At 38.3% G+C, this 71,192-nt stretch overlaps 5 protein-coding genes, 1 long non-coding RNA gene and 1 pseudogene across 7 annotated transcripts; 3 read left to right on the plus strand and 4 right to left on the minus strand.

Annotated features, from left to right (window-relative positions):
• Nucleotides 1-2,123: 2,123 nt before the first annotated feature.
• LOC145460359 (small nuclear ribonucleoprotein F) lies at nucleotides 2,124-6,141 on the plus strand. The gene is made up of 4 exons (XM_081445143.1): nucleotides 2,124-2,271; nucleotides 3,522-3,647; nucleotides 4,235-4,299; nucleotides 5,573-6,141. Exons 1-4 carry the CDS (start codon nucleotides 2,266-2,268, stop codon nucleotides 5,637-5,639), a joined length of 264 nt encoding a protein of 87 aa, XP_081301269.1. The 5' UTR covers nucleotides 2,124-2,265; the 3' UTR covers nucleotides 5,640-6,141.
• Nucleotides 6,142-8,520: 2,379 nt separating this feature from the next.
• Nucleotides 8,521-22,325, minus strand: LOC145460288 (cilia- and flagella-associated protein 100-like). The gene is made up of 21 exons (XM_081445040.1): nucleotides 22,136-22,325; nucleotides 21,785-21,868; nucleotides 21,263-21,363; nucleotides 20,642-20,837; nucleotides 20,120-20,187; nucleotides 19,837-19,890; nucleotides 19,241-19,350; nucleotides 18,326-18,406; nucleotides 18,070-18,145; nucleotides 17,361-17,402; nucleotides 16,777-16,819; nucleotides 16,584-16,648; nucleotides 13,894-13,922; nucleotides 12,629-12,695; nucleotides 12,101-12,252; nucleotides 11,065-11,163; nucleotides 10,826-10,862; nucleotides 10,122-10,201; nucleotides 9,868-9,964; nucleotides 9,157-9,276; nucleotides 8,521-8,684 (listed from the first exon to the last, which is right to left on the minus strand). Exons 1-21 carry the CDS (start codon nucleotides 22,179-22,181, stop codon nucleotides 8,571-8,573), a joined length of 1,761 nt encoding a protein of 586 aa, XP_081301166.1. The 5' UTR covers nucleotides 22,182-22,325; the 3' UTR covers nucleotides 8,521-8,570.
• A 111-nt stretch (nucleotides 22,326-22,436) lies between these two features.
• On the plus strand, nucleotides 22,437-37,005 carry LOC145460306 (putative imidazolonepropionase). Its single transcript, XM_081445065.1, has 8 exons — nucleotides 22,437-22,806; nucleotides 24,335-24,399; nucleotides 24,900-25,177; nucleotides 25,425-25,650; nucleotides 26,004-26,166; nucleotides 26,792-26,847; nucleotides 27,308-27,468; nucleotides 36,610-37,005. The coding sequence occupies exons 1-8, from the start codon at nucleotides 22,557-22,559 to the stop codon at nucleotides 36,701-36,703; spliced, it is 1,293 nt and encodes a 430-aa protein (XP_081301191.1). The 5' UTR covers nucleotides 22,437-22,556; the 3' UTR covers nucleotides 36,704-37,005.
• LOC145503001 (uncharacterized) lies at nucleotides 30,951-34,806 on the minus strand. Its single transcript, XR_014051410.1, has 2 exons — nucleotides 34,492-34,806; nucleotides 30,951-31,639 (listed from the first exon to the last, which is right to left on the minus strand). It is a non-coding gene; the product is annotated as an uncharacterized LOC145503001 (long non-coding RNA).
• Nucleotides 37,006-37,078: 73 nt separating the features above from the next.
• Nucleotides 37,079-41,531, minus strand: LOC145460335 (uncharacterized). Of its 2 annotated transcripts, XR_014039825.1 has the most exons (3): nucleotides 41,143-41,369; nucleotides 38,112-39,589; nucleotides 37,079-38,002 (listed from the first exon to the last, which is right to left on the minus strand). XR_014039825.1 is itself a non-coding variant. In XM_081445113.1 (2 exons), the coding sequence occupies exons 1-2, from the start codon at nucleotides 41,303-41,305 to the stop codon at nucleotides 38,916-38,918; spliced, it is 837 nt and encodes a 278-aa protein (XP_081301239.1). In that variant the 5' UTR covers nucleotides 41,306-41,531; the 3' UTR covers nucleotides 37,079-38,915. The 2 variants fall into 2 exon arrangements, 1 of the variants encoding a protein (XP_081301239.1); XM_081445113.1 differs by having other exon boundaries at nucleotides 37,079-39,589; nucleotides 41,143-41,531.
• Nucleotides 41,532-43,655: 2,124 nt separating this feature from the next.
• Nucleotides 43,656-49,653, plus strand: LOC145502111 (uncharacterized; annotated as a pseudogene).
• Nucleotides 49,654-57,929: 8,276 nt separating this feature from the next.
• On the minus strand, nucleotides 57,930-58,994 carry LOC145502810 (uncharacterized). Its single transcript, XM_081482196.1, has one exon. It carries the CDS (start codon nucleotides 58,923-58,925, stop codon nucleotides 57,972-57,974), a length of 954 nt encoding a protein of 317 aa, XP_081338322.1. The 5' UTR covers nucleotides 58,926-58,994; the 3' UTR covers nucleotides 57,930-57,971.
• Nucleotides 58,995-71,192: the final 12,198 nt, after the last annotated feature.

Consider the following 71,192-nt stretch of genomic DNA (forward strand, 5'->3'; position numbering starts at 1 on the left):
CTAAACCAAGAATTTTGTATCATTTCGTGTCCCTGTGTGTCTCCTCGATCGACGTTACATTATTTAAGAAAACAGAAAACATGAACCGTGTTTCTATCGAGTTTTAGTATAAATCTGCTAGCGCTCTATCACGATTGCCGTTCTCTGATTGGCTACGCTACTCACTATCTATTCTGTGATAGCTGGTAAGTAGCGTAGCAGTGTGCCCTTGTTAACAAACTGACGGCCGCTTCTTGGTGTTTTCGAAGTGTCTGTAAAGAGGTGATTTAGATAAAGTTTTGAACGACTAGTAGATTTATACTAAAACAATTAGATTATTCGATCTCGATTTCTATGCGTGATAGTTGACTATCACGCGTTATAGTTCACCACTAAATTTTCTCCGATTCTTATTGGTTTAAATTGATCACATGACGCGATAGTGTTCATCCTCGGAGAGACAATATCAGCCCATAGTGCCCTTCCGAGGAAAATATCCGGATGAATAGCAGTCGTCCGTGAAAAAATTTCTGTAAACAACCGAGCTTATATAAAAAAAAAATATATATATAAAATAATAATAATAATAATAATAATAATAATAATAATAAACAAATGAAACTGTATTAAGTGGGTTTTGTTTATTTTCCTTTTTAAATTTTACATTTGGTTTTCACGACTTCCTTCTAAAAAAGTTGAAAATTAAATAATTCCATATGATTTTTGAACTGGCGCGCGGAAGAAAATTTAGTGGTGAACAATAAAGACACTAGAGTGTTTATGTCTCGGAACTATCGGTCTGATAGTTGCCCTTTGTAAATTTGGTGTTCTTTAAACTAGCATATTTGCCGCTTCTTGGCGTTTTCGGAGTACAAGTGTCTATGAAGAGTGTTTAAATAAAGTATTGAACGACTAGTAGGCTAGACTTCTATTCAAACAATTAGATTACTCGCTTTCGATTTCTATGCGTGATAGTTGACTCGGGCTGCGCCCTCGTCAACCATCACGCGATAGAAACCTCGAGCTCATAATCTAATTGTTTAATAGAAACACGATTTTTAACCAATCAGAGCGCGTATTTTCTCAGGGCTGTTTTCTAATGGCTAATATTGTTGTTCGGAGGTGGTGGGAGGGGGGGGGGAGGGTGGGGATAGGGGTACTTAAAATTCGCTGATCCTTGTCATTCAAGACATTGACATACACCATATAGAGATCCGAATGAAAGACGATTAAGTTGATATATATATATTATTTTTTCTCATCACAGTGAGCGTAATATTCAGCATGCATCGACTAGCAATCTCGAGTGATTTTTAGACCATAAAACAGTAAAATTGCGTCCGCTTTGCGATAAGCGCGCTCTAAAATCAATTACCTATGTGCAGTTGGCGCGAAATTGAATCATTAAGCAAACATTAAATATTGCTAATATTTTTTTAACATTAGTAAATATTTCCCCCATTGTCACGAAATAAATAAATAACAGCAACAACAACAGCAACAATAATAATAATAATAATTATAATAATAATAATTATTATGAAAAAAGGAGTGTAATAATAATAATAATAATAATAATAATAATAATAAACAAAAACAAAAACAAAAACAAATCCTTCAAAACACTGCTTTCTGAGGTTTGTCACCTGGAAAACTTGCTTATGGAGAGGATGAACTTAATTTCATGCAGTTCTCGAACCATCCCAGGATAGGAGACCATCCGTTAGTAATTTTTGACACTTACTGGGGGGTATTTATTCATTAACTATTGCGGTATTTGATCTGAAAAAGCTCATTTTTAAGTCAGTCCTTTAATGTGGTACCAAAGCAGTCCCACAGAGTTCTTTTAAAATATTTGAAAGGTTTGAAACCACCTTAATCGGGCTTTTAGGAGGGTCTGAATGGGGGAGTTCACAGATCGGTTGTCGGTTCAACTTTCATTACGTTGTCGGTTAGAATTTTCCACCTTTGTCGGTTGTCGGTAAATCTCAGTTAAATTTTTTGTAGCTAGTCGCTAATTTTTTCCTCGTTTTGTCGGTAGTCAGTGATATTTTTCACCCTTTGTCGCTAGTCGGTTAACCTTATTCAGACCCTCTTTTACATCAACAACCAAGAAATGGCCTGGGAACTAGAATATTATTACCCATAACTCAATGCAAATTGCACGCTCGATTTCAAGACCGCTGACCAAGTTTAGTGAAACGTTTTCAAACGTGACAAATTCGAAGCGCGTGGCTTTAGGTTTTCAGTGATTTTGCAGGTTTAGTTCAGCTAAAAGCATTCACTATGGCGGTAAGTACACTGTTTTTACGTTAGAGGGATCAGTAACTCATAACTTTGTCGTGTAACGCCAAAAACGTATTCATCTCCGTAAATCAATCAGTGTTTTTGGTCCGATCCAAACCAACAACTTCGGCTTCGATTCAGAGCGACTGTACGTTGCCAGTCGAGTCAAATATTGCGTTTTGCACGAGTTGAACTTCATTGCTTATGGTGTACAACCAAATTAAGTTTATCTCAGTTTAACTCTCCACCAGAAGCACTGCTTTCTGATATATAGTTGATAAAATATATCTGAGTATTAAAATCATACATATATATGTATAGTTTTTGGCACTTGTGTAGATCGATGTTTGAATCAAGTGAGCTTAAGCCTAACTTAGGCCCGGTTCAAACACCGATCTTAACATGTGCCCAACCTCATACCCATTTGGGTCGACTCAAAGAATTAAGTTTGGCGGTTGATCGTTAACCTGATAGCTTCCAACTTAATGGCTGATTTGATACAAAACGTTTCAAATAAATTATAATAATTATTTATACTATGTATCCGTATGGTATGTATTAGATTTGGCACATGTTCAACTGCCATACATGCAGTTGAATAGAATGGCAAGTTCATCTCAAATGCAAATGTGTCTTGAAACTGATTCAGATGTCGAACTTTACATGAAACTAATAACAGCATTAGTTTTGTAAAGTTCAGTGTCTGAAGTGGGCCTTGTCTGTTGTTTGATTGAATGGAACATTTTATTTTATTGTGTAGTTTCAGAAAATGTCCATACCTCCCCCAGGGAAGTGATTTTTTGGAACACCTCCCTACCCCTCTGGAAATTCTAGTTAAGCTTCATACATTTCTTTCAATTTTTTGGTCTTCCAGAAACCCCCACCCCCCCAGGAAATTCCAATCCCTTCTGTGGGGGGAGCATGGATATTGTCTGGAACTGCACATTTTATTCTCAGATTCTAGTCATACCTATAACTGAAATTAAATATCTCTTGCTATTTATACTCTAAAAGAAGTTTTTTTGTAGTCCTTGTTTGCTTTGACTGCACAAGAGTGACAAAATCAAGATATACAAAAAATAAAGCACTTTCATCAGAAATTTCTGTCTGCAGTACACAAATGATACTTTTCCAGTTTCACTTGTCCTCCAGGATTTCCAAAATCTGAAACACGCATTAAAATATAGGCAGCAATGCAGCACTCTAAAATGTGAAATAAAATATTATTTTATATAATATTGCATATTTCTCTTTAGACTATGCCCTTAAACCCTAAGCCCTTTCTCAATGGGCTGACTGGTAAACCTGTCATTGTCAGACTCAAATGGGGAATGGAATACAAAGGATATCTTGTGTCTGTGGATGGCTACATGAATCTTCAGGTAAGTTTCTAAATCAGGAAGAGTAGAAACAAATATTGAGTTACAGGAATTCATATAAAGTCATGTTTGTGGTGATTGTTTCGTACAGTTTAGTTTGCTCTATCCACGCATCTCTGCATATGCTCACGAGTATCAAGAATTGACATACATGTAGTTTACGTACACAAATTTATGAATGTACTGTAGGAAATATCATAAGCTTGAACTACAGAATAAACTTAAAATTATGTCTCATGTGATGATCTTCCACCACTTTGTAATTCTTTATTACACTCTTCAAATATGCTATGTGACATTCCATATGTTACATGTATGTAAACGCACTTGCATTCTTCACCATCTAGGGGTATGTTGTGAGCTTACCACCTGACCAGCTGCATGAACCAAATGCCCTTGCTGTTTTTTTGTTGTTGTTGAGTTCTTTCAGAGTTGTAGCTAAGAAAATAGTCTCTGGGCTAAGATTTTCATCGAGCCGGTCACGTCACCATTTATCACTAGAGACTTGGAACAAAATTTTCCTCCCAATCTTTTGCAATGTTTAGTGTATAGCCTTGTACTGAGGTGGTTATTAATGTCTGTACTTGTAGCTTGCCAATACAGAAGAGTTCATTGATGGTGCCCTGACTGGCAACTTAGGTGAAACACTCATTAGGTGAGTTTTTTGTTTTACATTGTACATTGTAGTTGCCTGACCAATTTTCTGAAATAAACAAGTACAATGTAGATGTATGACATTTTCAAGTTTAATTTTTTACCTAATTCTTAATTGAGAATTCTAGTTGGAAATAAAAGGTAGATGTACTTTACATACACCCCACTTCTGCACACCGCTTCCCCTTGCCCACTTCTGTATTCTTTATGTTCACATTTATATGAAAAAAAATAAAAATGTTAACAACAGTAGCTACTCTGCTTTGCAAATCCAGATAACAGTCCATGGTAGCTTGCAATGGTATATATTTGCAAAGCTAGTATATAGGCAGTGGAGGTGCAGTGGCCTCATGGTTAATAGTGCTCTCGTCCCCTGACTGAGCGGTCTGGATTTGAACCCTGCTCGGGGACACTGTGTTGTGTTCTTGGGCAAGACACTTGACTCTCACAGTGCCTATCTCCACCCAGGAGTGTAAATGGGTACCAGCAAATTGTTGGGGAAACCTAACAAATTGCAGGGGAGTGACCTGTGATGGAATGGCATCCCGTCCAGGGGGAGTAGAAATACTCCTAGCCGCTTCATGCTATAGAAACCAAACCGTGATAAGCTCCGGCAGCTTTGAGCCAGTCGGCTCCAAGGCTTCACTTTTTTTTTAGTATATAGGTAGGCTTTGTAACCTAAACAGGAGATCTACATTACTAAGCTCAAAGAAAAGTAAACATAAATAAATAATTAATTTAATAACTGAATGAATCTTTCTGCTACCCAGACTGAAAACTGACAATGGTTTTGCATACATTCATGTACATGTTTGCACTTTTTTTATGTCCTGACATGTCCCTGACAGGTGACCAAAAAAATACGTTGAATGAAGTACTTATTCGTGTCAGGTGCTTGAGCCCAGGGTTACCCTTCACTGTACTTTCAGGTGGTTGACCCAAGTTAACATTTTCACACCCAAGCTGGTGTGGCAGAGAGAGTTGGGTTTCATGAATGTTTTCAACAGGAGAGCAACTAGTTTTCACAGTCAGGCAAAGCTTTTTGAGCTGAGTGAACTACTTTATAAGAAAAATTTTCCTCTTGATAGTCAGAGCAGGCAGGTAAAATCATACTCGTAGCTGGTCAATTTGCCCGGTGCCTGGCCCTTAATGAAACCCCTGAGGAGTAATCACTCCTCACAGACACATCTTCTCAACATAAACAAGCTGTAAGAACCTTGATCATAATGGATTAATTCTAGATTTTCATGCCTGTCATCAAAAATGTGTTTCAGGTGTAACAATGTTCTTTATGTACGTGGAATAGATGAAGAAGAAGAGGACGGAGAGATGAGAGAATAGTTTTAGGCTACAAACATTCTTTGTATCATAATTATTAACTGTAAAAAAAAAAGTTTTGACTTTACCACATGTATTAGTGTTTTATTTCCATATCTGCTCTAGAGTTTTCCTCTTGAATGGTAATACTGTACACTTGCTTGGAAGCTGCTAAGTTACATTGTACAATGTACAATGTGCAATGTAGTTTTTTTTTTTTGAGAAATTTGAAGTTCATGTAACTTCTTTTCGTGCCATTTTCTGTCACCCAAACAGGAGCTCTAGAAGGGAAAAAAATTACATGTAATTTGTAATTAGTGTTTTTTGTGTTTTCTGGTCAAATCTTTTATAATATGAAATTTGACCCGACCTTTGTATTTGCAATCACCGAAGTTGGCAAAACTGCCGTGTATGTGGATTTGCAAAGTTGTCGACAATTTTTAATTACATTTAAGAAAAAGGAAAAGTGAAAGCCGAGGGCATCTGGGCGGTAACGCACATGTAGGGATATTAAAAGTAGACAAGATCCATGTATAATTGTATTTGTTTGGATTTTTCTTCCCATCTGGAATGTAGGTGAAAGTACATGTAACATTATCTACAAGTGTTCTGTTCCATGCTGCCCTGCTTGGGATTACATGTAGGAGCTTGCTCCTGACCTTGTGGAGGCACTGTGTCCTCAGGGTTAGTGCTCTTGTCTCCGGATCGTGCGGTCCGGGTTCGAGCCCTGACCAGGGACATTGTGTTGTGTTCTTGGGCAAGACACGTAACTCTCTCAGTGCCTCTCTCCACCCAGGTGTATACATGTAAATCGGTACTAGCGATTTTAATGCTGGGGGGTAACCTGGGGATGGATTAGTATCCCATCCAGGGAGGAGTAGAAATACCTTTAGTCGCTTCATGCTACGGAAACCGGGATAAACTCCAGCCTGATGGGCTTCTTGGGTTGTATGCAGACTTCACCCTTTTTTCCCTCACCTTTCACACGAGTGGGACATTTTCTTTGTTTTTAAGATGAGACACTAAGCCTTTAAGCCCCATAGGAATACTACAAGTTTTCTAAAATGGTATCTGTGGACCCAAAGCCCACAGTCAAGCAATATACATGTACCAATAATTAAATATAACTTGTCAGCAATATTATAAATCACCACAACAGATGTACAAGGAGTCACAGATTGGATTGAAGAGAGTCCAAAATGAAAAGAAAGAACAACAAAAAAATTCCTTGTATAAATTGGGTATACCCCTAATCCAGGGGTTTCATTCAATGACGTTTTCAGCAGGAGGGTAACTGGTTTTCACAGGCAGGCAAAACTATTTGAACTGAACTTCTTTATAAGATTAACATTTCACTGATGGTCAAGCAGCGGGGCAAAATTGTCCTGACAGCCCATCAGTTTGCCTGGCACCCAGCCGTCAATGAAACACCTCACCAATAATGTTATATTATTGAAAGGTATTGCTTCACGACAACAGACATACAGGAAGTAACAGATTGCATTGAAGAGTGTTTAAATTGAAAAAAGAGAAAACATTCAAAAAAAAAAAGTTTATTCTTTGTATAAACTGGATATACCCCTAAACAGTAGCCTAATTTGCAGCTGTTGGTTATGATTTTTTTTTTAATGGATTTTTATCAGATGTTCACTTGACCATAAAAGTGTAACCGATAAAGTTGCAAAACTCGATAGTACATGGTTAAATTGGTCAAATCAAGTCTGATAGAGGATGGGGTATCTATTCTCTCGAAGATCTTTAAATTTTGTTTTCCCAATATCACACAAACTGACCGAATGTTATTAAGGCTTATAAGTATAGCAGTTTGTGTCATAAGACACTATTGAGGGTTAGAAGACTGATCGCATGAGGTCAGCACTGAATAAAAACTACACACCACTTCCACTGAAATTTGCCTACACAGTAAGTAAAGAGTAATGATTCATTTTAGAGTCAAGGGACACTAATTTACCGTTGGTAGCTCAAGGGAAGAGGGGTGCTCATTGGGGACCAAGTGCTGATCTCTTTTGGAACATACCCATCTGAAATCTGAGACAACCGTCTAATGAAAAACAAAATCCGCGAATCCGCTCGATTTACCGCAAAAATCCACAATCCGTGTGCATTTTAAGGCCAAATCCGTCGATCCGAAAACGTATTCACCCCCCCCCCCCCCCCTCCTCTTCGAAATCTATGTTCAATATTACGTTTCGATAAGAAAACAGACTACATACAGAAATTCATTTGTGTTAGCAGTCTGGTCAAATTAATATTATGTCGGCACTTACTAGAATCGGATTTTTCTTTAAGTAGGGACCCATATTAAGATGAGAGGCACTCGAGATGGAGTATTTACTAGAAAGGGGGCACGTGTTGGATGGAGGGTGCTAAATGGAATCATTACGGGATTGTCTGTTGCATGGGCTATAAAATGTATTTTGCGGCTCAGTGACGTATTAATTGCCAAATCACGGGGACGAGAATGATACGTGACGAAATCCGGAAGGCGGCACAAGATCTTTCACGCAAGATAGCGACTGAAGGCCTTGTGCGTCCCATGGCGTCACGAGGACAGATGATGACGATGTTTGTTTCTTATCGCATCCCCTATGCAGTAACTTCACCTGTCATATACTAAACATTCTTGGATGTTTAGTTTCAAGAATATTTACATCATTGGTCATATCATGCTACCAATGGATCTCAAATTGTATTTATACTACAATAAATATTACACAAACACATCTCTGCATTTTACAATCTTTACAATAGTCTTCATCCGAGAACCAAACCTTCACGAAAGTTATTTACAATGAATGTACCTTCGCCAGCGATTGATTGTTTTGAATGGTTTTGTCAGATGAGGAGCGTTGAAAACAAAGTGTACTAAAATAGGACATTTGGTAAAAAAAAAAAAAAAAAAAAAAGTCTGTTGCCAAAGAAATCTAGGATATTTTAGGTAAAAAAGTATTTGAGTTCCTCTTCTTCTTTGTCTTGTTTTTTGTCGGCATCTTGCTGCTTTCTTCGTGTCTGTGGCGGCTCCGAACGGAACATCAGCGGTTTGCCAGTCTGAAGCAAAAATAAGAACAAGGGCATGTTAAATGACAAGATGATAGATGCTAAGTTAGGGAAAAACATGAATGATGTACGTCAGTAGCACAAGTTACTCGGAAGATCCATGCACATACTATTAATAGCAAACCATGGTACCATATGACATACCATGTGCTATCAATTTCTTTCTACCCACCCTCTCCACCTATTCACACCCTTCTGTAATTACGACACGCACGAGTCTGACCGTAAGGTATTTGCTTATTCTTGCCGAATTCATAGAAATTCAATCCTAATGAAATTAAGAGATAGTTCGAGAAAGTCACGTCATCTTAGACTAATTTAATCTCAAAGTCCCACGCAAACTATAAATGCAACAACAACGTAGTTAAATGAACCAAGGCTTGACAATTTTTAAACTATTGCAGTAAAACTGCAGTAACAGTAGAACGCAATATGTTTCAGAACTTTGCGATGCTTAGCCCACCTTTTTCTTGGGTTCAGCCTGAGCTCGTTCCAGTGCCCTTCTCACCCGGTCCTCTTGGTGAATTCGTTGTTGTTCCATTTTCTCCTCGCGAAGACGCATGCGTCGTTCTTTCTCTTTTGCCTGTAAAAGAGAGAGCACTAATGAGGCAAAGAAGCACTGTATAAAGCATACAGTAGTACTACATATAAACTGTATTAACAAAGTTTGACTCTGATGTTGAAATTAGTCCGTCAAAGTTTGAAAGTTTTTGAACCATTTTAAATACCACGCCGCCACTTCCGACGTCCAACATCCACCGTCCTTGAACAGTAGTAACTGAAGTATTAAGTCTATGCTACCGTCAAACATTTTGAAATTTCCAGCAATCTGAAGATATATTTGGATTTAGCACTTGACTTGGGTGACTCTCTTAAATCCATTTAATAGGCCATGTCCGAGTTGTCTTTTGCCTCGGGTGTCAAAACGAGTCTTCGAGTGAAACGATTCATATGGAGATGTGTTCCACGTACATGTTCATTTTCAAACAAATCAAACTCATTTTCATAAGAAGGTTTTGCATGAGGACTCGTTTTAAAACAGAGGCACAAGGTAACTCAGAAATAGCCGATTCTATTTTAGTTAGTAAGCGGTCGCCGATGGTCACCTCTCCATTTTAGCAAGTTAAACTAGATATCACCAGTCAGTGAGCTGCAAATACTCGTTCTGCCTTACCTTCTCAGCCATCTCCACTCGGTCAGGAGGCATAACTTCTATTTGCTCAAACAATTCTTCCAGTCGATTTTCAATATTTGTTAACATCTGAAGCGTACTGGAAAGACAAGTCCAAGACAATTATTAAAACCAGAGAACTCAAATTTTCCCAAGTTTTCAAATGAGTGCCACGACACCAAACACGAACAACGATATTAACCAATCACAGCTCATCAAAAAACACGCAACTTCCGCCACACGCGCTGGCATTTTACCTGATATTAGCTTCGTTATCTCCTATGCAATTTCGATAGACTTCTTCTACTTTCTTGTTCAACATTTGTAGCATTTTCTCCTGCAATGAAACAAAATTAACGATAAAACGACTTATTATATAACTGAGAAAATTACTTCACTGTGATTGGCTAAGGGCAGGCCAATCTTTTAAGACTTTAATTAAGACATTTTTATTTAAGGAATCATTTCAGTTATCTTAGCATATCTGTATCTTTATTTGTAATTATCTTTTACCCATTTAATGAAAATATTTTTTATGATTTTGATAGAAAGATTTGTAAAATTTTAGTTATTAATTACTGTTGTGATGCGCTTTTGAATATTTTATAGAAAAGGCGCAATACAAATAATAAATGTTATTGTTATTGTTAATTTATCGTTAATTCTTTATTTGCATTGCAGTGCCAATTAACGCGCACGTGTTAGTAATTTTCTCAGTCATGTGAAAGTTCAACGGTACCCGTTAAATTTGAAATTTTTTTCAAATTGCATTCGCCTAAAGGCTCCTGCAAATATCACTCGTAGTGTTAATACTCAATTGCACCCGCATTCATAAGATTGCAGCCTACACTTACAGAATGCAACAAAGAACATTATCAAATGGAGAACAAGTCGTCTAGGCCGAAACTACTCTGCATGAGAAAAATGTTACAGCAAGTACTGTCAGAACAAATAATATTACCTGATCTTCAGCTTTAAATTCACCATACGAAAACATTCTGTTTGGGGGATTGACGGAAAAATAACACAGCATTATTACTTTAAAAACAATTATTAATGGCGTTACTTCATTACTACCTTAAAGAACGCTTGTATCTCAAGAAGCTATTTGTAAATTTATATCGGGATGTCAGGTTCGTAAAAGTGCAACTTTGAAAAGGGGTTGCACTTCATGTAAACTGCTTATAGTGTAACCCTTACTTTGATTTCATTTCTAGTTCCTTGGCTCTCTCTTCTTCTCTGTTGATAGCGTCATTTAAGAAGTCTATCTGACCTTTGAGAATCTCAGTTTCACGGTTCCTGCGAAGAAGAAACAATGGTTTTTAATTAACACTTAGCCTGCAAGCCTAGGCGGTTTTGCCTTTTGTCAGACACAAGTTTAATTTATTGAAATAATGTTTTTGGAAACAACGACCAAAACAACACCAAAAATAGACTTCAGTGAACGCAGCATCCAATAACGCTATATGATTGGCTTAAAAATTCGCGCCACTTTTTCATTCAAATATCATAAGTAAAACCAAAACCAATCGTAACTCACCCGGACACGTTTTCCCGCGCTTTCCGTCAGCTACAAGTAATTCCTTGGAGTTTTGATTGGTTCACTGTGTTGTCTCTGTCCTTTGTGATTGGCTAGAGTGATTACTTTGGTTTTGTTTTTACGACACTCACTTGAAAACCGCTATAGTATCGACAGGCAGTATTGTTTTTTCATTACTACTGAACACGGTAACTGAACACGGTTGGTTTACGTTTTCATCCAGTCAGCAGTAAAACGAAAACCAGTTGTGACACGCTCCCACACGTTTTCCCGCGCTTTTTCAGCGCCACGCATTGACTTCGAGCTTTGTTTCAGTGTTCACTGGATTGTCTGTATCCTTTGTGATTTGCCAGAGTGATTACTATGGTTTTGGTTATGAGGCACTCCGTTAGACTAAAGGCCACTCTAATTAATTAAAACTTTTTATGATAATCAACGCTCATGATTAGCTGGAATCAACCTATCTTTGAAATTATAACTATTCATCTATTGAAAACTTTGAATGAACTTTTAGAAAATGAAGTGCAAGGAACCTTGCCTAGTTCCTAGGCCACAATAATTCGCCGTGGTCAATCTTTTTCGGGTCATTTGGTCCGGAGCCGTTCGTCTCGGATACGTCACCGAAATCAATTGAAAGTGAAAGTCTGGGAGAAAGCGATAAAAGAACAAGGAAGGAGAAGGGAACAAGGAACTCACATCCGTTCTTGTGTTTGCTTGATCGTCTGCCGTAGTTCCTCAAGAGCTTCTTCGGTTTCTTGACTGTTTTGGATGAGGGATAAGTTTTGTTCTTCCAGTTCAGCAAAGATGTCGAGAAGTTGTTGAGGATCGCCAAAATACAAGTCGGGCTCCTGAGAAATTAAAAAAAAAAAAAAAAAAGGAAAGCGAGTGAAGATTTAAAGACAACACTAATTGCGAGAAGTGAAAGTACATGTAGGCAACAGAGAGCGAAAAATGAATGAAAGGAGCAACATCATGTTTTGCGTATCTTGAAAAGTTTAGCCTAAATTTCTGAAGTTCGTCGTTTGTAATCCGTGTTAATCTTCTCCATCCTTGACCATCCTTGTTTCTTTATGGTTTATTATTGTCTCTAAGTGTTTTCCTATCTTAGTAAAGTATTATTTTCAGCTTTCCATCACTGAACTTAAAGGTCATTTTGTACGTGGCCAAAATAACTCAAAATTCCGTGACTGAGCTCCTTTAAAATGACGCTGAAGATATACTCACTGTATCACTTTCTTCCTCGTCGGTCTCATAAACTGACACAGGACTTTCTTCGACATCGCTCCTTTGACTGAAATAGCGATAAAAACAGAACTGTTAGCATGCATTCTATCCAAACGACACAACGGAAAATGATTTACAAACAACATAACACGTTTTTCATCTCCTCAGCTTGTTTCACTTTTTTACCACTCTGAGTAGTTTTACCCATAATTAAGTTAATCGTTCTTATGCTTTTTTTTTTCTTTTCTTGTAATTCTGGCAAAAAAGATGGTTGGTTGTTGGTGGTGTTTCAATTTGTGTGCTCTAGTGTGCAAGACATGTGCGCAAGCTAGAGTTTAATTTCTTTCTGCGAAAGAAAACGTACGTTAATTTGCTTACATGCATAACTTCAACCCTAATTTCAAGATAAAGAACACGTAAAATTCTAATAGTTTAATGCAATCACATTTATCTTTTGAGAGGAAAAATTATGCTATTCCAACTTATTCACGTAAACGGCTGCATTCAGTTGAACAATGGTGAAGGAGCAGCGATTGAGTATTAGCCTGCTATGTAGCTCGAGGGAATTTTAATTGCGAGCGCGGATGTTGAGGGATGAAGCCACGAGGAAGAATTCTTAACATAGTATAACTAATCTCCATTCTTATCTCGGCTTCGTTGATCGCAAATCCCGCCAGCTAAGCATGATTTTTCGCCATAGATTGGGGGGAATGTATATTGGCATGTTCTCGAAGAGCTTAAATGTATACGAGCAAGCACAGAGCCAGAGACTCAGAAAATAAAAGAAGCTGTATGCAGGTACGCATCATATACTTTGTAAGCTAGAGTTATACGAGATTTTGATGTATGCTAGCTGAATGGGATCAAGTTTTTGATCTTCATATAGGTCTTAACCCGGTGCATAATGAAATTCCTCTATGTGATAATTCTGTGTTGAAATTCAGGGTATAATTGTACGTTGTGGCCTTCTAGCCTGCGTAGCAAGTGTTTCCGTTTTCCGCATTCTGGGAGCGCGTAAATTGGTGGGAGCGAGAGCAAAAGTTCTTTGTTCGGCAACGCTTGCTGCACAGGCTAGTGACCTTCTTGAGCTTGTTTTTGAAGATGAAATATCAAAATCATCTGCTTGAATAGACATAATGTAGAGCACACAGTGCCAGATTCTATCCACATGTATACAGTCATACGTTTTCGATTTATCTTTCTAAAGCTGAGTCATCAAGTAAACTATTCAATACACGTAGTTTTATTTATTGCTTTTTACTTACTTTTTTCCTTGAGGACTTCCTCCGATTTTCTGAGATAAAACAATGCACATACATTAGGGACCGTTCATTTTTTATAAGGTAGGGGGGGGGGCTGGTGGGATTTGGGGGGGGGGGCATGCCAAAAAAAATGGCTTTCGAGGGGGGGCCATCCCAAAAAAATAAGGGAAAAAGGGGGGGGGGGGTCACGTGACATATTTTAGTAAAACTTTAAAATGGCATAATGTCTGAATATCAAAAAGATTGCTATAGAATAAACATAGAAGGCAGGATACAAATTTATTACAAACTTTCTTTCTGCTTTAAAAAAACGTTTGGCGACAAAAAGCATTTGTAGATACTGAAACAAAGTATTTAACACTGTTATTTTGGAATGCAACTTTCACTGGCAGTCATCTTCATCTTCGCTGTCGTCGAGTTCTTCGTCGCCGCTTGTGCTGCTATGGGAGTCTCTTTCACCAATGCTGCAAGAAGCAGCAATGCTTTCCATCAGAGTGTACTCTTCAGGGTACATGAAGGTGTAAACACAATCTCTGACTTGCTGCTCAAGGTTGGTGCTCTGTGTTCTTTGATGGAGAAGTTCAGTTTTCTTTCATCACTGGGCTTCAACTGGTACCCTGGCATGGAAAACTCACTCGCCCTTTCTGAACGGCCATCCGCACTTAGAAAGATTGCTTCTTTTTCTTAAACCAGTTCCTGACCATTCCTGCCTACCGGAATACCACTACCTCTCCTACCAGAAGACCCCAAATGAAGGGCGTGATCCAGATGACTGGCAGCCAATGGTCCAAGCGAAGAAAGAGCATGGAAGTGGCAGGCTGGTTTTATCTCACCCAGAGAGCGTTGCTCTATTTGCAGATAAGTTTATTGTCAAATCAAAGTTTGTGCTGGATTATCTTCAGCATCTTGAAGTGCTGGAATTTAAAAGGAAAAAGAGAGCAGAAGAAAAGGCAAAGTTAAGTAGGGACGCAAAAGATAAATCATATGAGGATTATCCTTGGACTGAGTTGTGCGAAGATCTAACCAAGCTTAAAACGCTACGTGTTCCAGAACTAAACAAGTACTTGAACCACCTCGGGCTGAAGCAGCATTTGAAAAGCAGCAAGAGTGAGAAAGTAAAGGCAATTGTAAGACATTCATGCTTGCAGCAGAAGAGTCCTCTCAGAGCTGGCCAACCAACACTGAGAAATGCCAGGACATTGACACAAAATGACAACAGGGCAAGTGCTGACAGCAGTGAAACGGATAAAAGTGACAATGATGAGTATGACAGTGATGCCATTGATTCTGGGGGAGAAGATGACTCAAGTGACGTCATTCTTGCATTCATCAATTCAGATGAGGAAGATGCCAATGAGAGGCCAAATGCCACACGCTCAGGGCGAGCCATAACTAGGAGATCCGAAATTGACTTCTCTTTCTTTTGATTTGTTTTTTAAACAACAGCTCTCTGTAGTATAGGGATTGTAAATATTGTCTTCATAGTGAGCACAATAACGTGAAGTAGGGGGGTAATAGAGAAATATTAAAAAAAATTAAAATCTAAATATTGTTTGTTCAATTTTTTTTTTTTTGGGGGGGGGGGGTCATCCCAAAAAATTACCGCTATAAGGGGGGGCCATGTGAAAAAATTGGTAAGCTGAGGGGGGGTCATGTGATTTTTAAATGGTGCTTCCCAAATCCCACCAGCCCCCCCTCCCTCATAAAAAATGAACGGTCCCTTAACTTAATTATTTTTGTCATAAAACTTTACAAATGTAAAAAACGGTAATCGAAAATTGAACATCCTTTTTGAATTGGCTTCAGATATTGGCCGTTAAACAACACATATAAGGGAGGGTCCACACTACGCCGGAGAAGTTTGAAAAGTGATTAACTCAGCTTTATTTCTCTGGTCAGGCCTACCGTCCACACTAATCCGTCACGAAAACGGAGCTTTTCGCAAATGCTCTTAAAACTGGAGGAATTTGAAAAAGGCGGCTTTTCGTTTTCGTGTGAAACTGCTGTCCCTTCTGTACATAGTTGTAAATGGTTCGATGCCACTGCATTAATTACGTAATTGTGCATATCGTAATTTTATATACTTATTTTATTATTCCATATCCATCTTATTTAATTTATTCATTTATTCACCTTCTCGAAGATATTAGCAATTTTGCTATTTTAAATTCGAGGTGAAATAAAGGTTATTGTATTGTATTGTATTGCACTGCATTGCATTGCATTGCATTGTATTGTATTGTAAAACATTTTGAAAACGGAACTTTTCGAAAACGATGACGTCACGATAATCACGTGATTTCCCTGACCGCGTTTTCCTCAAACACAAATCCAAAATGACCGGTGATCGTTGTGTTGGCATAGTGTGGAAGGAAAACATTTGATTTGTTTTCTGAGTGAAAACTCGGTTTTCAAAATTCCTCCGGCGTACCGTGTATTACTGTTTATTAGGAAAAAGTCCTAAGAAAATACGCGCGCTGATTGGTTAAAAGTCGTGTTTCTATGACTCGATAGCAACACGGTACATGTTTTCTATTTCTTAAACAAAAGACCGGCCTTACAAGATACATGTACAGTCCCATACTCTACACGTCACACCAGGCAGGTTTATATGCATGATATTGACAGAAACTGCAATAATAAAGATTAGTACATGTAAAGATAGTGCATGCATGAGACCATTGATTACTCACAGAGCTTGTTCTGCTGTCCTTTCGACTGGCACGGCTGGATGTTCTGTCTGAAGTGTGTATAGATACTAAAAACAGAAATCAAATCATTAGAGAATATATCCTGTAGGCGTTTAAAATGTTCCTTTCCAAAACAAACAAACAAACAAACAAACAAACAAAAACCAATTAACTCCATATAGCTCTATGTACATACTTCTCTTTTTTGTCAATGAACTCTTTTCCCTTTGTTTTTCCCTCTGTGATAGAGAAAATAGGACTAAATAAACCAAAATATATAATAAAAGCAAAAGTGGTTACATTTATTTGAAGTGAACAAATGCTTGTACATTGTACATCACTGCATGTACGAATCACCAGTGAGAACAAAAACACTCAGCTTGTGAAGCAGTGTGTTGAAAAAAAATGTTTGCGATGATAATGACACACATCTGTTCACAGATCTCTTAAATTTCTCTTAGCTTGTTGAGGGTGTGAGCAAAATCAAAAACAATGGCAAGGGGGGGGGGGGGAGTTGATGAGCACAAATGCAACAGGCAATGGACAGATTTAATGATTAGCTGATATTGCAACAATCAAATATTCTTTTATTTAAACAGGTATACAAATGAGGTGAAAGGGTTATTGCAAAGCAGAATTGACAGGCTTTTGTTGATAACTTCAATAACAGCTCTATTGAATGTTGTAACAAGTACATGTACATGTAAGCACTGAACAATTTGGTGATGGCCAATATTTATAAAGCTACCTGTTGATTATCACAGTGTGTCTAAAGCAAACCTTTTTCTCTTCCTTTGCTTTTCGTTTGTTATCTCTCCATTCCTGTTAATTTGATAGTAATAAACTAATATTTAACAATTGAAACGATTAATGGGAAAATGCTGCTGAGAACAAATAGCATGCCAAATGCACCATTGACACTATTAAATATATGCCAAACATGCGGTTATGTATGTTTACAAACAGACATGTACAGTTATATGTACACTGTGTGATTGTCTGATGAAAAGGACATGACTTTATGGAATTATGGAAAGACTAAAGAGCATGTATAGGAGGCTTTGTGGCCTTGTGGTTAGTGCTCTTGTCTCCGGATCGAGCGGTCAGGGTTTGAGCCCTGGCTGGGGACATTGTGTTGTATTCTTGGGCAACACACTTAACTTGCACAGTGCCTCTCTCCACCCAGGAATATAAATGGGTACTGGCAAACTTAGCATCCTATCCAGGGGGGAGTAGAAATACTCCTCTGAGAGCCACATCATACTACAGAAACCAGGATGAGCTCCAGCACTGATGGCCCCCTTGGCTCATATGCACACTTAACTTTTTTACCTAAAGAAGCATTGCATATGATCATGGATATTGAACATTGTTTCCTTGTGGTATCTAATTAATGATCACAAGTTTGCTACTGATTTAAAAAAAAAAATGAATTTCAGTACAATCTATATTATATTAATTATTGATATAATGAATATGGAAACATTACCTGTGGAGTGAGGGAGTCCAGGAATTGTTTGTACAGCATATATTCTTTGAGTGTGTCCTCATTTTTAGATATTTCACTGTGAAATTTCAAAACAATTTAAACAAACAAATTAATAGTGTAAATACTACAATCATGTATGTCACTTTTATTAACTTTTTTTTACAATTATAATGAACAGATGCAGTGCACATTTTAAATAACATTGCACAACAGTGTTTTTGCATCTACAGGTAAATAAATAAATAGGGACATTTACCTCTTTATTGCCATCATTTGAGCATTAATTTTCTTGATCTCAGCTACCTTTTCAAGTTTAAGTTTTGTTTCAGCTTCAGCACTGCAGAAAGATACACCATGTAATAAGCTACTGTATGTAAAAACATTATTCTAATATGAAGAATGCATTGACCTCAGAGTCAGACATTCTATTTGGAACTATTTTGAACTGCTTTATCCCTTGTACTCACTAACGATTGTCCATTTTATTGTATATTTGCAAAAGAATGTATCAAACTCAGAGAAATTTTACTTAATTTTATTTCATTTTATCCTGAACTGCTTTATTTTTATTTTTACTGCTTTATCACTCACACTCATTAGCTATTGTCCACAGTATTGCATATACTCCATCACCATATTTACACTCATTGCCCCTAATATATTCTATCACTTGTCAACTGCACCACTTTTATATCACGCACTATGGAATATTTTCTTTCATCCTCTGATGATGCCGAAGAACTACAAAAGCTTGGAATTAAAATACAGTACAGTAGCTCAAGGCCTCAATTGAATCTATTCATTTATCTATTACCTGCATGGTTGAATGCGTCGTACATGTACAGTCATGTAATTAGATTATAAATGTATTTTAAACTGGGTCAAATATATAATTTGGACTCCCTGCCCCCTTCCCCTATAAAATGTTTAACAGGAACACATCCAGTCTTTGAGATGGGAAGTACAGTTTTAGCCTGTACATGTTAAATTAATCAATATTCCTTTATTGCAGCTGCTCAAGCTTAAGTCATTTATAAGAGCTTACGGTAATATTATTTGTAAAATTAAAGAAAGTAAAACCCTTTTAATATCTGTGCACAAGTTTAAGAACCTGCATAGAGCCCATGACAGCTCCATTACTTATTACTTTCAATTTGCATCCTCAGCTTACATTTTAATGGCTTCTACCGAGTTCTTGTCATTCTCTTTAAGAAATTCATCAAACATTGCAGCATCTTCCTCAAGGTACTGTTCTGCCAGTTCAAGTTTCTTTTCTTCTGCCTGATAACAAGATCATACAGTCATATACAGTAAATGCACTGGAGTTTAAATACCAGTTCTAAGTCCCAGCAAAATAAAGGACCCATGCCGTCATGCCTTGATCAAAGCAGAGATTGTGACCTGATCATAAGACTAGGAGAACTCTAGTAAATCCTTCATCCTCTTTTGTTCTCTATCATACTGTGGGATGCATGATGCTTCAAATGAAGGTTACAAGGTCAAAATTTTACAATGCACCCTACTTCTAATTACTAAATAAGACTAAGACTCTTGCCTACAATGTAGCTTTAATTTGTTCATGATCAAGCCTTCCTAAATAAATTCAGATCTGGTTCTAGGGTCTAATAATCAACCGATATAAAGGACCATTCATATACATGTATAATGATATATATCAACTTTAAGTTACATTTATTTTACATCATTTGAAAGTAAGTGCATATTTGTTTAATTGTGAGTTTTTAAATCATAAAGCCACACACATACCTGAGCTATTTCTTCCAGTTTCCTCATTTCATCACGCTTGACACCTAACGAATACTAGTACACAGACAAGAAAAAGATTGTTGGTGGAAAACTCATTATTATCAACTGAAAATTGTAAATGCCCTTAAATGTTGTAAATGAACAGTACCAATCAACTGAAGTCAGAGAAATGCTCATTAAAATTTATATAAAATTATACGTTCTTAATTGAAAACAGGAACATTAAATTCCAGTATACATATATGAAATATATGCAATGTTTGTGCATGTGGAGTATCCATACCTGAACCAGAAACATTTCCCTTTTCTTAGAAATAAAGTCTGCCAAATTTTCTTTCTCTACGTGCCGGTCTGCGAAGTAAAACCAATACTTAACTCTTCACTGTTAGAAGATGGTGCATGAGGGTGTGTGACATCTCAGTGCAGCTGACTACATGAATAATCGTATATGATTTTTTTTTTTCTTCTTTGTTATATAATCGCAGTGAAATTGAATAAATAAAGAATCATTGTAACAATTACTGTTACAATTATGCATCATACTGTGTGCCTCCACAAGGTAGCCAGTATATATGTAAGGGATCCTCTAAGCTAGAAAACATTGAGCCAGCTCATTTAACAATCCCAACTCGCCCAGCTTGCACTACTGGTAATTTGCACCTCCAAAAGTTACCTCAAGTCTTACATTGTTTTCATGGTAAATTTCAGCTGATGAAATTGAAGCCAGTAGCCGGCCCTTTACTAAATCCTTGGTAACTAATTTGACTGCGATAAATAAAGCGATTGCCCCAGTATGTACATGTACCTCTTGTGATTGCCAGTGTGAACTGAGGATCATCTTTCACAGCAATCACTCCATCCTTTTCTTTCTTTTTCTCTTCTTCAACAAATTCATCGTCACCTTCATCTGCTATTTTTCTCATTGCAGCTGTTTTTGCATTAACCCGTGATGTGTAGGTTGTCTTTTCGTGCACTTTCAAGCTGCGTTGCTGAACTCTCTCCTAAAATTGAAACCAAAGTGATGGTATTAGTTTCAAAAACATTACAGTCAATACTTTTAAATGAGCACTGGCTGCCAGGTCACTGTGTTGAATTCTTTGCTCTTGCACTGTCTTTCAAGACCAGTGCTTTTATTTGTAAGTTTTGAGTCACCAGCTACCTCGATTCTTCACACTTGTCGCTTTGCACGTATGAAAAAATAATATATATCAACAACAAGAAGGAAAGTTACTACACTGTAGAACCAACCATCACAGCTGACCTTGAACGAGTTTCAACAGACCAGACTTATATTACACCACTGGCTGACAGTTTTAACTTGACTTGGAAGAAGACTTGAATCTAACTAAGTACTAAGGTTGTCAAAAATCACTCACAGTTCAATCATGACGGTTCTTACATACAGCTCAGAATCATAAGAGATCACCTGTTTTTTTCTCTGTCGTTCCTTGTCTCGTAGCATAAACACATCATTATCATGGGGAACAGTAAATGGATTGTGATTGGGATTTACCACAGACTCAATTACTGAGGGATAAAAAAAAAAATAAAAAAAATAAAAAAATAAAAAAAATAAAAAAATAAAAACGTGACAGAACAACATTAATTTATAACACATATTCAAGTAACTAATACAAAATCAGATGTTAAAGTTTATTAAGGTTATAGATCTTTCCTGCCAGTGATGTTAGTTCAGAGCAGCTATATAGGCTTGCTGAACTTCAAGAGCCAAGTTTTCAAAATAGAAGATTTTAAAAACATTTCAAGACTCTAGTTATTTAAGAAGTTCAGATTTTTGGAATATGTGAAATTTTGCCAAGACTTCCAATGTATCAGTTCTAAATCCTTCTACGAGTAACTGACACTTAAACACTTAAATGACATTCTCCGGTCCGATCCATGAGAGTGCATGTACATGAAGCACGTAAGCTTAATTTATAATTTATACCTGATAGGGCAGAATGTTTTCCAGAACTTGTTTTTGCAGATTGAAAACCTGCTTTGTCTGACTGTCGAGAGGCAGATTGTGCTCCTATAAGTATGCAAAAACAACATTTACAACCTCAGCTTCTAGTAAAATGTGTTTAGTTGGAAAATCATGATACAGTGTAATTTATTACTCGGAACTTTATAAATGCAATATAGGCTTCTTAGATAGAGAACTTGGAGTGTACTTAGCGTATTAAATTGAATCGACTGAGACAAAGCTCGCACTTAATGCGTCAATACCTGCATGGAGAAGTTTTATGTATACAACTTTCCCTTTAGCCTTACTCGATTTAATTTAATTCTTCCATACCTGAGCGTGGTTGCTTGTTAGAACCCTGAGAACCTGACCGGGACATTTTGATCTCTGCAAATGGATGCGGTACGTCTACAAAACACTCTTTCCCTGAAGATAGTACCACGTTCTAGCCCAATTGCTTGAAGGAGATTCGACGCCTCTAAAACGATAGATATGATTTCTTTGAAAAAAAGAATCTATTCTCCTTGTGGATCACTGTTAGATATTAGTTTTTGGCTTGTATTTTTAGCAAAACCTCTTCAGAGCGGGAGCCATTTTTGTTTGGAATGATAACGAGGTTGACTGTCGTCATAGAAACTGCACGAGACAAAGAGCGCATGCTGTTTTCAAAGTATCAGCTGAGAAAACGGACAAATCATTGGCAAATTGATCGAGAAATTATGGTCGAAAGGCTTCAAATTATAGCAATTCAGTGATGTACAGCCTTCGAATTCGACATGCAAAACAAGTAGTGTTAGTTTGTAATAACAAAGAGCGTCTTCTGACGGGGGAATCGATGAAAAATCTGGCGATTCTCGAAGGAGGGCTTGATAGAGGTGTGTCTATTGTGGTGAACAACGCGGGAAAAATTGAATGCGTTGATTTTGATGACAAAGTTGACCAGGATTATCCAAACTGTACATTTGAAGAAGAAGTAGATGCTTCTGGAATGTGTGTAGTTCCTGGTAAGACGAATTCATTTTATAAGATAAACGATAAGGTACGAAATAAACAAGTAAGACGCGCGTGGGTCACCCGGGATGGGGAGAAGCGGGGGAGGGGGGGAGGGGGGGGGGGGGGGGGGGCGGGGTTGGGTGGGTACACCGTTATATGGACTGGTAAAGGTAAGGTAAAATCTTTATTTAGAAACGGTATTACCTTCAGGACTTAACAATATTGAATTAAATTAGTCTAACTCCCTATCTAATAAATCATTAGTAACTACTACAGTTAAAAAAAATGATAAAAAACCCTGCTTTACCAGCAAGCCGTATATAAAAGCAAAATAAAACTTACATAAGACTACCATCAAAATCATAATTCTTCAACTGAGATTTAAATTCATCAAGAGGGGGTGACTATATAGGTATGTGCAGCCCCAAAGGGTAGGTTTTCAGCCGTTGTAGTCATAAATAAGGCATTGATTTTTGGCCATTTTGTTTATTAATAAGGGTAATTGGCTTTTGCACTCTAGTCTTGAATTGGGTATGTTTTTTTTAGAAGAAACTTCTTTTTCATCTTTATCGATGAGACCATCAACAAAAGCCCTTCACAAACTATGTTTAGGGCTACTGTGCCAGTGGTAACAGTCATAAATAGGGAATCCAACTCTTTTTGTCAGGTCATAGACAGGGTAGGAAAAATCACAGATTTTGGTCATAAATAGGGTAAGGGTTTTGGGAGCCAGGCTGCACACCCCAACCTAATTTTTCTGGGAGCATCCCCCCCCCCCCCTCCCTAGGCATGGGCGATATGGAGAATTCTCTCTTTTTTTCATTTTCATTCAGGGGGAGGGTTGTAGTGTAATGGAGGCCACAAAGGCTAAAACACAAAAACATATCGTTTATTCGGACCACACTACGTCCACTCGCTGTTTTCCTGCTTGCATACACCCCCGCAATTCCCAGATCTACATGTGCAACCCCTGTCCTTATACACATGTTTTTCAGTCAAATGAGACAATAGAACACCCCCCTACCTTTTCCTCGGTTGCTCAAACTCTGGCTAGTGCTCTACACTGAGGAAATCAGTGTATAGTAATGTTCTATAGTCCACTTGGTTTTGTTAACACTTCTCCTTTTAATGGGTCATGCATTTACACCGTAGTAGGTACACTGTAATGTGTATTGTTTATCAATAATGTCTTTGAATAACCAGGCCCACCTGTCAGACTCAGTATTTGAAGATGACATAATTTCTTCAGGACTGAGAATTTTTTTCAGAACCAACCAATCACAAGGCCTGGAATCAAGCATTGTGATTGGTTCATTCTTCTGCTTCCACTTCCAAGTTACTCCCACAATGTGGCTTCACTAGATCATAAGTGACAGAGTCATGTAGAATAGCCCTTCTGCTTTCAACTCTGTTGGTTTGATTTTTTGATTTTCACTGTATGGTATTAAACCCTGTGGCTCTGATAAATTTGACTCCACCCTAATTAGTAGACACAGAAACATGCCATTATATGATGATATCTATTTGTCTCTAATTCAGGTCTTATAGATGGCCACACCCATCCTGTGTGGGTGGGTGACAGGGTCCATGAATTTGCCATGAAGGTAAAGAAAAAAGAATTCTGTTGGAAACATAGCAATTGTCTTCCTGTAGCAAATGGAGTTTAGTGTCGGCTGCATATTAACACTGAGTCACCTGGCCCTTTTAGTCCTTAGGATGTATTTAAGCATATGCCAGCATCACTTGATATTTGTCATCCACGAGTGACAATCATTGACACCTTTCTGTAATTAACAAATAGATTCCATGTTGCCGTGCATCTGTTTGGTAATAAAAATGTGGTAAGAACAAAAAAGTGGCATGTCAAGTGTGTCACTGATGTTCGTACCTCATTTTTGATACAGTTCTGAAGAGAACTGCATGGAAACATGCAATCAATATTTTATACATATGTAAATAATATATAATTAAGAAACAAAAAAACGTTATTGACATCACCTATGCATGTATCCTCCAATAGATCTAACATGTATTTAGTATGACCCAATCAAAATGCAAGAATAATTCATGTAGTCGACTTATTATATAATAATTTATATACCAGCTTGCAGGAGCCAGTTACATGGATATACACAAGACAGGTGGTGGAATAGGTTTTACTGTTGAACATGTTCGCAGAGCTACAGAAGAGGAGCTCTATGAATCGCTCAGAGAACGGCTGCTCAGAATGTTACAATCGGGGACAACATTAGTGGAAGTGAAGAGTGGTTATGGGTTAGATGTGGAATCAGAAATGAAGATGTTGAGGGTCATTGAGAAGGCCAAAAAAGAGTTACCTATTGAGATTTCTAGCACGTTCTGTGGAGCACACTCTGTACCTAAGTAGGTATATACACCATTGACAAAGTTCAAATGTGTAAGAGCGTGTATTAAAATATGTCATGGATATGCCACACTTCTTAACCGTACAAGTGTAGTCCTTCTCTAGCTTAGTCTGCCTTGAATGCGTGATGCAAAAGAAAACCCTGTAAATGCAAAAGAGGGACTATTCGTAGTCTACTACATGGCATATTTATTGACATTTTGCAGCAAAAAATGATCGATTCTTTTTTGTTGTTGTTCTTCTCAGAGGGAGTACTCCTGAAGAAGCAACTGATAATGTTGTCAATTACCAGATTCCTAAGCTTCAGGAACTGATGAAAAATGAGGAAATAAATGTTGACAACATTGATGTATTTTGTGAGAAGGGTGTGTTTGGTTTAGATGAAACCAGAAGAATTCTTGAAGCAGGAAAAGCTGCAGGGTTGGCTCTGAATTTCCATGGTGATGAACTGCACCCAATGAAAGCTGCAGAGGTACTGTATATAAATTTGCCTCTCACTTTAGTTTAAGATGTGGACTGAATCTTTGAACCCATGACTTCTTTGATGACCAGGATGTTGTAGAGGCCACGGGTTTAAATCTCATTCAGGCCTGAAAAAATTTCAGGCTTTGTCTTGTTTGCAACTGCCTAAGCTGCATGTAAAACTGCAACGTTAAATATTATTAAATATCATTAATAATGCTTGCTGGTTACAAATGTAAATAATTGTTAAGGGTGAGGGTTATGTGGAATTGCAAAAACGTTTGCTAGCCTGCTGTGCTTCAATGACCTTATTACTTGAAAGGCTCTTGACAAACAATCAATGATTTAATGTTTGCATGTCAGCTAGGGGCTGAACTTGGGGCGAGGGCAATAAGCCATCTTGAAGAAGTAAGTGATGAGGGAATTCAAGCCATGTCTGCAGCATCTGTTATTGCTGTACTTCTTCCCACCACGGCATACATCCTGCGACTTAAATGCCCACCAGCAAGAGCAATGATTAACTCAGGTACAAATTTAGCTGCAGACATATTTTGCCTCCATTGTTCTCTGCTTTCACAGGCCTAAAACCTAAACTAATTGAAATCTGGGAGATTGCCATTTATGCCTTTTCATTCCTAATAAAAACATTGTTACAGGTAGAGCTTTGTCAATTTGTGCCCCCCCCCCCAAAAAAAAAAAACAAAAACAAAAACAAAAACAAGAACAAAACAAACAAACAAACAAACAAACAAACAAAAAAACTTATATATCTAAAAAAGTGCTTTCCTCCAAAAATGCCAAAAATCAGAGCCTAAAGATGTGTGAAAATGAAGCACTTCTACTGTATCAATGAGATTTGATGACCCGTACGGGAGACCAGGAGATTTGACCCAGCGTATACCCCTAGTTAGGTCATGCTACAGAAACAGAGATAACTCTGGTCTGATGGGCCATTTGGGTTGTCCAACTCTGCAGACCTTATACCCAAGATAACACTCTGTTTGCTGTCCCAATGTAGAATAAGAAAATTATTTCACTATTGATAATTTTAGTTAACTGTTTACATCATTGTTTCAAAAAACTGATAATTCAAAAAATGTTCTGGTGCTATTAGCTACTGTCACCCTAAGAATGATTATGTTTTTAAACAGGTGTCCCTGTTGCTCTTGGTTCTGATTTTAACCCGAATGCATTCTGTTTGTCCATGGTAAGTGACCGTAAAGGTAAAGCCCTGTCGATGCTGTATTAAAACTTAACACAGTGCAAGTGATATTGCTGTAGAATTCTCACATAAATTATTATTAACTCATCCTGCAGTTGAAACAAAGTAAATGAAAATCGTGACTGTGTTTGGATTTCTGATCTTAATTGACGTAGATTCTTTTTTTTTTTCTATTTTCTTCATAGTTTAAGTTTCGATTGAGAAAATGTTTTAAACACTCAAGACAGAAATTGGCCACAATTTCAAACGCCTTAAAGTTCGTCGAAATAATCCGCTATGCTTCTCAGTGTTTTGAAGTGTGGTCAAACTTAGTCTTTCTGATTTAATATGTTGGCATCTCAAACAAGTGTCAGGCTTTACAGACTAATTCTACTACAAAAATATTGCTTTACTCATTAATGCCAATCCCTTGTGTAAACCGGACTATCTCATTTTGTTTGACCAGCCTTTGACAATGCACCTTGCCTGTGTTAATCTGCACATGACAATGGAGGAGTCTCTTGTAGCTGCTACAATCAATGCGGCAGCATCTTTAGGCCGGTCACACACTCATGGATCCCTGGAGTCTGGAAAGGTGGCCGACATGCTGGTTATCGATGCTCCAAGGTAACTCTTTGTTAGGAAACACTTAGCTACATGTATAAGTATTTATCAGCCTAAAGTTCATAAAAGTATGGAACCTCCATAGCCCGGGAAGGGGGGTGACACTCAGGTGAAAAGGTCAGAGATGCTTGCCGTCTCACTAAGGGGTGTAAATCATGGGCTCTGGTAGACCTAGGTGGATCTGGAAGAAGCTCTACTATTTTTAGCCGTCAAGACATCTTTTAGGGTGCACTTGACTAAATAATAAAGATAATGCGGTCAGGTCCATTTTAGTTTTTTTTCTTTCTGAATTTCTTTCTGAATTTCTTTCTTTTTTTTTTTTGAAGGGGGTGGGGGGGGGGAGAGGGGGTGTTTAAATAAGGCTTGAGCCACGCCCGAACTGATCTCTTTTTTGGGGTATAATGCTAATTTTCCGACGATTCCATACGAGACCACGGACAGTTCGCAGACCTCGAAGCGTTTTTGGCTATTTGCTCGAAACGTGTAAGATGCAATAATTCAAGTCATCATCTTACTCATGCAAGTCATCATCTTACTTTGTGTCTTATACTTTAATCCCTGCTGTGGTAAGGTATCAAACTTGTGAGCGTGAGTTCTACATGTCTTCGTATGCGCCCGTGAGTAGTTTCGTTTGGTATTTGTTAATAAGTCTTTTTTTTTTTTTTTTTTTTTTTTTGTAATTCGTGTTCACCTTCGTTGTAAATGTGTCACCTGAGCACTCCGCTGACCACCATTGCCGAATTAGTTTAAAAAAAAAAAAAAATGTTTTTGGCTAAACTAAAGAATACTGAGGGTCACTTCTAATCATGAATCCGCCAAACGAGCCGGCTCCTTTGGCTTGTTTGCTCCTTTGTCATCCACTGCCGAGCCAAACGAGCCACTAAATATATTGACCAGGACTTAACGTATACAAAGATTATTGCTCGTTCTTTTATCCACTGCTGAGCCAAACGAGCCTCTAAATATATAGACCTAGTACTTCCCTTATATATGGATTATTCCTTGTTCTTTTATCCACTGCCGAGCCAAATGAGTCACTAAATTTATGCAGCTCCAAAAGTGGCCCTGTATTGTGTAGTTGCTCTTTAAAGTTGAAGGGAATATATAAAAGATCACACATTTGAACTGCGGAGATAGATACGGAGTCATGGTTGATCATCGCAGTTATAAACACAACTTAGGAAAAGGTCAGAGCTGCTTGTCTCGCTAAGGGGTGTAAATCTTTCCCCGCAGTTCTCAAACTCATTAATAATTTATCAAGTTTAAACAAAGGAAATTAATTAGCATAGATTTTTACGACTTTATTTCTCCCTTTCCTCCTTAGTTTTAGTTTCGATTTAGAAGATGTATCAAACACTCAAGACAGTGTTTGACCACATTTCCAAACACCTCGAGGTTCGTCAAAAATACTCCGCTACGCGTCGTATTTTCAATCCCCCTCTGCGTGTTTGGTAATGTGGTCAAACAGGGTCTTTCGCGTTTGATATATTACTTCAAATATATGATCTGTGAGCTATTCCCCTATATCTTCACCACATACGGGTATATTACGAACTCACGACGTAACCAGCTAGCTCCCAGTTGGGCTTGATAGCTCAGTTGGTAGAGCACTGCAACGGTCACTGGAAAAGTTGAAAATTTACAGAGTATGTAAATAACATGTAATTAACATGTAAATAATCAAAAAGAGACTGTAAAGAATAATTTACATGATTTTTCCCCTTTTACATGTTTTGGTGGTTTCATGTAAAAAACATGTAAATATTTCAAGTGAAACATGTAAATGAGGAAGAAAACACTAAATGTTTCAAAGCTAAGGGCTAAGATCATGTAAATAACATGTAAACTGTTCCTGCAAATACTGTAAATAGCCTGTAAATTTCTTGTGATTCAACCTGGAAACGCGTAAATAACACGTAAATTTAAATCAGGGAGACTGCCAAAACACTGTAAATAACATGTAAATAAAAAATAAATAATCATGGAAATCGAGAAAGGGAACCTGTAAATAACATGGAAATCGAAAAAGGGAGCCTGTAAATAACCTGTAAATTAAAAAAGGGAGGCTGCAAATATCCTGGAAATTGAAAAAGGGAGCCTGTAAATAACCTGTAAATTGAAAAAAGGGAGCCTGCAAATAACCTGTAAATTGAAAAAGGGAGCCTGTGAATAACATGTAGATCGAAAAAGGGAGCCTGTAAATAACCTGGAAATTGAAAAAGGGAGCCTGTAAATAACATAACTTGAAGAAAAATGCATAGAATGTACGGTTTTATTGTAATCAAATCTGTTGACCTTAATTATAATAGTAGAAAATATGCAAATTTATACAGAATCAGAAATTTATTGCAATCAGTACAAACTCAGTAAAATTCAAATAGTTTGTATATGCCATGAATAAGGTTTACTATGTATACATTACAACAAATAAAACATGTTTTCTTTCCTTTCTATCCATAACAAGACGACTTAAATGTAATTTTGTGCATGGCCAAAATATTTCAAAATACCATGACTGAGCTCCTTTAACCGAATTCAAGCACTTTTCAAGAAGACTACTAAAATTCAAGACCTTTTCAAGATTGTGCGAAACCATGTCATATTCAGCTCTATTTAATTCATAAATAATAAAATGATGAAGAACTATACTGTTGGCAGCTACAACTAGTAAAAATTTTGCAATTTAGGTGTATTACTAAATTAAAATTGTTTGCAAATGGATACCTGTCTTAAATTTATACTAAATACACAAAGTCAAATGTAACAATGATAATACCTTTGTCATAAAATGAATGAATAAACTGTTTTTTCTTACTAAGTAATTAATGTAGGATTAAATTAGCTTTAATAATTATGAAAAATGTGGGAGGCACGATGACCTCCTAGTTACATGTAGTGCACTCAACTCCTGATCACGTGGTCCGGGTTCAAACCCTAGGTGGGTACATTCTGTTGTGTTGTCGGGCAACACACTTTACTCTCAGTGCCTCTCCACCCAGGTGTATAAGTGGGTATCAGCAAATTTAATGGTGGGGTAACCCTGCAATGGACTGGTATCTCATCCAGGGGGAGTAGAAATAGTCCTACTCGCTTCCTGCTACAGAAAGTGGGATAAGCTCCAGCCTGTTGGGCCACGTGGGTCGTATGCAGACTTACTGCATTATGAAAATTACTGCAATGTAAGTGTCAAGTATTGAGCAACTTTTTTCGTAGAGTGAATTGTTCTTTTGAAATAACAGAAAATGGGAAGAAAAAAACCACAAGATAGAGATTGACATTTTAAATTCATCATAAAAACATTCATGCCAAAGGAATACTACATTGCATAACATAAAACAAGGCTTCTGACATCTTTTAGGCTATGTTTACAAAGTCACAGTTTCCTTCTTTTTCCAAAACTGTACGGAATCCAAACAGTACAAACATTTTGCATCCCTGACAAAACATTCACTGTAAACAATATTCAGACTGGTGAAGATCCAAAATTTTACTTTTTTTTGTGATAAAACACTGTACTTAAAAAACAAAAAAACAAAACAAAAAACAATTCGTAGTTCCCATAACACAACATAAGTTGATAAATTGTTGTTCTGGTACTACACGTATGTAAACATAGCCTTTTCTTTTTACGATGAAATCTTGTAGCTGCTGTATTGAACAATAAGTATCAACCTAGCAATCTAAAATATTTAAATTTAATGCTAATTAACTAACACAGGTAGGTGATACTTCAAAGCATTAAAAATGTTTAAGGTGGTTGAATTTATGCCAAAAAGCTTCCAGAGCATATCAAAGTGTTGAAGGTCACCATGTTAGACTGTAATGCACCAGGGGCCCATTTCTCAAAGGTCCCAAAAAGTTTTTGCACCCAGAAAGCCATACCAAAATCTGAAATCTTATGCTCACAGAGCTGTTTTATTTGCTTATTCTCAATATGAACAGAGGTTTCCTTCACACAAGAAGTTCCAGGCATATACAGCTCTTAGTTTTTAGACACAGCTCAATTAAAGATGGCTTGGTGAGCCCAAAAAGTTTCTGGGGCCTTCAAGAAATGGGCCTTGGACCCCTTATAGAGTCATAAGTACTGTAGACTTCTCAGTTGCTGCTTTTTTCCTGATCAAGCATCAAAGCCAAGGAGTATGCATGTATTGACCACTCTCAATTTTACTTCATTCTACAAGTAACATAAAACATTTCGTTAAATAACATAAGTTATGTCTCTGTATGAATCAGCAAATTCTGTGTATGATATCAATCAGCGAATTTTACACTGGAGTTATTATTTTGTTTCTTATCATTCCAATTTATACTGTAGCCTTTGAAATCGGACTGTAGCCGGTCATGTTGACCGGCCAAAGTAATTTTAGCTCAGTCACATCTCGTTTCTGACTGGTCAAGATATTTATGAAAAAATCAAGTACACGTAATGTTAGACTAATTAAACCCACAAATATAATTTGTTTGTTCCAGTCACTGCTAGACCGTTTAAAAATTGGCTTAATATTTTTCTGAACGGATTTAACCCCAGTCGCTCGAATGGCATTCCTATCGATCTTGAACGCATGACAAACAGCAAGCGAATGGTCTTTAGCCGTTCGAACAGATATGCGTTGGTGTATATTTTCGTGAGAGGTCATAATAAAAAAGAGATTAAAACTCTCAGGTTTACAGTTGGGGATTTCATTGTTTATTCAAGAATGAACAACGTGACCGTCTCAAGATGACATGACTGGTCAACATGACCGGCGAGTGAAGTTTTTGGCCGGTCAAGTCACCATTCTGGCCAGACATTGCCCGTTGACCGACCATTATTTTGAGCCCTGAATATTCATCAATCAAACAGATCTTACATCTACATCTGTAGCTGCTGTGTGACAAAAACTTTGCACCTCTGATTGGAAGGCACTGAATGTCAGAGGATGTAGAAGAACTAAACTCAAAATCTGTGGCAGTAAATATTCAACGTTCACTATCTTCTACACTGTAATATTCATGCACAATAAATCAAACTCCTATCAAACAATGTTTAAATAATAAGTCAAGTTATTTGCAGGCACAATTTGATTGTTTCTTACATGTACTTATGCTCTATTGGTGGACAAAGGTACAGATGATGTCATAAACATTTGTTTTTGTTTCTTTGTTATGTATTACAAAGCAGATAGATTCCATGTTGTTGTGCATCTGTTCAGTAATAGATCACAGAAGACAACAAAATGTGGTAAGAACATCAGTGACACACTTGGCTAAAAAATTCACTGATTCTGTGACACACTCTGGCAATGGCTTATGTGAATATTTCTTGTTTTTACCACATTTTGATGTTATCTGTCATCTACTCAAGGCAGAAAAAAACCCAGGCCTGATTTCCTCAGCCAAGTAAATTTTGCTCTTGGGCAAGTGAAAATAGAAGTTCAGTGGCCCGGTGGGCAAGTGAAATTACAATGTAGCCTCAGTAGTCTTGTGAGTGTGACTAAAAATGCCAGCTTGATAAATGATAATTTCCAGTCATTCCATTTCAAAACTTAAGACCTAAAGATTAGTTAATTATTAGGCTGAAAGCAAGAATTAGTTAGGAATCTGAGCGTACTTTGCTCGCATTAAATTTTTGTCCTTTGATTTCCTTACTGGCCACCACATTGGCAACTAATATTTAAGTAGGGGCAAATGAAAACTAAAATTGACTGGCCCACTGGGCAAGTGACTTACAATTTTTTTTTCCTGCCCTGCTACTACTGAACAGATGCATGACACATGAAACCTACATGTATTATTTTGGTAAGAGCCCAATTTCGTACAAGTAAAATGTACAGCTGTAACAGGGCTCTAAAATGCTGTCTGGTCATCCCAGGGTAAGGCAATTGATTGAAATCGATCCATAAATTGATATAAATCAATAAATTGAAATTAATGTAAGTGTTATCAGTGTCATCAATCAATTGAAAGAACTTCATACTCACATGCTAGAGAAGTTTCAAGTTATCAATTTGATTTTACTAGATTTATCAGTCATTAGAGAATCAATTGAAAGTTGGTCTCTCTTTGTTCGTTCACATAAACTGTAGAAAAACTGTGTCCCTCAACACAATGCTTGATTGTAACTTTTTTTTATGTAGATTTCAAAGGCACTACCAAAGACCCCCAAAACATAGTCCCGATACATGTATGCCAGCAAAATATTCTGTTTACAAGATACTATGTTATGTTTTTCTGCAATTGTATTCACGATTTCATATTTCACTTTATATCTTTTGTTCATTTCTTTCTTATTAAATGTTGCTTAAACGATAAGCTAGTATCAGCAAAATCGATAATGCTTATTGAAAATTTGATCACAATCGATTACTCATGATGAATCCTTTTATTGATTTCTGATATCATTGACTAATCTCTATTGATTGTTATTGAATAATCGATTGACTATACTGTGTCATACAAGACAAGTAGATTTTCCTGCCTGGGCAAGTTACTCCTTTTTTTTCAAGTCCTGTGTAGTTTTCATGACAGTTTGAGGTACATGTATACCTCTTTATAAAGTATCTTGATAGGAAAGGAAATTCCACAACATGTAACTTACTATCAGTACCAGTGAGTGCAATGTCCATGTACAGTTGTGTATAACAGCATATTGTAACTTGCATGTAGGTACAACTGTAGACACTTGAGTAACTTCAGAATACTTACACTAGCATAAGAGAAATTTCTCTGCTGAAAATGGCACATTACATTTTAGCTTACTAGCATTCACATCAGAGGGCAAGATAACCTTACAAGAGCATGCATCAGAAGGAATCATAAGGTGCATATAAGCCAATAACAAATGTCGCATGCTCTTCCTCTTTTATCGAGAACAGATAATAACAGATCATAAAGCTCTTTATGCACGGCAGGTAAACATCACCAAAGTCGATTACACAAGCAATGTAACTTCTCGTTGATAATGACACATTCACAACCAAAGGCAAAACGAAATGCATCTTGACGTTACTTTACTCTACTCGTTCAATTTATGCAAAACTTGCTTACCTGTTGTTGTTGTTGTTGCCTGTAATCGCTATCTTCAGCTTCTGGGTAACGGAAAACTTTGCCTTGAAACCGTGCACGGTGACGAAGCGAAGGTAGAGTGGATTTTGGCCCGCTAAAACAGAGCTCGAGTTCGATGCAAGTTCCAACGAACTGCCCAACATGGCGGGAGAACCGAGACAACCTGGTACCTAACATGAAGACCGCTGATTCCCGCTTGTTGGAGATCGGGCACTCACAAGGCTGCTATATTTAACGCTCTAAATCGATGATATTTCGTTCATTCTCAACGGTTCAGGGGCACAATTGTGACCTCGAACTTTCGTGATGTGAGAAATTTAATGTCTGTTGTTTTCGGATTGTTAGAAAATGTCATTTTGGGTACAGAAAAAAAGTCAGCTATCATTTTCGGAAAGGCGATAAGACCTAACGTTTTCGGGAAATGGACAAAAAAGCCCTAATAAGTTCGAGAATACTCAAGTTCCTCTAGAATAACCGAACAAATAAATCTTTTTTAGTGCAACCTAAAATTAACCTACAGAGCTTTGAAAGTACTCCAGATAGCCTAAAACAGCGTTCAAAAGCATTCGAGAGAAAACGGTCGTTGGGTGTCCCTGTCGGTTCCCTGCCTAACCTAACTCCGCGTCAGTTCAAACTCGGTCACCAGGGCTCTTTCCGTCTTGAACTCACACAACACGTGACGCTTTCATGGACCTTCATGAATAAACACGGGCGTGTCCGAGAACTAATTTTTCTCTTTTCTAGAGACGCAAGCTTGGGACGCCTGCATGTGCAGTAACAATTCTAGTTTTATTTTGTCGTTGTGGGTGCGCGGAAAGTTCACAATAGGACAGCTTAATGTGGTGTCAATCAATGCAGCGATTTAGTTTGGTGCATACCTTGTAACCCAACATCAATTTAAAGCACACTATTGCACACACTTGGACTTTAGAGAAGTTCAAATGCTTCAACGTAAAAGGTTTACGGAGCTTTACGGCGGTGTTACACTTTAACTTTACGCGCCTTCAAAAGGTCCCATTTATATGTTCTCGGTTACCCCCCCCTCCTTCCCCTAAGTTTACCCTGGGCGAGGTAACTTATCACTTATTTCTTTGCAAAATCCAACCAACCGTTTACAAGAGGATCGCGAACCTCTCGGTAACTTAGAATTTACATCATTTGAACAGTCTCCGTTGGTTGAACCGTTACACCAGAGTTATATTAAATAAGCCCACTTTTCCATTACATGGTTTTTGCAGGGTTTAAGCAGGCCTTCTCTTAAATTTAGATCTTTTTTTCTAAGGGTCTCCATTTTACATTAAGGTGATCTTTACAGGTTTTCGAAAAGCCCCCATTATCTCATTTAAATTGTTTTCACAGCCTTTGCAAGGTCCCCTTTTTAATTTACATGTTTTAACAGGCTATTTAGAGCCCCCCACCGCACCCGTGCAACTTCTAGGTTTTCCATTTACATGGTTTTTACATGTTTCTTACAGGCTCCCTTTCTTTCATTTACATTTTTTTTTACATGTTTCTTACAGGCCCCCTTTTTTTTCATTTACATGGTTTTTACATGTTTCTTACAGGCCCCCTTTTTTCATTTACATGGTTTTTACATGTTTCTTACAGGCCCCCTTTTTTCATTTACATGATTTTTACAGGGTTACAAACATAACATTTCCAGACTTTTTACAGCATTCGGTTGAATTATTTACACGTTTCTCACATGGTTTAGCAAAGCAATTTACATGTTTTTTACAAAGGCAGATACTGTAAAAGTGCGTAAAATATCTTACAGGTTTTTACATGTTCTTCAAATGATCATTGTCGACAAAGACAATGTAAATCACTATTTACAGAACATTTACATGCTGTACTAAAAGCTGTAAATTTCCTGTAATTTTATTTTACAAAACCCTAACATGTAAATTGTAATTTACAAAGAATGTAAATCAAGATTTACATACTGTAAATTAAAATTGACATGTGCATGGAAATTTTCAACTTTTCCAGTGGGTATCCCAGAGGTCGTGGATTCGAATTCCGTTCAAGCCTGAATTTTTTTCAGGCTTTAATTTCACAGCTGCTTAAGTTGACTGCGTACTTTGTGTCTTGTTTCAGATGGGAGCATCTTGTCTATCAACTCGGTGGCCATGACAACGTGATCAAGTTTGTCATAAAGAACGGAAAAATTGTACACAGGAAACCCTATTAGAACTCTTGTAACTTGTGACTGTGATTCGGTGTGAAATACTGGGTGTACTTGGCGGCGCAATATAACAGAATATACCAGAAAACTCACTGGGAAGGGACGAGCCTGGGACGAACAAGTTATCAAAGGTCTTTTGGAGGCGATGTGGCCGAGTGGTTAAGGGCGCTGGGTCCCTGGATCAGTTACTCCACCTTACCGCTCTCTGGATTTTTTTCTTGGTAGTCCAGAGTTCAACTACTAGCCAGCTGGTCAGCCGCCCAACTAGCAATATTTTTTTATTATTTAGTCAAGGTGTCCCCAATTAGCATAACTGTTCTAAATACAGTTGACACTTAAATAATATAAAGTTATTTATTTACTTTATTCATTTAGTTAAGGGAGCTGTTACATACAGTTTATAAACAAGTGGTTCAGGTATAAAAAGACCTTCTTTGGTCATTTCGAAGGCGCATTTAATCATCACGTCATCGAAGGAAAGGAAAACTCTCCAGGTTTTCTTCACCAGCAAGGGTTTTATGACCCCCTAGTCCATGATTTAACTCTTAAACATTGTTTTGTGTTTCTTCCTTCCATTTTAAAAGCAAAGGAGGTAATTTATTGTGTTGTGAACGAAAACAAGAGCTTCAAAGCTTGACAATTTGCCCAAGTGGCGGACGGACGTACGACGTACGGACGGACGTTCACGTGACCCCAAGATATTTTGTTCAATGGATTACGAAATTTTCTTGTATGTAGGGTTCTGCTTGCTCGCTCGCTAGCTAGCTCGCCTGCCCTCCTGCTCACAGGAGCTCTTGCTGTAAGCAAAACCAAGCTGCGGAGAAATTTCAAATATTGCAACATCTACCCTGCAAGAACCCAAGTTCGGGCAAGTACCTACATGCACCAACTTGCACATGAATTATGTGTTTTGGAAGCGTTACACTAGGACAATTTTGGCTAGATAAGGTCGGAAAAGTCTGGAAGTGAAGTGAAAACAGTTCGTCTTGAGTTTAGCGCGTTAAAAATGCACTCTGTTTTCACCAGAAAAACAAAACAAAAACAATAACAAAAACAAAAAAAAAAACAAGCGATTGTCTCGCCTATATGACCGTAAATTTACGCCAAGTTATACTACCTCGCGAGATGGTATAACTTGTCCTGGTAAATGCCGCAGCCAATCACATTGTGCGTAGTCACAGACGTTTGCCAAAGAATCTGGCAATAGTATTTACCAGACGCTCGTATCACGGTTCAGTGTGCGAAACAGAAGTTTTAAAGCGGCAGACGAGTTCAGCAGTGCTTCTCATTTAATTCGGTTTACCACTGGTATAGTGTCATAGGTAAGGTCCTGGCCGAGGAACTGGAGAATCTTAGGGGACCGTAGGAATGATTTCTACGGTCCCGTTAGATTCTCCAGTTCCTCGGCCAGGACCTTGCCTATGACACGGCGTCACCGTGCAGTACGAGCTCCAGCATTACAACATTTCGTCGCATCTTCCTCATTTCTGGGAACATTAACCGCGTCCCCTGGAAAAAATGCCTTCTCGATCTCCTTCGCATTAATATCGCTAGAATTGATACAAGAGAAGTCATTAAAAGCGCTTCCTCTCTCAGCCATTTTTGCAAGTTGCGCGCTTTTGTAATTTGAATCTTCCGAGTCAGCGGGTCAAATTCTGGGTTGAATGTTTAGTGCAAACAGACGTCACGTTTAACTAGCGAATGTTGGTCTGTAACCAAACACCCAGAAAGAATGTTCAGGTAGTTAATTGGCCTAGTGAAAACGCAATTTATGTATTCCAAAGCCATTTTCCATAATTCTATTAGAGTGATATATAAACTGTCTCATCTCTTTGCCATTACCAATTTCTGACGGTGTCTTGTACATGTATATCTTGTGGCTAGGGGCTTTTATCACCTCAAATTCCTCACAACATCGGGTAAGAAATTGACTACTGGTTTAGACCCTGGAATTAGGTGAAACAAAAATTCAAAATGCCATATGCCAGAGGGGTGGTTGCCGGGGCGTTACCCGAGGGGATGTTGAAGTGTCGAACTACATGACTGGTAAAATACGCTAAGCAGTTTATTACAGAAAACGACGTTCTGAGTTTGCCAATTTGAAGTTTATTTTTTTGAATTTACTTTACCGTTTACACATATTAGTTTCTTAATTATCGTTATTCCATATTTTTTTTGGTCATTTCCATGTTATGACATTTTTGTACCGCATCCAAGTTTATTCGTTTTCCACGGGCTCGGGATACTTGTCTTCGGGAAGTTCATTATTATAATTCCGAGAGTTGGTAATTCCTGGAAACAGTTTGACCTTTCCCCCCATGTTCCGTTTGACGCCATTGATTACAATGTCGGCCTGAAGAATAACCTCTAGCTGTGCTACGGTAATTTGCTGTGTAAACATATTAGCTGGAATCTGAACGTTGTTCCCAATCACTGCAAAGCTGTATGGCTGGCCACCTTGGGCGGGTACACAAATGGCGGCGGTCCACATTGAATTTGGTTTGTCTATGGCGGCCGGATTATTCGGTGGCGCTGGTGGCAATGTGGTAATCGGAACTTGAACTGCCTGTGGAGGGTTAGCGTTTGTGATACCAACGAATGAAACGCCTGTTATAAGGTACAATGTACCCTGCGCCGGTATGCATATATTCACTGCGTACGTTCGAATGCTCCCTTCCCAAACTCTCCACTGACCGGTGTTGAAAGCTGCACACTGTGGCACGGCATTTGTGTATTGATAAGTGGAGCGAGCGCTGTTCGCGGCGTTCTGGGCGTTCGGGGCGATCTGCGGGAGCCCCGAGGAAGTCAGAGCTGCGAACAAGTGACCTTTGTGCAACCGCTGCCCCGCAGGCTGACCCACATATATCCCATCGCTTCCTTGGTGTTGGATACCTTGCAGGAATGTAAAGAAATAAATTATGTATATGTATATATTCATGAAAACTTAGGGTTAAAGAAAGTCTTGCTCGCTGTCTTCTCCAAGGAAGACGATATAAAAATTCAAAGGAATGTTAGTCTCTTTTTTTCCTCCACTCTCTTATTTCCGCTTTCGTCCTTTTGTTTAGTTTTTGTTGTTTTTGTTGGTTTCATCGCAAACGGCTCTACACGCATTTCATATTTCACGTAAACCTTTACCTATCTTAAGTGGTAACGTTCACCGCGGAAGGGCTGCATACCATGTCTTAAGATTGCCTCAAGAGTAAGGCCTGTATAAGCAATAGCCTCCATTTGGCGCGAAAATATGATCGGATATTTGTCCGTGGACGTTATCTGTTCCGAGAAGCGAACAGTTTTCGAGAGCGTGGCTCGAGGAAAACTGTGAGCTTCCAGGAACAGATAATGTCCAAGGAAAAATATCCTACCATATTTCCTCTATGGTGTTTACTATTCTTCAAATTAAATCTTTTTCGTAACGCGCACGATTTTGAAAATTGGGGAATATTTAACAATTATTCGCTAAGTTCACTGTTCACTGTTCACTGTTCACTGTTCACTGTTCACTGTTCACTGTTCACTGTTCACTGTTCACTGTTCACTGAGCCTGAGGCGAATAATTGTTTTAGTATAATTTTCAGAGGTGAATATTAAGGACTACAAAATAACGGACTAAAATGTAAAAACAGAGACGCAGTTGCTCTTGTGCATACATGTATGTAGCCGTAGTTTTAATAATAAGCTTGCATGTACATCGATTGTCAATCAATTTACTCATCGAGTTAGGTAGTAAAACAAACGAGCGAAACACTACGAAAAATAAATTCATCCGGTACCTTTATTTTATCGTTGTTGTTTTTATTCACAGTTGTCATCATCGCCCAAAAATGAGTAGCTTTAGTTTGAAGAAAAATAAATTTCGGTCAATCGATCTGACATGCTAGCGATCGACGCAACGGCTGCGTTTACGATTCTTAAAAGCCTTGAATACGAGTTCTTGAAAAGAGTTTTGGTCCAAAGGCGACAGCAGTCATTTTGAAAATTATCCATCTTTTCAAATATCCTGGACTTGGAGTGATGTCTTTCGAATAACTAAAAACTTCATTCTGTTCATTCAGAAACTGCCCGCCATGTTTACTTGCTGAGATGGCAAAGATGGCGAGCTTAGTAACCAAGCTCTAGCGGGGTAAATATAGCGTCATATGATGAGCATTTCGACCAATCAGAATGTCCAGTTCTTATATTCACCTCCGGAAATTATACTAATCTCGGATTTTCCCCAGTTGTAGCTGGGGAATATTCGGTCGCACGACGGGTTTAGACCAATCGCGCGCAAGCGATAATATTTGATGGATTATAAAACTCGGATATTCTCCAGTTTTAACCGTGGAATATTCAGTCACGTGACGTGTTTAGACCAATCGCGCGCGAGCGAAAATATTTGATGGTTTATAAATGGGTCTCTCACTTTTCATCCTTTCTTAGTTTCAGTGTACATGTAAATAAGTTACCGTTGGTTTGGATCCATTGAAACCCTCCTTGTCCTTGAAAATTGATGTTGTTCGCATTTAAAACGTACGCTGAATAAACTGCAATTCCCCGACCTTCATCGAACATCGTCGCGTAGAAGTACGTCCCCGGATTCGCGGGCACCTGTTGACAGATGTACTGCATATTCACTAAGTTGGCAGTACGTAAACCAGTTGGTGGTTGTCCGTTTGCAAAAAACTGTGTGTAGCATGCCTGGTTAGGATTAGGAGAAATGTTGGCAGGAAGCACTCGTCGGATTCCTGCAGCTTCTTGGTTGTAGTCTGCATCAGTGCTATTCTTGGTGTTGGGCGTGCGATCGTTGTTTTCTGGTCGAAAAAAAATATATATGCTATATAGTGTATAAAGATATAAAGACAGAAGGTATTATATGCTATGTAGTATAAACATTTTTGGTTGAATATATCTTCAATGAATCACAGCCTGTTCTTTAATTTGAGAGGACGTTTGGGCATAAAAAGGTGTTGATGGCGAAAAAAAAAGAAAAAACTGCAATTTTATTTGAAACCTTTAAATATTAGATTCTATGTTGCAGTGCATCTGCTCAGTAGCAGACTAAAGATAACGACTTCAAAATGCGGTAGAACAAAAAATTGGCGGAGTAACGTTTTTCTTACCATTCTTTAAGCCACAACAGCGAAGGTCATCAGAACAACATTAAGTAATAGGAGGCCTGGCTAGGGCAAAATATTTGCAACGAACGCTTTCAACTCAAATTTGAAAACAAGATACTCAATAACCTGTGCCAACACAGAATTAAAGGTCTGGGACCTCTCAGTGTTATTTTAATAACACAGAAAGGGGCAGTTTTGCGTTGTAAAAATTTGTTTATGCTAAGAAATTCTTCCAGGAATTCCGTCAATTTCATCGGCTGTCCGACGATATATATTCCTCTGACGAAATGGACCAAAGTTTCAGGGCTAGTTCATACGTCATTGTTCGGACAGTTAATATACATATATTTTTAATGTGACTGGAACAGGTAAAACTTTCTTGAATTTCACAACAAGGACAGAGAAACCTTTTAAGATATTACATTTCAAAGCAAAGTGGAACCTCAGGAATTTACGAGACATTTCTCTACTATCGTTTCCTTTTGGCGATCTTTACTCGAGTTTCGCACTAGGGTGTTCTGCAAATTTCTGGACATTAGTTTCACTAATCCAATTTTAGTTGGCTATAACTTCGAAACGGAATTGTTGATGGTGGAAATTAAATATTAATAGGACTCTTAACTGTGTTCTTATGAAGACAGTTTTGTTTGAAGTTTGAAAGTTCCATCCTCGCCAGGGTTGAATTGTTTTATCAAACTGGAGGGTGATCTATCCGCAATAATATATTCAAGTAGGCCTTTACACCAACTTCTCGAGCAAGCAAGTATACACTGTTTCCGAGCTGAGAGGGCATTTCTAATTAAAGGAAGGACGACCAATTTAAACTACTTTAATGGAGGAAAGGCAGAGGTTAGCAAATATTAACGGCATGTGACAGTGTTTGTTGCTTCTTTTAATTTTCTCAATCAGGCTTCGCTTCACATGACCGAATAAGAATCGAATGCGGGACAAAAACTTATTTGGCATTCTTCCGGGTTATAACTTCCATCACTGTAAATCGGTCAAAATTCAACTTCTGTATCAGTTAAACAATTTCATTTTTTTCTTTTATTCCAAGAAGCGAAACGAAATGCGGACAAAGCTCTGGAAACAAGTACATGTTTGAACAAAATATAGCGAAAGGAAATTCAAAGAAGATCGCTAGGGGTTCAGGTAGAATACAAGAAAGAGACGTGTTTCTTACCTTTGTTTTCGATGGGAAGTCTCTTTGTAACAATTGTGGAAGTCATCAGTGCGAAAATTAGGAGAGGTAGAAAAATCTGCATCACGAACATCTCCATCTTCAGTTTGTACTGCGTGGGATTTAATAAGGGTCAACGACGACTGGAAAACACTGTCCAGAAGACAGATGGGCAACCTGATTTACTTTGTCTTAAATGCACTTTTTGAAATGAAAAGATGGTCCAATTACAGAGCATATAAAGGATCTCTTTACAATGTCCAATCACAGAGCATATAAATGATCTCTTCAAAATGCCTTGTTCATTTTTAATCTCTTTTAACCCCTTCATGTTTCAGAAATTCAAAATATTTCCTTTTAAGTTAATTCACTAAATTAGGAACGATAAACGTGTGTGAAGGTCCTGGAATAGTCAAACTTCCTAAAAGTGGAGAGAAATAAACATTCAAATTAAAGGAAATAAAATCGAAATTTGATAAGGCAGAAAAAATGTCAAAGTATCATCTTGTAAAAATTCACAAACATTTCGGGCATAGACCTTGTTCAGTGGAGTAAACAAATTCTTTCATTTCGTTCATCCTAAACATTTGTCTAAGCTTGGAGGGTTTTTGTAATGTTTTCGGCAGTTTGGTAACGGCATAAGGAGTAAAGAAAAATTACACAGAGAGCCCATGATCACGACATGGAAGCGACAAACTTGGGAAGGTTTTACTTTATCGGACAAGGTAATCTTTTCAAAAGTATTATTATTATTATTATTTTTTGTTCTTTTTTTGAAATCGAATATCTCACTGATCTTACTGATTAAAAAAGAGAAAGAAAGTGAAAATTAATTTCTCAGTGAAGAGCTTCTGATGAAGTTTAATTTTCTATCTCTTTCCCTACAGATTTAGAGCTTTTACTGGGTTTTTCAATCAGATTTTTTTTATTTTATTTTTTCTAACCGGTTTTCCCGTCAGCCTTAGAGAGCCCATGGTACCAAACTTGGACAGCTGGTTTTACGATATTGGACTTTAGACATCGGACGAAAAGAAACCTTTTAAGATATTCGATTTCAAAAGAAAAAGGAAAAAGGAAAAATTTAATTAATATTTCTCAGTGAAGAACTTCTGAGAAAGCTTAATTTCCACCTCATTCCTTTTAGTAATCGGTTCTCTTGTCGAACAGCTCCATAAGAAAGAAGGGCAAAACAACACGCCATAAAGCTTAACGGTATCAGAATCAGATTTCACTGAAAATAGTTTCTGGTTTATTTAGAAATTTTTATTTTGTAAGAGTTTAAAATATCCCAGCAATAGCTGGTTGTATTTTGCCTAGAAAATCAGCGATTGTAGTCTTCACTACTTGAAAATAACCCAGCACTCCACCAAGAGAGTTATAAGGTTGAATCTCAGCTGGAACGGCGGAAATTGCAGTTTTTAATGGGATTTTAATTGCAGTTTTAAATGCTTCAATGGGAGTAGGTTATGCCTTGTTCAATTTGGAACAATTGACTAGGAAATTTTTTCAAGGATGGGGAGGGGGATTTCTAAGGAACTTGTTGAACATGACATTACTATGTCAAACGTAAGGTCATTGACGGTTAATTGGGAATAGGAGGATTGGTCAAAAGATCTGAGTTTAGGAGGTCGTTCCCTTTGCTTATTACAAAATATTCATTGGCAAAAATAGAAGAGTTGTATGGGCATTTTATGGATAAATTGTAGGACCTAAATAAAAGACATTACAGAGATGAGAATTGATTATCTCAGCTAACCTTTGATCTAGTGCTTGCTTCATCTACAGTCACATGTTAAGACTTCTAAGCATTGGAAAAATTCAACTATATTTCGCCCTTGGGAAGTAAGTTATCATATTTATTATTTTCCAGGAAAATGTACAAATTAACAAATTATTAAGTTAACATGAGAGTTTCTGATTGCCATCCATATTAAGCAAGCAATCCACTCGCAATCTACCATTACTGAAGCAGTGCGCTTCCCGGGTACCGTCTTTTTCAGTTATTAGAACGTTTACGCAAGCCAGGACAGTAACGGCAGCGAGAACGCAACCAAACAAAAGATTTAAGACTAAGTTTACACTTAAGCAGATTTTTCCGGCTTCGTAAATGTTTCCGGATTCATCAATTTTAGAGTATTTGGATTCATAATCATTTACGCTGAAAGGGTACTCGGATTCCTACAGTAACCGTTTACACACGACGACAACTCAGGGAACATTTATGATGAAATGGTCAACAAGCTGTTTGTTGCCTCGACAACGAGAAACAAAATGCCACCAAAAAGAAGGCCAGGGGTCATTGAGACAGTCTGAAGTTTTCCTTCCACTTGCTGACCACGCTATTATTGCCCATTATGTTGTCCCACCTGGCATTTGTTCTGGTCACATCCTGAACAGTCGAGGTTTTTCATCGTGCCATCCATCGTCGTCGTCTCCGATGCAGTGTGGAGGACGTCAACATTGTTTGCGTCGATAATTTTGGTTCCTGAGGAACATAGCATTACCCATTATAACCAAAATGGCAGATCTAGGAAATGGCCATCAATGTGACTGCATTTACTAGATCCGCCGCTTTGGTTCTACCACAAACTCAAAAGATTGCAGGAGGAAAAAGATCCGGATTTGAGAAGAAACTGTTTACGTGACAAAATTCTCCGGATCCAAACGTATTTTCATTTGGAATTGATCGCTAGCGTTACAGTTTTAGCTTGAGCAAGTTCTGAGACCAATAGACGCACTGCACAGATCTAGACAATTGCGAAACTCGAAGATAAAATATAAATTCATTTTTTTACTAGGCGCCGTCGTCACTGCTTAATTAAGCTCTTCAATTACAATTGTTTGCAGTTTAGGGGAAAAACATAATAGTCAGTTTAATAAATTCGAGAGATATAACTAATTGCATTCTTCTAGAAAGTTAGAGCTTCGTTTTAATCTAAACTACTCGTGATGTCTTTTTTCTCTACGAGAATTTTGGTTGTATTTTGAAAGCCATGGAAATTATTAAAATTAACTAAAGAAAGCGGCCACCTACTGAGTTAAAGGCGTATCAACAATAGGATCTCGAGCAGGTTAAAACATTGGAAAAAGGAAAATCTCTTAAGCTATTCACTTTCAAGAAAAGGTGGAATTTGTAAGGAGCTTCTGAGGAAGAATGCTATCTTTTTAATTTCTGCAAATTGCATTCTTAAGCCGTGAAACTCTTTTTCAGTAACCAAAAGTAAAATCAGTACGTTTTGTTTTTACCCATTTTAAATCTGATATATCGTCACATGTGAAATTAACTGCACTCACAAGGGAGAAGTGTTTACTAACGTCAATGTATAACTTTTGCCTCATTAGCATACAACATTAAGAAAATAAGGCATCGTGCTAGATACGATTTTAAGGTTTGTGAAATGAAGTTCAGGGTCTAATTCAGTCCATCTATTTATAATATAGACGCGAGTGCTTTACTGGAAAATACACCACTCGTAAAATTCTTACGAATTTACATCCCGTACCGTGGTGGCGTATTTTCCAGTCTGGTCCCCACCGCAAATGACTGACAGCGGGCTGCTGATACATTGTCAGAGAACCCTTTACCAGGAGGAAACTATAAAGAAATATTATTTTTTTTTACTTATCATTATAATATAGATTTTTTTGTCCCTAAGGGCAATTTTGTCACAATTTGACTTACACGGGGTATACAACAAATGATACAATCTACCTGTTTTCAGAAAATTTCGCAGGCGCTGAATGAACGACGATGAATCAACCCTTAACGTTGATTGTCTGTATTTTAATACCTTCTTCTAAAGAAGCACTAAAAGAAACAGGAGTTCTTTATTTGCATTTAATTATCACAGTAAAAGTTCAAGAAGAATCCACTCCAGCGCAAGATCTATACTTAGTTACAATATTTCAGTCGCTTGATCGTTTCTCTGGTTGCTTACTGCACTTCCCGGGTCTTCCAGCAGTAAAGAATCGGGTTAAGAGACGAATTTAGGTACATAAGAGTTAATGTGACGCAGAAAGCTGTTTGATATTTGCCTAATCCACACGTTGGGGCATATGGCATGAGAATAACCTGCACAATGATATAAGGAATATAGCAGGTAACTAAAGTCCTTTGCACCCATAATACGCTACAAACTGACTTCTTGAATCGTGCTATATTTAATGGCACCTGTCTTCCATTAGGTTGTCTTTGCTGGACTGCGGACACTTGAAGTTGATGTTGTCGAAGCTTCCAATAAATCTTTGAATAAGGGAAGACAGAGGTCGTAAGAGGAAATATTTTGAGGGCAAAGGCTACAGTTGAGGCCATACTAAGACTCCACAGGCATATGGATGTACATGATATACCAATCAACCGAAAGCAAAAGAGAACTGCACGAACTCGTTGTAATGTTACAACATGTCTGTATCTCAGTCCAGATAACAGGGCTTGAAGTCTGTCTTCGCTTATTGTGCTGGACGTGAAGATCGATACTTGACACAAAACAAAGCTTGAGGCGAGGCACAACTTATCTATGTAGCAAATAACTTCCCAGCTCATTTCATTTGTTACAGAAGACAAACGAGCAAAGGCGAAAAATTGGTTGTGTAAAAGTTCCAACACAAAGAACAAAAGTTTTGTCGATGGATGAAGAGAAGTCTCTTTATGAAGAGCAACAAGGATCAGAGCATTGCCCAGTGACTCAGTGATGGAGAAAAAAAGGTTTACGGCTAAAAGAAATGCGGCCATGTCTATGTGTTGTGTTCAAAAACTCTCAATTGGAAACGGAGCTAGAGAATGTGCTTTATACCGAGGATTTTAGACATTTCCTGTACAGATATCTTTAAGCCATTTTATATTTAATATAAATTTAAGTTAATGTGACAACCATCAAGGAAGATCAGAGAAATAACAAGTATATAGATCTGTCTCGCAGTATGCCCCAAGAATAACCTTTGCGTTACATTCATGGGTCAAATTCACCTTTGTACCCGTATGACATGCTATTCTATACTGGCCAATCACACTGTCCCTTTTCCATTATGTCAATCAAGACCATGCGGTTTCATCTACACATCAGTAGTTTTACTACAAATTCTCTAATCTCCCGAAAGGGTTGTCACAAACAATTATCGTGGCGATATTCTTCGATGTTTTTTTTTTTTTTTTTTTTTCCCGCCTAAAATCGCACTATTAGTACTTTCAGTTATTCTGGAATCTGTGCACGAACTACTTAACAGCTTCACGTAGATTACTCTGTCGTTGGAAGATAATGCCGCCGATTCGCAGTCGCCGATCCCCTGAACGAGTATTCGGTCAAAGAACTTAGGAACTTATGTAAACAAAACAAGATTCCATCTAACGGAAACAAGGCCACTCTTTTGACTCGGCTTCAAACGGCGGCCTCAACTGACAGTGTAACAAGAGGACGGACTTCACAAGAACACAATTTGCAAGTTCTTGAAGACAACACGTCTTCCCTTCCCCAAGACCATGTGGCCAACGGTAACGCCAGCGATAGCAACTTCACGGAAGGACAGTTGAACACAATACGGCGACTAATTCAGGATTCCATTACCGCTGCCTCGAGGGAAATCGCTAACGAAGCGGCTCTCGCCGCAGTGCAGGTTTTACAGCCAGATTCGTCGCCTTCAGCCTCCACTACTCCGCCAGCCATTGTATCTGTGACACAGCAACAAACACTAAGCCCATCAGATGTATGTCAATATGCAGCGCCATTCCAGGATATTCCTGCTCAGTATATAAAGGACATACAATCCAGTGAGTTTTTTTAATTGTCCAGACTCCTGCCTAAACGATTGTCAGCTGTAGATGAGAAAGACAATTTGGTTCTTACCCTGGATAACTCGATTGTCCGAGTTTCAAAGAAAGCCCAGACTACCATCTCGATTACGGAAATTGAAGAGTGGACCACAGCTTTCACTACATATATGAGCGTCTTCACTCACAAGTTCCCTCAGCGTCCCCAGGAACTCTTACAATATTTAAGTTTGATTAGGTATGCTGCACGTGTACATAAGGGCTTAGGATGGGCAATTTATGATTATAAATTCCGTCAAAAAGCTGGCCAAAACAAGACCCGTGTGTGGTCGGAAGATGATCAGCAACTTTGGCTTACAATCTTTACAGTGGCACCTTCGGTGTTAAAAGAGGAGTACTCTCCTTTTTCTAAAGGACCCCAAACTACCAGTGTCTCGTCTGGGGGCGTACGCCGAGGCACTTGCTATGCCTTCAACCGTGGAGGGCGGTGTAACAGGGACATCTGTATTTTCAAACACGTATGTAGCCGGTGCTCAGGGGCACACCCGGGATATGACTGCCCCAATGCCACAAAGAAAACAAGGGAGGTCAGGGATGGAGACCAAGATAGAACAGGGGATGGAGACAAGGGAAAACCCAAGTCGAACTTACCAAAGGAAGTAAGGTATTTTCTGAGCCTCTTCCTACCCCTATCAATGTAAATAGCTTAGAGAGGGTGCTTAGCGACCACCCAGACCATTTATTTGTCTCCCGTCTATGTTATAATTTGAAGTATGGTGCTAGTGTTGGATATATTGGACCCCGGCCTCCCAGGTTTTCCCGGAACTTACCCACTGCCTTAGAGCAGCCTAGTGTCGTCACAGCTATCTTAATGAAAGAAGTGCCCTTGGGTTACGTGGCTGGTCCCTTTCCTACCCCCCCCCCCCCCCCTGTTCCCAAATTTTCAAGTTTCCCCCATCGGTTTAGTACCGAAGAAGCACTCAGAAAAATTTGGGACCATTTTCCATATGTCTTTCCCTAAGTCGGGCGCCACCAGCATCAACTATTTCATCTCTAAGGAGCATTACAGTTTACAGTACATCACCATTGATAATGCCATCAAGGGAATCTTACGCTTTGGTCAAGGATCATATTTAGCAAAAACAGACATTGATTCTGCCTTTCGTCTTATCCCGCTTTCCCCCTCTGACTACGAATTGTTTGGTATGTATTGGCAAGGCTCTTTTTACTATGACAAGGTTCTTCCATTTGGTTTACGAAGTGTCCCATATCTTTTTAATCAGCTTTCAGAGGCTATTGAATGGATCTTGCTGAAGAAGTGTGCCATTTCATTCGTTTGTCATATTCTGGATGGTTTATAAACTATTGAGCCTCCAGCAGGCTCAGCTTCACCCAGCCTGGGCTGTAAACAGAGCTTAGCCTGCCTAGAATTTATGGGGATTATTCTGGACTCGGTTATGATGGAGGCCCGCCTCCCCCATGATAAAGTGGAGGGCATTCAAACTTCCTTTAAGGGAATTGCAGGCTTTCTTCGGGACTCCGAACTTTGCCTGTAGAGTAGTTCCCCCTGGACGCCCATTTCTGCAGCACATGATTGCGTTAACCCGCAAAGTTTCCCAGTCCCATCACCACATCAAGTTAAACTCAGGTGTTTTTAAGGACCTGAACATCTGGCAAGAGTTTATCTCAGGGTGGAATGGTGTCGGATTTTTCCTACCAACTACTTGGGTCAACTCAGATTCATTGCAATTGTATACAGATGCCTCAGGCTCCATAGGTTTTGGAGGTATCTTTGCTACTCAGTGGTTTCAAGGTCAGTGGAGAGGACACCAGCAACTCTGGCAACCCGGCATAAGCATTGCTTGGCAGGAGCTGTTTGCTTTGGTTGTCGCCTGCCACTTATCGGGCTCAACTTTTGGTCAGCCACATTGAGGGAAAAAGAAACCAAATTGCTGACTCGCTTTCTCGCTTTCAGGTGGAAAGATTTCGCACTCTGGCTCCACACGCAGACCAAGTCCCCAGTCCAATATCACAGTAACTCTGGGAGATTTAGATGCAGATATCAACCACTATTTAAATCTATCCATTGCCGCCTCCACTGAGCAAACTTATTCCTCTGCTGAAAAAGGATTTTTGGATTTCTGTTCTCTTTACCGCCCAACATCAGGTAGATATTTGCCAACCGTTGAAGATACCCTTACACAGTATGCTGCCTTTCTGGCTAGGTCAATCAAATACTCATCCATTAAAGGTTACCTTGCTGCTGTTCGCCATCTTCACATTCGTCGCGACTTCACACTTGGCCTTAACAAATGTCTGCGCCTACAGCTTGTTTGCAGAGGCTTTTCTATTGTTTGTTAGCAATTTCTTATAACCCTAATTATGATTCAATGATGCTTTGGGCATCAATGACTCTGGCCTTCTTTGGTTTTCTTCGCCTTGGGGAGTTAACTTGCAATAGCCAATTCTGTCCTGAAACACATTTGACCCCAGCTGATGTCACTTTTCATCCCTCCTGGGAGAATACTGAGCACATGTCAGTCCGCATAAAAATTTCAAAAACCGACCCATTTAGATCCGGCCACACCATCCTCATAGGTAAAACGTAGCAACCAGTCTGTCCAGTTAGGGCAATGAAGACTTATATAACTTTACGGAAACCCACCTTGGGCCCCCTTTTTATATATTCATCTGGAAAGCCTCTCACCAAGAATGCTTTGACTTCAGAAACAGGGCAGCTTCTTTCCCAATCAGGCTTTACTCCAACTCTGTACGCAGGCCACAGTTATAGAATAGGGGCAGCTACAACCGCTGCATCTGTGGGACTCGCCCCTTGGCTTATCAGAACTTTAGGTCGCTGGTCTTCCGACTGCTATGAACGCTATATTAGATGCCTACAACCCCTTATTTTTGAGGTCCCCAGAAACTAGTGGGGGATAAGTACCATTAAGGAAATTAACCTTCTACGTTTTTCTATTTTTAAATACGCAAGGCTGTAAATAATTTGATTTCTGTTGAATTCTATCTTGTAATTTTGCCTGTTAAGCTTTCATGTCCCAGGAGTGATCAATATGAAATCTCCTCTCCCAATCTTGATTTTTAAACATGAGAGAAAGTTCAAGACTTAATGATATGTTTACCAGTGTAATTGTTTTCACATCATAAAATTCCCCCAACAAAATCATAAAAAATTGTATGGTGACAAGTCAGGAGAATTTCTCTTTGGACGATGGGTTTTAAAAGTTTAACAGCATACATAAATTTAAACCTCAACTGAACATCATCAGTCTTGTATTTATATATGTACATATTTATGAAGAGGATTGAATATACAGGCCTTTATTGTGGTTGCATGCTGTTCGCCTATGGGGAACACACTTTGTGTATTTTTGGGGATGAGGTGCTCCGTACAATTCGCCCTTTTGCCCCATAGCCTCACAGGGTCAGCTTTCCCGGTAGAGTGGGACCCCAGTGTTACTGTTGTCGGTTGTTGTTGATTGTTTCTAGGGGTCCTGGGAACCAGGGCATGTGGTTCTGTTTGTTCCCAAGGGTCCTGGAAATTAGGACCCCAGTTGCTTGGGAACCAGGGCATGTGGTTCTTTTGTTCCTAAGGGTCCTGGAGATCAGGACCCCAGTTTCTTGGGAACCAGGTTGATTATGTTGTAGGGCCCCCTGAAAGGACGAAGAGGATTACAACCTCTCGTTCCCAACCAACTGACCTGTGATACCCTGCATGATTGCTATTAGCAACTCGAGCACCTCATCCCTTACCCCTTTTCTCCCATTGAACTTTGTCTTGTGTTGATTTCATGGGTTGGGAGCATTAATTCAGTGTTTTTAGGGTGAGCAACATTAAGTTAATAGTCAGAAGCAAATAAAGGCCGAAAGAACTGACAAAAGATCATTAAAAATTCCTTGAAACACCTGACTATGGGCTTAAACGTGTTATTTTAGTCGATTCGTAAAACATATTTTATCAAATTGTCTTTTCAAAAGCGATTTTTTTGGCAGAAATTGAAGAACTCAACACTCATAGTAATTTGCAGAATTTCCTGCTATAGGCAGAACTTCAAAATGTTTGCTGAATTGAGATCAGTTGACTTTATTACATTAATTTCATTGGTATTCAGTCTGGAATTACTTATGAAGCAGTTTAGTACGGAATTTTACCATAGGTTTTATTCCAAAAACTAATAATAAAATAAAAATAAGTAAGACTTATTTGACTTCTCTTTGTATTTTTGAGAAAATAAGAAAGTTCCAGTAGTACACAATGTGGCAGCGAAAGGCAAAGACTTTTTTTTTTTTGCCATAAACTGGATCTTTAATTTTTTTGTACCCCAACCTCAAAGATGTCCTTTTATGGTTCATTCAATGTCTCAAAAAGTATCACCGGCAGCTCGACGACTGGCACGAAGTCCTTCCACGTTAATAAAGGTCAATGTTTGGTGTGACACTCACGCAAAAATTTGCGTAATAAAGCCAGAGATCGTTGACCGGCAGGCATCGAAACAGACGTTTCGTTTGTGGGTCTCTTTATTAGGAGCAAAGATTTAAAAAGTTTAAGAATACCTTTTTTCTTTTCCAGCTTTAAATCTGCCGTAAAAGCGTTTCATGATATGATCCAGTGTTATCTTAACAAAAGATAAAGAAATGGAACCTCACGATTTATCAAAAAAAAAGTATTTGGGTAAGCAAGTCTTAGCCTTCTTAGAAACAGGAAATTGTCGGTTATAAATTGAAACTGATATTGAAATTAGAAAATCGAGTATCTGGCATCTTAAATCAACGTGTTGTCGTCAGGCCCTTTTAAAATTTGTAAAAGAAATGCTGTGGAACCCCGTTAATACGGACACCAAAGGGACATGATAAAGTGTCCGTATTATCCGGGTGTCCGTATTAAGCAGGCTAATTTAAGAGAAAATATATGAGCTTTTTATTTGTCGGCACAAAGAAAACTGTCCGTTAGAAGCAGGTGTCCGTCTTAAGTGGGTGTCCGAACGCCGAAAAGCCCACAGTTGATATCCCATTCAATGAACGCCTTAATCTCGTTCCCAGATCTCTTTTGAACGAAGCCGAAGGCGAGATCTGGCCAAGTGAAAAAATTTCTTTTTCTTGATTGGCTGCTCAATTTGACTCCTGTCCAATCCCTTCTTTGAACATTTACGCGGTTTTTGGCGGCAAACTTGAATGTGTCAAATGTTACAAATATGGCGCAGTCAGGGGAATTTGCAACATCTGACAAACACTTGTGGCGTCTTCGTGGTAACACAATAAATACCAATCAGAGGTTCACAATTTTTTTTCGAATTAAGGAAAAACCGTAAAATTACAGATCTTGATAAGCGATTTTGCAAAAGTGAGAGTACAGGAGGATGATTGTTTTCCTAAGCACCTGTGCAGGAACTGTTACCGAACACTGTTAAATCTGCGAGACAAGCTGCTTGCATTTAAACGAGATGTGCCACAACGCAGATAAATCTTGGGAAAGGAGGAGAGAAAGTCAAGCGGACTCGGAGCTCACCAAAATCAAGCCGTTTTACCTCGCCTTGTTGTGCGCAAAGGGAAAAAAAAGAGTCGCATTAACACGCAAAATTCGTCCAGGAAAGCGTTATATTGCATGATGAAAAAGAAAAGTCAAGTTCCCCTTCAACTGCAAGTGACAAAATCGGGCCGGTTAATAAAGAGGCAAACTGTGCTCTTCCCGTTGATCAGAGTTATTTGAGTTTTCAAGTAGTAGAAATATCAGCCCAGCGATCAATGGTGGAAACAACCCCGAAGCTTTCTTCAAACTCAAGTTCTAGCCTGGGAACTTCCGCGATTGGTGAAAAAGAAAAGCAGATAAGAAAAGATGAGAGGGGGAAAGATTTGAAAGTAATTTACAATTCGGGATTGAACAACCCAGAGGTAAGTTTTACGGATTTCCTTTCTTTCGCGCGATTCATGCGTTTGTTTGACGGCATGAAAATTTGACGAATATCTGGCGACCGCAGTGCGGAAAACAAGTGAAAAAATACATTTACTTGAGCTTATCCTGTTAAAAGAGTTTCCAATAGATTATTTAGGCCGTTAGATATGTAAAAAATGTCCGAAACTGTCCATGGAACTTCGCAAATTCCGCGTAAATTGCCAAAGACATTTGTTATGTTCAGCTCACGCAATTTCATCCTGCGTGTCTCCCTCTGGCGAACTCATTCATAAAGCTGTCTGAACATTGCTTTCTGTATGAGAGAAATACAAGAGAAGTGCTTCTTGAGTATCATTTTCGGAACTGGTCGATATTTACATTGCTATAACCAAGATAACTGTACAAAAAATGTGATTTTCGTAAGTATGTTGTTTCCTAAGAGGTCCGCATGGTATTTACGTTTCGCTTCGATTTTTTCCAGTTGAAAAAAGAGGCAAGCAACAAAGCTGTTGAGACAATCAACGTCAAACTACTTAATGTGGCTGTTTCGTCGATGCTACCAAGTGTAATCACTTCATCTGCTTGGCTCATTCCAGAAGTGATGAACTACCTGAAGCGATCATACTTGGAAGAAATCCTTGAAGAATGCGAGAATGCAGCAAAATGTACACGGGGTCATCTACCATCTGTACTACGAGATAAGTCCTTCCAGACTATGAGAGACTTCAGCTGGTAGATAATACTTACAGAAGCCTAAGAAAGATGCCCAAATCTTTTGAACATAATAACAGCCGTTTGCTGTAGGAGGGAGGGGCAACATGTGAGAGTGACGGCATCATTATGATTTACCTCGGGAGAGAATGAGTAAAATTCGTCTGATTTATAATTTTCTCGATAATTATTTTGCGTTTAACCTCAACTCCCAGTTTTCATAAATTCGAATTCCCCTTAAGTCTTAAATTGTTCCTCTTCCCTTTGGAATCTATACCGCTCTATTTCCAAAACTAACCCTGTGATCAGCCCAGGGGATTGAACGCAGGGGAAATCTTGTGATAAAATTGTGATAGGGATTTGCAAACCTTCACCCCTTTTATGATAAGAACTAGGAAAGGTTTCTTTTTACCAATACAGCATGTAAATTCTTTCAAGTAGCAGATTAATACGAATACCAAAAACCAACATTTTGAGTCCTAATAGATGTGAGTAAATAAAAAAATCCATCTTACCAATAGATCATTTGATTGGTACACATCATGTTCAAAACATCCTGACATTATGATGAAATGAGGAAACAAGATTACTTTTGGCAGGTGTTCCGCCAAAATTTGTCCATTGTTGTAATTAGGAGACACACTGAAACAATTTGCATGCTTAAAACTGTGTTTTCTATAAGTTTATGCAACAGACAACTGCAACAAATATCTGTTGATATATTGATCATGAAGAAAGGTAATATATTTTCTGGAAAATACAAGAAAAAGGAGATTTTGCTTTTTTCCTGGAAGTAGTTTTTGTGGCAAAATCTTCCTAGTTTTACATAAGAAGTTCAAAGCCTGTGATTGTTTAACAATCAAACTGAAATTATTTTCTAGAGTATATTGCAGCAACGTGATATATATTACTCGTAGAAGGCAATCATGGTTACGTGTTTGACACCTCCTTTGGACAACATACGTGTACATGCAGCCCTAATATGTATTAAGTGACATACTGTTCACATCAAGATCAAAACACGTAAACTGAAACAAAAAGTTGCAGTCTATACTTTTTCTCTATTAATTCAATACGATAAAATTGATAACAGCTTTAACATCTTCACTGACTGAGTATTTCAGACCAGAGAGAGGCGAGGTGCAACAAAAGTTTCATCATCATCATTTTATTTAGTAATGCTGGTTACAAAGATTGGCAGCCAGTGAGGTTGATGTGGACCTACAATTAACTAATAAAACGTGAAATAATAAACAAAATAATTTATAAAATTTCTACATAACACAAAATGACTGAATGGCAATTACTCACGAATCCACGATGCAGTGAGCTTCGTCAGCCACAAAACAGACTACGTTTTTTTTATAAACATCAGATAACACCATTTTTCTGCATTTCTTACTACTGATAAGTACTTCCGGATGAGCAAACACGATGCTAACACGTCCGCACAACACATTTTCCACAGAATCACCTTGGACTTCGATCCCTTTCTCTTTGTCCGCTTCAGAACATTTAGCCTGGATAATTGCTGCTGACTGTCCTTGCTTCTTAATTTTCTCAACTTGGTCCATCATCAACGCGGTCAATGGTGACACAATAATTGCAATCGAGCAATACTCTCAACCATACAACAAAAAATTAAACGTACTCGGCAGAAGTTGATATATTGAAGACTTGCCATATCCTGTTGGCAGGACGGCTAGCACATCTCTCTTTTGCTGCACCACTGCTTTCAAAGCCTCTAGTTGTTTAGTTTTTAACTTTAAATCAGGCGTTCCGTGTTCAGTCAAGGAAAACTTCAATGCGCGGTCAAATTCAATATTTGACATGTCCGCCATGTCTATGGGCAACGTCCACAGCGACGAGCAAGGATGCTGCTAACAATATTTGCTAGCTAACTTTAACCCGCAAAACAAACTCTAATTCTCTGCCTTACCCTAAGCTAAGATAAAAATACTGCAACGTTGCTTAACCTATAAATTTTACGCGCTTGAGTCATGAATCCTTCTGTTCCGCCATTTTGGGAATTTATTTTGGGCATGCGCTCTTGCTTCGCCTGTCACATTCCTGACAGGTGATCACGTGATGCAAATCGGATTTGGCCAGATCTCGCCTTCGGCCTCGTCCAAAAGAGATCTGGGAACAAGATTATGAACGCCTACAGGTTGTGATCGATATATGCATCAGTGCTCGATGAAGTTGTGTATGCCTCCCTGCAAAGTTACTTAGAGTACCCCCCTGCAACTGTAAATGTCAAGGCGTTTAACAGGGTCACAATGTTTCAAGATGGTAATCATATATACATTACTCGGTACAAGAAAATGAGCGAGCGAAATTACTCCTTATTTACATATTGCAAGCAGAGATCCACCAATTTTGCTCAAATATAATATATCGGAAGGTTGTTTAGGTGGTGGCTAGGGAGGTGTTGAAGTTTCAAATTGAGAGCACAAAACAATAAGCAACTTAGTACAAAGAACGAAGTTTTACCAGTTTAAAGTTTATTTTTGTTAACTTTTTTGATCGGTTACAAACATTTGCTTTTGCATCATTATTTCATTTATGTTTCTTCGTCAAGTCCAAGGTATGACGATTCTGTACTGCTTCTACGTTTATCCGCTTCCTAGGGGTCTTCGTGAGCTTGAGAGTCTCGAGCTCGGGTATTTTGAGCTCGAGGTCCTTGTTGGGCTCGAAGGTCTTTTTGAGCTTTGTCTTGAGCTCGGGTATTTAGAGCTCGAGGTTCTTGTTGGACTCGAAGGTCTTTTTGAGCTTGATCTTGAGCCTGGGTATTTTGAGCTTGAGGTACGTGTTGGGCTCGAAGGTCTTTTTGAGCTTGATCTTGAGCCTGGGTATTTTGAGCTTGAGGTACGTGTTGGGCTCGAAGGTCTTTTGCTCGAGTATTTTGAGCTCGAGCTGGAGTGTTTCGAGCTGGAATGTTTTGAGCTCTGGTGCTTTGAGCTGGGTTTTGAGCTTGGTTTTGAGCTCGAGGGCTTGTGGCTCGAACCCGAGGGTACTGGGGGCTTTTTTTCTTCTTCTCTAGGGGGATACTCTTCACGAGGAAGTCTAATATTTGAGCATCTTCTAACTCCTGGAAACAGCTTGACCCTTCGACTCGGTCTGTCCCGTTTGAGGCCATTAGTTGCTATGTCGAACTGAAGAATAGCGTCCAGATTTGCTTGGGTAATTGCCTGTGTAAGCATTCCAGGAGGATTTGGGACGTTGTTTCCAATCACTGCAAAGGTGTCGCACTGGCCATTTGGGTATAGACACGTGCCCGCAGTCCACATTGAATTAGGTTTATATATGCCTGGAGCGAATAAGACAATCGGAACTGCAATTGGCTGTGGAGGTTGAGTGTTTTGAATAGCAACGAATGAAATTCCAGTTAATAGAAACAACACACCCCCTGCCGGTATGCATGTCTGCACTGCAAACGCTCGAATATTGCCTTCCCAAACTCTCCACTGTCCGGTGTTAAAAGATCCACACTGGGGCACGGCATTTGTGTATTGATACGTGGAAGCAGCGCTGTTCGCGGCATTTGCTGGGTTACCCGAGGCAGTCATAGCTGGGAAGAGGTGACCTTTGTGGCATCCCAACGGGTTATTTAGGTATATTGCATTGCTTGCTTGGTTCTGGATGCCTTGTAAGAAAGTAAAGTTAATTACTTCTAACGATATCAACAACAAAAAAAGGATTGAGAATTTGAGAAGTTTGAAGTGACAGGGGTAAGATAGGCAATTGTCATTCCCTGAATGTTTTACTTTTGAAGGACTTGGAAAGCTTAGCCTTATAATTTTTCAAGATCGTCGTTCTTAATCCGTGTTAATCCTCTCCATTTTTAACCATGCTTGTACCTATCTGTTTCTTTTTTTCCTATTATAATCTCTTTGGTGTTTTTCAGTCTTGTACATTACTATTTTTATTCTTCTTGTATCCGGCTCAAATAAACCATAATGCCGTTCGACTGAGCTCCTTTAAGGGCATCAGAAGATTGGCAAGGAATAATTCTGAAAGCGTATGGAGGTAAGATAATCAACTAACAGGCCTTGTACCTGGTTATAGAAATGCACTCGACATTTTCCAATTTACAGTATTACTGCAAGATCGTTGTAAGGTACTTCCGGTACTCTTCTCCCCCTCATCCCCGTTTGCTTACCGAATAGAGAGGCCTATACCCAAGCGTATCGAAATCACTAACCGATCCTCTGCGCCGAAGTTTAGTCAGGTGGGCAGCCCAAACGCCTCTACGCCCATTTTCATTCTTCGCCTATGACGCTTCTGTGCAACTTATGTAGCAATATATAACACGGCAGGGCTACTACGTCAAATATAATTTAGAAGTCATTACTTTCCGAATAAGGTCTATATGGGTAATAACCCACTCACTCCTCATCCTCTCTTGGTTTTTTGTACATGTTAATACATTACCGGGAGTTTGGATCCATCCTGCTGTTGCTTGTGCTTGAAAATTAACGTTTCCCGCATACAAAACGTACGCTGAATACACTGGAATTCCTCGACCTTCATCGTGCATCGACGCGTAGTAGTAGACTCCCGGCGGCTGTCTCTCTTGACAGATGTATTTCATGTTCTGTAAATTAGCAGTACGTAACCCAAGTGGTGGCTGTCCGTTTAAAAAGAACTGTGTGAAGCATTGCTGGTTAGGATTAAGAAAAATGTTGTTTGGAGGCTGAGCCGCTCGTCGGATTCCTGCAACAACTTGATTGTAGTCTTCTTCAGTGCTGTTCTTGGTGTCGCGTATACGAGTGTTGTTATCTAGTTCACAAATAAAAAAAATATAAGCATTCTTAATTGAATTGTTCTTAAATGAATCACGGGCCTGATTTTGTTTTTATTTGTTTTATTTGTTAACATTATTATTATTATTATTATTATTATTATTATTATTATTTATAATTTGACTCTAGACGTAACTGACCAAAAATGCGATTTTCATTTCAACATCGCTATAAACTGATAATTGGAATCTCTGCGAATTCTTTACGGCATCTGGGATATTTTTTCCACTTTACAAAAGCTGCTTCCCTGTTTTTTGTACCTGCCACGGTATCTAGTACTCTTACTTATATCTGCTTCTCGCAGATTAAAAATCTTCTTGCCCATATAGGATACTCGGGGTTTAAAAGCTATCAAAACGAAATCACATTTAAGTATGGCTGCTAACTGAAAACAAGTAAAAGCTGGAACAAAAATGAGTTGAAGAACACCTATCAAAAACTACAGAGGATTTATGAATTGGGAAGATAATTTCTCGATTGTTAATTTTTGTTTTGCCTAATGTCGATTTTTTAGCGGGTTGGCCCTAGATTTCAGTAGCTTTAGATGTTTCTTCTGACGTGAAATTCATTAGAAACATGTTGGAAACGTGGTGTGTCCTTAAAGTCCCTTAGGATTTAAAAAAACTAAAATTTATGTATATCCACTTTTAATTTCACCATCTTAGCGAGAAGCAAGAAAACTACTTTTACTCACCTGTCTTGTTTACCACTGCCAGTTTTCCAGAGAAGACACTATGCATCATCAGCATACAAATAAAGAGACAGGGCAAGATTTTAACAACGAGCCTTTCCATCTCCATCGTGAGGGAGGGTAAAAATTGCGCCGATACTGAATTGACTGAGAAGAGAGAGGTTTGTATCCTCCTGAGAGAATGATACAAGTTTACCGCTTTGAAAATGAACTTATAGCAAAAAACTGCTTGTTAGGAATTTCGCTATTGCATTGACTGTCCAATCACCTGATAGGACAATATGTACTTCTAAATTTTTCATCTTATTACTTAATTCCGCGAAAACTAAAATAGATTTCAAAAGTGGAGTTCACTAGAGCGAAAAATATTGTTTGAGAGGTCCTTTAAAACTCAAGAATTAGAACAGCCTTTTTAGAATTTTTCAGTTTTACAGAGCAATTTTACAGATTTGAGAATTTCGCTTTATTGCTGGAATTGCTTCTCAACATGAAATGGCTTTTAGACTTCCAGGTTGAGCTTGTTTATTTTATTTAATTTGCCAGGATTACCTTTTGTTCTTTTTTTTTTTTTTTTTTTTTTTTTGAAGCTATTGCACTTTTAGGGAAAGTGGAATTTTAAGAGTGTTTGTCATGAAAACTTTTAGCTTGGTATAATTAATGGCAATTTTTGAGTCTATATCCCACTGTCAACACAGTAAAAGACAAATTTTCGTTACACAATTGAGCAGATTCTCCCATAACATGTTGTGGTGATAATAACTGAAATATTTCAATCCCAAAAGGTGGTAGAGGGATGGGGGACGTTGGATTTCAATTTTGGAATCATTTTTTTCCTTCAGAATTTGCAATTATATTGATTCTGTAATCGTCAGGTATGGTAATATATGCTCATAAATTTATCTTAAAACGTAAAATAGTTTTCTAAAGTGTAATTCAATACGGCGGAAAATATTGCCTGCATGGTTCTTAAAAATTCAAGATGAAGAACACGTTTTCAAACTTTTTCAGTTTTACCAGTTTAGAATCTTCATCTGAATGTCAAATGAAAGGAAACAGGAGGTTAAACTTGGTTTATTCCACTTACTGAACGACGAAAACAAAGTTTGAGCTAACGGTGTTACCTTTCGGTGGAAATTGGGATTTTTGAGACCTTGCTGAATAAATTAGTTCGATGTTCGAAAATAGCAAATATTTGTCTAAATGAATCTGCAATGTCGTTTATTGTTAGTCAGGAGTTCACTTGTATATATGAACACTTTTCAAATTCTTTCAGATAATAATTAGGAGAGCGCCTTTAACGACGAATATAACTTTTTTGTAATGTTTTGTTTTAATTGAGCTAAAAATGGATCAAGAATGTTTTGGAACTTGTTTACATGTGTCCGGCAACTGCGAGAGTTGCAACTGGCTTTTGCCATAAAAACTAACGATAAAAAGTCACGACGTTTCGACCTCTCCGAGGTCATTTTCGAGTGGGAGTAAAAATTCTTTCTTGAGGAATGTGGACGCCTGAAGAGACCCTTGCCCGACTGTGCTACCTTGAAAATCTTGTGCAGTCTACCATGCGCCAATTCATTGATTCGAAAGTGTGTGAAGATTCACGGACCCAAGTATCTGAGAAGACAGAAGCTCCAAATAGAGTCGTGCTGCCTTTTTAAGACCAGAAATCTGCAAACGCAGTACACAGACAGCTTGTCGACCTCAATCGAAAATCAACGCAGCTATTAGCCCGGTTTACATAAGTTGAAAGATCACGGACAAGAGAAGAAATCAAACCGCTTCTAGTAAATCAGCAATGCGTGGTGTATTGTTTTAAATGTAACGTGTTCGATGCAGGTTATGTCAGCTATACCTGTCGACACCTACACCAACAAATTAAAGAACACAAAGGATCGGCAGTTGGACACCACCCTCAGGGAGCAATGGGATAAGTAGCCGGTTGACATTAAGAAAAATTTAAAAACTTAAAGCAAGTGTCAGAGCAAATTCGACTGTGTTATCTTCGAAACGTTTTTTTTTTTTTTTCCTTTTTTTTTTAATCAAAGAACTAAAACCAACACTGAACAAACAGTGCGATTACTTGTTTAGATGAGTTCTTCAAGCTTACTAGTATCGTTTTATTGTTTCATTGTCGTAGTTCCTCCTCTTAACGTCGAAAATATTTTATCACATATCTTACATATTTTATTGCACTCTACCCATAGGAAAAATTTGCAAATATATCTTTTAATGTTAGAAACATATTTATGCTAATCTTTTATATATTTTTTTTTCACTCGCACTTGAAAATGACCTTGGAAAGGTCGAAACGTCGTGATTTTCTATAGTTAGTTTTCATTACAAAATCGATCTCAAAGAAATTACTCAATTGCTGTTGGATGGTAAAAAAGCGAGTATAACACATTTCCAATAAGAAATTTGTCAGGATTGTTAACATTTATGGAACAATGGGATCACAAACTTTAATTGAAAATAAAATTATTAAGGGACAAAGTCTTTTAAGTAAGAGAGATTTTAATGTAAAGTGGAATGAATTGCCATTGAGAAAGTCTATTTTCTGTTAGTCTTCGATTCGCAACTTTAAATTTGCTTGCAAGGGATTCGCATTTGTGTCTTAAATCACATTACAAAACTCTAATGAATGTCGTGTACTGAATGTTCCAATGACTTCTAATTCTGCTTTCTGCACAGTTATAATGACACAGGTAATGACAAAATTGTTTAACTGACAAGATGTTGTCTGATACCAAAAAACTGTAATTTGCCGAAATAAGCATGTTTTAGATTTCGGTTATATCGAGACAGCCATTGTTGCATTTACAATTTTGGTCTTTGATCTGTGTCGAATTCAACATTGTGGCTGTTTACTAGTTATAAGTTTACCCAACCAAATCATACTCTCGAGTTGAATTCATTAGATCGATCGGTAGCGATAGATGTTTCAAGGTTAACATAGAGCTTTAAATAAAGTCAAAAAGGAGCCAAGAAAATTAAAAGTCTAGAAAAGTAAGACGAATTGATATTTCTTATCTTTTTAATGTTAAGAAAAAAATATAGAGCGTATCTCAAACACATCGTAACGTCAAATGGAAACAGGTTAGCTTGGGATTGACTTAATAACAGTCGGAAAAAAATTATAAAGATATTCTAAGAAAGCAAATGAAGAAAAAAGTTTATGTGGTCTTTTTTCGGTTAAGCTATTTTACTTTACAAACGAATAAAAAATACATGCTGACGGACAAAAGTTAAAGTTAGCAGAGCTGATTGGACATTTCTTTTGATCTAAAATTAAGATAACATATTTCTGATTCTCACCTATCTAACATAGATTACCTTGCCCTATTAAGCTGATGGATTTCAAGTCAAGACGGAATTCCAAGAAACTTTTGATAAGACTTATTCTCTTTTAATATTTGCTTTTCAATAACATTGATCTTGCATTTGCTTAAAGAAAATACTTTCAGATCAGGGATCTATCCCTTGTTGAGATATCATGGTGATCGAGCAATTCAGTCCTTTGACATACCAATTACTAAACGATAAAGCTTTTCGTCGAATTAAGCGTACGTAGTTTAGAGACTGAGAAAATCGTCATGTGTTCCCAAATGAGCAACTTCATCTACGCAAATTAGGCTTACTACACGGGTAGCAACCAAGCACGTGCTGTGACATTACCTTATGATAAAGGCATCTCTTTACCACTTGTAGACTTCACATCTCCGGCTCAATTACCACATTATCAATTTCTTCGAGGAGCCACTTCAACTGCACATGTTTCTTTTAAGTGACCTGCTTTGGACTGTCACTTTTGAAAGGTCATAAATTCTACACTCTTGAGCCAAACGTACAGCCTTCAACAGCAAGGATAATTGTCCTGGAAACCTCACCTCACCTCTTCAGTCACGACCGCTTGTCCTTTGTCGCCAACTCGTAAGTCTGGAAATTTGTATTCAGTGGCTGAATGAAAACTTCTCTCCTCAAATACCTGATAAAAGCTAATCGCGGACGACTGCAAAATCATCAAGTCTGAGGTCCTACTTATTATATTATTGCGAAATAAACCTTGTAGAAAAGAGCAACGTGTGGACATTCGCATTAAGATGCCGGGATAGCCAATCAGGAAATTGCCTGCGATTTCCAAATAAAAACAAACCATCCCAAAGCTAAATGATTGATTTATAAAGTTAATAGGTGATATTCGTGTTTCCCGGCTGTATTGGACTGGAACTAGCTTGCAAATGAGGCTAATGCGGGGAGTCTTTTCAAATGCAAATGACTTTCCCCCGCATGAGCCTCCATTACAAGATAGTTCCAGTTAAATACTGAGAATACGAATATTGTGTATTAAATCAAGGGAGAGAATCTTCCATAAGACGTAAATGTTAAACAAAGCATACTTAGTGTTTGCTGCTTGCGAGAACGCACTAGACCGCTAGATGTTAATAAAAAAAAGTCCTTGATACTCCACACTAGTAAGGACAGGCGGCCTCCGGTGTAACTGCGCTACATACTGCGCTACATACATACATACTTACTTACATACATTTTATTGTGCGCTAGTTGCGAAAAAATATTTAGAGGATATTATACACAATAGCCCCGTTTGGTGCGAAAATATGCTCAGATATTTGTCCGCGGACATTATCTGCTCTGAGACGCGAACTGTTTTCCAAGAACGTAGCTCGAAGACAACTGTGGGCTTCGAGGAACAGATAATTTCCTAAGACAAATATTTAAATATCAAATTCCAAATCTTCCAATTCGCCACAACTCACTCTGTTTACCCCACAAATTTTGCATGAACTATTGCTGTGAAATGCTCTTGGGAATATGCAGATTGCCCAAAAGCATTCCACAACAATAGGTTATGCAACATTTGGAGGGCAAACAGAGTTAATTATGGCGAATTGGAAAAATAGAGGCTATTGTGTTCATTATCTGTCAATTGTTGTTCACAATACGAGCAGTTTTGTAAATTCGGGAATCGGTAAGGGCATCCGTCAGTCTCGATAGACCATGGATACTCCCTCTGAGTGTTAGTTATGGCTCTAGTACGGTATCGGGTGTGACTGGCTGGGGATATTCACTCGGATATTTAACTGCCCTTGTTGCGAGAAATATTTGAAGGATAACATACTCAACAGCCTCCATTTGGGGTAAAAATATGCTCGGAAATCCCTCAGTTTAAGTCTGGGGCAATTTAAATCACGCAACGCGCTTAGACCAATCGCGTACAAGTGAAAATATCTGATGCATTATAAATCTTGATAAGGACAAACTATCCAAAACATACACTTCTTTTTCTGATATTCACCGAAAACAACTGGAATAACATATCTCAGGGACACGCATCGAGTCGACGTACTAAAAGCTGGTTGTTGTTTCGTTCTCGTAAACAACATTACGTACAAGGATTGAAATGTTCCTCAGGAGGCCTCAACTCGGCTGCAACAACTCACCTGCCCCTTCGGTGTTGAAGGTAGACTGCGGATTACTACAGACACTACAGACTGCAGTTCGGGAGTAAAATGCAGAATGTAGACTGTAGTCTAGGGGTACAATGAAGACCGGGGATAGATTAAGGACCACAGACTCCACACCAAGCAGAGCAGGCTGCTCTTAGACGTGAAATGTGGAATGTTGTTACAAAATGCACTTTCCCCTTTATACAAGGGAGTGGCGAGTAATCTTAAAGTTCATTAGTAGAAGCTGTTAAATGTCTATCAGCGTAAACGACCACTTCTTCGAAACATCTTCCAGAACGACCTGGCCTACGAAACTAATTTGAACATTTCTATGTACGCAGATGGCCATCAGATTTACGAAGCAGGAAAGCATCTCGCAAAAGTAAAGTCATCACTTAGCGGGAATACGGAAAAAGCCTCTAAATGGTATGAAGACAACATGCTCAAGAGTAACTATAGTAAATAATACAAAACCATGGCGATGCAGAACAAAAGAGAGATAACAAATCCGACCATGAGTATTCAACGCAGCGAAATCGAGTTGACAGAGAAGTTAAACCTTTTAAAAGTGACGATAGCTAGTAAGCTAAACTTTAACCATCATATCAACAACGTGTTTGAAAAGCAAGCCAAAGGATTGGAATCCTTATGAGACTGAAAAGCCTAATACCAACAGAAGCAAAGCTGCAACTATATAAAGCTGCCATCTCACCACACCTTACTTATTGTCACCTCACCTGGCACTTCTGCAAGGCTAGCGACAGGAGAAAGCTTGAGCGCATACAGGAAAGAGGACTCAGGGAAGTATTTAAGGATAAACGTTCTAGCTACGAGAAAACTACTGGCAAAAGCAGACATGCCATCGTTGTTCAACAGACGATTACAGGACATTGCCATCTTCATGTATAAGATTACGCATAAATTACTGCCTCAGAGACTTTGGAATCTTTTCCAATTAGACAGTGGCTCATACTACTTAAGGAAACGAGAATTTGTTCAACCTCGATTCTTCTATATCTACATGACAGCGACCAACTCGAAAGCCCATTGGCTACTTTGGGCACTGTACACAACTAAATATTGTTTCTTCTAGTTAATTTCTATTTGTAATTTTTTTTTTTTTTTTTTTTTTGTATCATTGTATACCGTCTCATGTTGAGTTGTTTTCTGTAAACAGTGTACAATAATAAACTTGAACTTGAACTCCTCGGTGACATATGGAAAACATTCACTTCGTTACCCAGGGACCAAGCTGTGGAATAATCTCTCACTTCTAGAATAAGAAATCTACCTTCTGAAATTGGCAATGAAATTTGCAACACTTAGAAAAACATTGTCAGCTGTGCAAAATTGGGTGATAACTCAACGCCAAATGGAGGCTGTTGAGTAGATTATCCTTCAAATATTTTTCGAAACAAGCGCAGTTAAATATCCGAGTAAATATCCTCAGTCAGTCACACCGGAAGCCGTACTAGAGCCAGAACTAACACCCAGAGGGCGTATCTGTAATCTATCGAGACTAACGGATGCCCTTGCCGATTCCCCAATTTTCAAAATGCTCGTACTGCGAACAATACTTGACAGATAATGAGCACAACAGCCTCGGCTATAGTTTCTAATTCGCCATAATTCACTCTGTTTGTCCCCCAAATTTTGCATAAACTATTGCTGTGAAATGCTTTTGGGCCGTCTGCGTATCCCCAACTATAAAAATATGCTCAGATATTTGTCCTAGGACATTATCTGTTCCTCGAACCTCACAGTTTTCCCTGAGCTACATTCTTGGCGTCTCCGACCAGATAATGTCCGCGGAAAAATATCCGAGAATATTTCCGTACCAAATGGAGGTTATTTTGTATATTATCCTTAAGATTTTTTTTTTTTCGCAACCTAGCGCAGTAGACCGCTGGAGACCGCCTGTCCTGACTAGTGTGGAGTATCAAGGACTTTTTCATTAACATCCAGTGGTTTAGTACGTTCTCGCAAGCAGCACACTGAATGTATACTTCAATATACATTAAGTCTTATGCAAGCTTTTTTCGTTTCATTTAATTGACAATATTAGTTTTCTCGGTATTGGACTGGAACTAGCTTGCAATGGAGGCTCGTGCGGGGGAATATCATTAACATTAGCCTCAGTTACAAGCTAGTTCGAGTCCAATACCGCCGGGAACACGAATATCGCCTATTAACCTTTTAAATCAGCCATTTAGCTTTGCTTTGCTTTGTTTTTGTTTGGAAATCGTAGTCAATTTCCTGATTGGCTATTCCTGCATCGTAATGCGAATGTCCACTATGTTGCTCTTTTCTATAAGGCTTATTTAGCAATGATAAAATAGGTAGAAACTCAGATCAATCCTGATGATTTTGCAATCCTCCTTGACAGCGTCTAGCGTTTAATCAGGTATTTGAGGACAGACTTCTTAATTGAGCCACTGAATACAAATCTCTAGGCGTTCGATTTGGCGACAAAGAACAAGCGGTCATAACTAATGAAGTGACGTGAGGTGCAGCTTAAACATCTGCATCAGTCAGCACTGCAATAGGTTTAGAAAATTCCAAGAAATATTTCGGAGAACATTTCCAAGACAATTATTCTTGCTATTCAAGGAAGAATTTATGACCTTTTAAAACTGACAGCCCAAAGCAGGTCATTTCAACAAAACATGTGCAGTTGAAGTGGCTTCTCGAAGAAACTGATAATGTGGCAATTAAGTCCGAGATGTGAAGTGTACAAGTGGTAGAGAGGTGCCTTTATTATAGGATATTGTCACAGCACGTGTTTGGTTGTTACCCGTCTGGTAAGCTTAATTTGCGTAGATGAAGTTGCTCATTTGGATACACATGACCATTTTCTCAGTCTCTATTAACTACGTACGCTTAATCCAACTAAAAAGCTCTATCGTTTAGTATTTGGTATGTCAAAGAACTGAATTGCTCGATCACCACGATGTCTCATCAAGGGATAGATCCCTGATCTGAAAGTATTTTCCTTAAGCAAATGCAAGATCAATGTTATTGAAAAGCGAACATTGAAACAGAATAAGTCTTATCAAAGGTTTCTTGGATATTCCGTCTTGGCTTAAATCTAATAGCTTAACAGGACAATTTAAGATAATCTAGGTAACATTGGTGAGAATCAGAAAAATGTTTTCTTCACTATAAATCAAAAGAATTAGCAAACCAGCTCTGCTAACTGTAACTTTTGTCCGTTAGTATCTATTTTTATTTGTAAAATAGCTTAGCCGAAAAAAGACCAGAGAAAAAATTGTTTGCTCATTTTCTTTCATAGAATATCCTTACCTATTTTTCTCAACTGTTAATTTAGTCGATCAGAATCTAGCCTGTTTCCATTTGATGTTAGTTACGATGTGCTTGAGATACGCTCTATATGTTTTTCCTAACATGATTGAAAACATAAGAAATATCACTTCGTCTTACTTTTCAAGACTTTTAATTTTCTTGGCTCCCTTTTTAGGTTTTTAAAAGCTCTATGTTAACCCCGAAACATCTATCACCACCGATCTAATTTAATGAATTCAACTCAAGAGTACGGTTTGGTTGCAGGTTAAACGTATAACTAGTAAACAGCCAAAATGTTCAATTCGGAACTGATGAAAGAACAAAATTGTAAATGCGCGCGACAATGGCCGAGTCTCGATGTAACTGAAATTCAAACTAAAACTAAGGAGTAAACGGAGAAGAGTAAAATCGTCAAAATCTATGCTAATTAAGACTGGGTATCCAAATCTCGTTTACGGTTGTGATTTTCTTTGTTTTAACTTTATGAATTATTAATGAGTTTGAGAAACAAATACGAATCCATTGAAACTGACAGAAAATGGACTTTTACAATAGCAATTCATTCCACTTTACCTTGAAATCTTGTCGCTTAAAAGGCTTAATCTTATTTTCAAATACAGTTTGTGATCCCATTGTCCCACAAATGTTAACAAGGCGTGACAAATTGCTTATTGAAAATGTACTATACTCGCGTTTTTACCATCCATCTGCAATTGACTAATTTCTTTGGGATCGATTTTGTAATAAAAGCTAACGATAAAAAATCACGTTTCGACCTCTCCGAGGTCATTTTCAAGTGTGTGAAAAAATAGATATATAAGATTAGCATAGATATATGTTTAAAGCAGTAAAGATACTTAAAAAATGTCGCGAACGGTAGAATGCAATAAAATATGTAAGATAAGTTATAAAATACTTACGAAGTTAAAAAGAGGAGCTAAAAAATGATCGAGACAATAAAACAAAACTAATAAGCTTAAAAAACTCATCTAGAAGAAAAATTTAGCGCGAATTGAATCGCATTGTTTGTTTAGTCTCGGTTTTTGTTTTTTGATTAAAAAAAAAAAAAAAAAAAAAAAAAAAAAGTCAGTCAAATTTGTTCTGACACTTCCTTAGAGTTATATATGTATGGGTTATTGACCAATTGTGGGGGCAAGATTGCTGGATTTTGGCCAAGTTCTTTTTTTTTTTGCTTGTTTATGGACCGTGACGGAGTCGAGGTCCATAAACTCGCAAAAAAGAACGAAGCCAATATCCAGCCATCTTGACCGAACAAGCTTGGTCAATAAAGGATTTATTATATAGCTTTCGTGGAAATTTTTCTTGCGGGTCACGGCGGGTAGTCCCGAGCGGGCAAGATAGCTCCATCTTGCCCGCTCGGGTAGCCAATCACAGCGCAGGATTTGATTCATCTTGCCCGCTCACGGAGCTAGCCATATAATAAATATATATATTTTTAATGTCATCCCTCTTCTTATCCTATTGCTCCCTGAGGTGGCGTCCAACTGCCGATCCTTTGTGTTCTTCAAATTCTTGGTGTAAGTGTCGGTAAGTAAAGCTGACATAACCTGC

The sequence above is a fragment of the Orbicella franksi genome, chromosome 11, assembly GCF_964199315.1.
Source record: "Orbicella franksi chromosome 11, jaOrbFran1.1, whole genome shotgun sequence".
Classification (NCBI taxonomy): domain Eukaryota; kingdom Metazoa; phylum Cnidaria; class Anthozoa; order Scleractinia; family Merulinidae; genus Orbicella; species Orbicella franksi.

Excerpts from the sequence above, each read along its gene's own strand:
- LOC145460359 (XM_081445143.1), top strand. Across the intron at positions 3,648-4,234 it reads ATGGCTACATGAATCTTCAG|CTTGCCAATACAGAAGAGTT; the intron begins GTAAGTTTCTAA and ends CTGTACTTGTAG. Across the intron at positions 4,300-5,572 it reads TTAGGTGAAACACTCATTAG|GTGTAACAATGTTCTTTATG; the intron begins GTGAGTTTTTTG and ends AATGTGTTTCAG.
- LOC145460288 (XM_081445040.1), bottom strand. The coding sequence starts at position 22,181 with ATGTCCCGGTCAGGTTCTCAGGGTTCTAACAAGCAACCACGCTCAG. Across the intron at positions 21,869-22,135 it reads TAACAAGCAACCACGCTCAG|GAGCACAATCTGCCTCTCGA; the intron begins GTATGGAAGAAT and ends GCATACTTATAG. Across the intron at positions 12,253-12,628 it reads ACGAGGAAGAAAGTGATACA|GAGCCCGACTTGTATTTTGG; the intron begins GTGAGTATATCT and ends TTAATTTCTCAG.
- LOC145460306 (XM_081445065.1), top strand. The coding sequence starts at position 22,557 with ATGTACAGCCTTCGAATTCGACATGCAAAACAAGTAGTGTTAGTTTGT. Across the intron at positions 25,651-26,003 it reads ACCCAATGAAAGCTGCAGAG|CTAGGGGCTGAACTTGGGGC; the intron begins GTACTGTATATA and ends TTTGCATGTCAG. Across the intron at positions 27,469-36,609 it reads CTGGTTATCGATGCTCCAAG|ATGGGAGCATCTTGTCTATC; the intron begins GTAACTCTTTGT and ends GTCTTGTTTCAG.
- LOC145460335 (XM_081445113.1), bottom strand. The coding sequence starts at position 41,305 with ATGCAGTACATCTGTCAACAGGTGCCCGCGAATCCGGGGACGTACTTC. Across the intron at positions 39,590-41,142 it reads TCAATGGATCCAAACCAACG|GTATCCAACACCAAGGAAGC; the intron begins GTAACTTATTTA and ends CATTCCTGCAAG.
- LOC145502810 (XM_081482196.1), bottom strand. The coding sequence starts at position 58,925 with ATGACTGCCTCGGGTAACCCAGCAAATGCCGCGAACAGCGCTGCTTCC.